Genomic DNA, 69122 nt, shown 5'->3' on the forward strand with positions numbered 1-69122 from the left:
CGATCCAGCTGCAGGCAGATGAGCTGGAACAGGTTGCCCAAGGAAGTTGTGGATGCCCCATCTCTGGAGCCATGGCTGGATGTGGCTCTGGGCAGCCTGGTCTGCTGGTTGGCAACCCTGAACGTAGCGGGGAGTTGGAAATGGATGAGCACTGTGGTCCTTTGCACCCCAGGCTATCGTATGAGCTCAGTGTGCTGGGTAAGGCTGTTCCAGGGGGTGGGACAAGAGGAGCACTAGCAGTGCCTTCATCAAGGCGTTGTTGCACACCAGGGGATGCTACAGCAGGAGATGTGGGCTGGTGGTGAGGGCATGGTGGGACAGTGCCCACCTGTGTTGGTGGAAGCCCAGCAGGTACCACCATTATCAGCAGCAGGGGTGACCTCCTCCCGTATCACACCCAGCCTCTGCTCAAATGGGACCTGAAGGGTGCAGCTCGAGGGATGGCACAGTTCTGGTCTTACGATCCTGGCTGTCCCTGCAGGCACATCCAGGGACTGAGTCAGGAACTCTTGGCCATGAGGTACCATTGGATAAATGTTATCAGAAAGCCCAAATTCCATCACCTCCCTGGGTACCTCTCCTTGTCTTTCGTAGAATCACAGAACATGGAATCACAGAAATGCAGAGAGGTTGGGTCAGAAGGGCCTTCCCATCACCCACTCCTGCCCTGGGCTGGCTGCTCCTCCCCCAAGCTCAGGCCGTCCCAGGTCCATCTGTGGCCACAGACACCTCCAGGGATGGGGCACCAACAATTTCTTTCACTCCAATACAGCAACAGAAGAAAAAAAGCAATGGGCACAGCTCTACACCTGCTGCCAAAGCTGATTTCCAGCAGATGTGTGCCACCTATGAATCAGTGCAGATGGACTCATCGGTGCCTCCTGAACTCCCTGGTGTTTTTTCTTGGGGAAACCACAACTCTCAGCATTAGGGTTTGCCCCACTGCCTCACATGGAGTTCTCTCTTCTTCAGAGGCTGAATTGCTGGAGCAGCTCAGGACTGTGCTGTCAGTGCTCTGATACCCACTGGGCATCAGGTGCCTTCCTCCTCCTCTTCCTCGGTGGATGAGAGGCTCCCAGCAGCTTGGGCTCTGTAAAGAGCAGACAATGCCAACCCACAGCTTTACACATCCTGTCCCAGGGAGGAGATGCAGCAGCAGCAGCAGCCCTGGTGCTGTGCCAACACAGCCGTGCACACTGAGCGCACACCTTCCTCCCTGGGCTGTGGCTTCTGAAGGCGCCCAGATGCGCAGGGGCTGCAGGGTGAGTGGGACATCCATGCCGTGCCAGAAAGGTGCTGCTGTTCCTTCCCAGCAACACGAGGCAGTTTGGTGAGAGGCTCCATCCCTGTGCCCCCTCCCCTGCTCCACCGCCACCCTCCATCGCATTCAGCCTGGAGGTGCCTGGAACACGGTGAGGAGCAGGGCTGGGGCTCTCTAGTTCATTGAGCCCATCTCTCCAATGCACAGTGTTAGAGGGGCTGGTTGTTATTGTCGGTGCTGATTTCTGTATTCTTCTGCCTCTTTCTCCCTGACTGGCCTGGTGGCCCTGTCATTACTAGGCTTCCCCAGCTGCCTGTCAGGGTCCTATTGGCCTCAGTGTTGCCTCAGGCTCTGGGATAACAAACAAGGCACAGAAGAGTTCTTGGGCTTCCACGGCCTTAATTAGCCGGTGTCATTTTAGGGACGTGTGTCCTGCTTGCTGCGAGGAGACAAAGACAGCTCGGGAGGCATCTTTAAACACAGCCAATTAGAGGGGGCATCAGAGATGCGCAGCCAGCTCCCAAATCAGTGTGGTGTTGCCAAAAAGCTTGCGTCCTGATGGAGACCCGTGGCAACTTGTTCCTCCTCTGGCAAACACAGCCCTCCCTTTGGCACAACGTGTCACGCAGGTGTTCCACAGCATCACTCCTGGTCCTGCACACGCACAAGTGATGGCAAATCCAGGCAGAGCATTCGGAGCCTGGGTACCTGTCCAAATAACAGACCAACAAACAGAGGGATGTCCGAAGTTCTGCACAAAATTGGTGGCTGGCTGATTCCACGGGGCAGCTCCAATGCCATTGAGGTGTCCTGAGTTTCTGTTTCAACAGATGATGTATCAGTGGTGGAACAAAGAAGGGGCAGAATTGGGGGTGTAAGGAGGGGAGGCAGTAGATGCAGTTGCTTTTAACCAGGATCACCCAAGATAGAGGTCACATCTCAGCAATAAAGAAGGAGCAGCTTACCTCTTTTTGAGAATCAGGGCTCACCAGAAACTCTCACAGAAGGCAATCTCCAAGTAGAGATGCTTCCCTTCCATCTGCCAGCCCTTAAATGAGGTTAGGGAGGGGTGGGTGCAGGATCCAACCTTTCCATTGGCATGGGAGAATTGTTTGCAGCTATGCTCCCAAAGCTGGCCATGCCCCTTCACCAGATGCTCCACCTCAGGTTCAGGCTGTGACCTAACAGCTCCCGTCAGGGTGCTATGGGACAGGCTCTGAGATGAGGCTGCTGAAAAGCAGCCCATGAGTGTTCCCAATGGTGTTGCAGAGATATTCCCAAAGCTGTCATGAGGAACTCCATGCCCAAACCCACGAGCATCTCCAGCCAAACACGAACACACTAAGCCTTCCCAGTTATGGGACGGGTTTGTCCTTTCTCCCACCCCCAGGCCACCCCCAACACCACCCTACCCCCATATCCCAGAGGTTCCACACAGAGTCACCCAGGGGACATCCATCCCCCCTCCCCCACACGCACTGCAGCACCCCACTCCCTGCAACCACCCTCCAGGAGGAGAATTGGCAACAAAACCCTCCTGGAGGTGGGACCCCCCCATCCCAGCCACAGTGAGGTGCTGGGAGGACCCAGCTCCACCCTGGCCGAACGATGCAGCCGTGCCGTGTCCGCTGGCTGGACTCAAAGAGTTAACTCTGAGCTCCAGCCATTAATATTCTCACTGATAACCCCAAATACCAGCCCTGCACGGCTGTCACTTTCATTAGCGCTGAGAAAATGAGCCCTTCAAAATAGGACAGCCGGCTGGGGGGGGGGAGGAAGAGGAGGGCTCTGGGGCCAAACATGCGATTTTCCATGCGATCGACAGCCATGAAACCTCCTTCCCGTGACGTCGGGGGTCACTCGGGTGCTGATGAAGGATTCCCCAGCCCCCAGTGCCCACGGCTGGGTGCCCCCCCAGCTCAGAGGTGCACGGGGCGGCTGTCACATCACATCAGCATTGGGGCTGCGTGGAACATCCTTTGCTGCAGCGCTGGATGGAAGTGGGTGACTCACTGGGGTGGCTGCACGGAGCTGCAGTGCGGTCGGCGCTGGGCACTGATGCAATCGGCGTGGGGTGGAGGAGGAGGAGGAGACGGGCCGTAGGGCTGCTGTCCATGCTGAGTTCAGAAGGGAAGTCAAGGACCTTGCTTGGTGCGTGGGGATGTTTGCCTTCCAAATGCTGCCTCGGGTTGTTGCTGAGCGCACTGGCGCTGCTGCACGGAGCTGTGGGGGCCCCATCCATGGAGGAGCACATGGCGATGGGTGGGGGACCCTGGGCAGCTGAGCTGGGGAGAGCAGCCAGCCCAGGTGGGCTGTGAGGTCCCTTCCAATACAAGCCATACTGTGATTCTCTCATCATCTCCTAAATTCACCTTTACAATGGCCCCAAGGGATGGGGCTGCATCTACCCCTCCTCACTACTGTCTCCAAAGACATCCACGCTGGGGATCCTGCCCAAGCTGGGATGGTTTCTCAGCTGTTGCACCTTCCAGCTGTAGCCAATCCCACCTAGCTGCTGGGGCATGGAGTGATCTGATGGGGTGGGGAAACTGAGGCAGGGGCAGGATGCTCCCACAGTGCACATAAGCATGGGGTGCCATCCAGCACAGTGGTTGGATTTAGGGCTGTCATGGAGCTGTTGGCTTTGTTTCCTCCAGAGCAGCCTTACAGGGAGCAGCTGCAGCTCTGGGAAGCAAAGCCAAGCCTGTGGCCAGGCAGTTCTGCTGGTCTGCAAGGAGAGGACAATACTGATGGCACCATGATCTCATCCTGCTTTCACTGTCCATAGTGTGAGAAAGCAGTGCAGGAAGCAGAGCTCCTTCCCAGCAGGTGTAATGCCCACCTTGAGTGCCACTCATCCAGGGCAGGATGCAACCCTGCAGCCCAGGGCTGCTCCAGGTGCCCACATCCCACCCAGGGGACAACAGAACGTGCTCAGCAGAGAGCCCTGCAGCCCTGTGGGTATGGAACTCCTGTGCTCCTCCTGCATTCTGCCGAGGTGTTGCCAGGTGCTGGAGCTGCTCCAGCTCAAGGTAGGGGCTGCAGGCCCACCCCACTGCCATGGGGACAGCAGGGGAAGAGCTGCAACAGAACCACCAGCAGCCACCAGCACTTGGTTCCCAGCCCTGCTCTGGTATGATGGGACACGGGGACAGCGCTGTTGGTGGGGCCATCCTTCCCTTCCCAAATGAAGGGACTAATGGAGTTGGTGCTGCATATAACCTAGAAAGTGAAGGTGAACTTCAGCCAAGCATGGGGACAGCAGCTCACAGTCTGATGGAGAAAACCCATGCCAGTAGTGGGGTACAGGAAAGGTAACAGGACACAGAGCTCTCTGTCTGCACTGCTCACTCCGAGCTCTGCAGCCTTTGGGATGATGCCCCCCCACCCCCAAGTGCCGCATCCCAACCCAGGACCGTGGGCCCCAATCCCACCCCGCAGCCCAGCAGGGCTCTGCATGGGGACCCGGCGCCGTGCTCAGCGCTGGCTGGGAGCAGCAGGCAGTCTGTGTGACAAGCCAGACCAGCATGGTGGATGGCAGTAATTACCGTGCCGCCCACAGCTGAAGGGGAGCATATGGTAAGGAAAAGGAAACTAACTTGTATTTTTCCGCACCCCCCGGGCTCAGCCTTTCTGGGGCTGTCACAGTCGATTTGTGCCGCCTGAGCTGCTTCGCCCCGACCGCCTCTGACTGCAGCTCCCTCCCAGGCAGTGGTGAGGTTGGTGCTGTTCTCACTGCTCCCACAGCCCCGTGCAAGGGGACCCGGTGACACCCAGCCCATCTCCGCTCCACGTCCCCATGGGAGTGCAGGGGCTGCAAGGCGAGGGGCACCCGGTGGGACAGTGCACAGTATGTGCCTGGGAGAAGGGTGCCTGGAGCTGGCAGTGAGACGGATGGATTTGCAGCCACGGCACCTTGGGATGCTCGGCACATCAGGACCTGTGGATGGGGCCAGGACCTTGCGGAGGGGTTAGGGAGATCTGCTTGAAGGAGGAGGGTTTGCTCTGTGCCTTCAGGGCACTGAGATCTTCTAGAGCCCTAAAAGTCACTGCAAGACCTACACAGAGCCCCCGGAGCCTCTGCACTGTGCTGGGACAGCGGCCACTGGCTCTCCATCACTCACTGTGCCACCATGCAGCACCCAGGTGGATCTGGCCGAGGGAGAACACGGCTGCCCAAACCTGGTGTTTCCTCCCATTCATCTGCTCAGGGCAAATACTCTCTCTAAAAGCAAGCTAGAAGTTGGCAGGTGGAGCAAAAACTTTGTTGCGAGCAAGGTGCCAGCCATGCCAGCTCATTCCCTGTGGGGACTTTGCAGGTCCTGGGTGACGTGTAACGTCTCTGTTCCCCAACCCATATCCTTAGGGTGGCCATGCAGAGTGGGTAGGCCCACGGTGAAGCTGGCCGTGCTTGAGATCATTGGGAAAATTAGGATGTGGGTGCTGCAGACAGCAGGGAGCAGCACCAGGCTCCTGGGGCTGGGGGCACCCACACCCAGGAGTGCTGATCCTGACCTCTTAGTTCTGAGCCGGACTCGAGGCTCTGAGGATGGGGTTGGAGCTGCCCTGGTCCCAGTGCCCACATCCAGCCTGGCCCAGCTCCCTTTGCCCCACATCACTGCCCAGCTGCTGGCAGGGGGTGGCAGAGCTGGTGGCTTCAGCTCCACGTCCCCCCACAGATCTCAGAGCTGCTGCTGCCCTCTCGGGCACGACACCGTGCCCATCTGCTGTGCCTGCCTTTTGCCTGGGGACAGATTGCAGGACATGGTCCTGAGCATTGCTCAACGTGGGGCCACGTCCCCGGGGCCCAGCATAGCCCCCCACCCCGGGCTCCCTCCCTAAGCCCTTACACAGCACAGAAGTCCTTAGGGGAGGAAATGTGATTCTGGGGGGCCAAACCCCATTCATCGCAGGGGGCAGAGCAGGGATGCTGTTGGCCACAGCTCGGTGCCTCCCCCATCCGTGGGTCCCCTCCTGCTGCCGCCGGCCCTGACCTCCCATTTGCCTGTCAAGAGCGAGCTCGGGCACCGCAACACCCCCTGTCAAATTAGTGAGTCAGAAGACGTAAGAGAGACCACCGCTGCTAATTTGTACATTAACTGGTTCTGACAGAAATATTTCACAAGTGAAAAAACAGAAAATGTGCCTCAAGACAATGTTCAACTTCCGTACCAGCAAACTTCTGCTTAACTGTTTAGTGCGGGAGGGGGGGTGGAACGGGGAGATGCGAGGGGGGGGGACAGACCTGGTGTGGTGGATGCTGGGGACCCGGAGGGGAGCACATCTTTGTTTGCCCAGCTCCATGGGGCCGAGGTTCTGTCCTCACCACCCCTCAGCGCCCCCAACCCAGTAGGAGCTGTTGGGGTGTCCCCCCTAAGCTGGGGGCCGGCGAGGACACTGCCCTTCCCTGGCACCCTGGGGCACCCACCCCACGGCCACCCCCTCACCGTGCCGAGCCCTGCAGCCATGGAGCCAGTACTGGTGGTAGCTTCGTGTGGCTTTGAGTGGCCACGACAACGTGACATCCCCATGGGATGGGACACCCACGGGGACCAGATGGGCTCAGTCCCAGGGCCGGACACCCACTGGAAGTGTGAATGGCAGCGGGGTTTTGCAGGGCGCTGCCCCACGGCGCGGGTGGGAGCAGGCGCGGGCTGAGCCGGGTCCTCGGGCCAGCAGCATCGAGCGCATGATCTGTTGTGGCAGCTTCCCCGCAGCCTGGAGCCAGCCCCGAGCTAGCACTGATGATGGCTTTAATTGCTTTCAGATTCGATAGCCCAGCCCGTGACAGCCCGGGCAATGCGGTGGCTGCAGCCCAGCCGTGCCAGCCGGCCCCGTCCCAGGGCATCCCCATGCCTAGATGGGCAGAAGGCACTGGGAGCTGCTTGGAGTGGCCAGGGCTCTCCTCCCAGCATGGCCCTAACAATGCTGTGCTGCTTCCCTGGGCACTATTCATGGTCCCGAATGCAGCTGGGGCAGCGCTGCTCCAGGATGGCACTGCAGTGAAGCCACCCACCACGTGCCACTGTAAGGATCCCATGCAGCCCCATCCATCCTCAGGGTGCAGCTCTGCTCTCCCCGGGGAGATGCTGGGTCACCTCATAAAGCCATCAGCAATGGGGCAGAGCAGGTCTGGGAATATGGGGGTCACAGACGAGTGCCGCATGGCCATGTTACAGAGCTGGGGGCTGCCCCAGAACTTGGGGGTGCCCAGGGCTGGCACAGCCACATCCCAGGGGAACCCAAACCTGAGTCTGGCTGTCCCCAACATCAGGCCCTTGTGCTACATTGTGCTGCAATGAGGGAGCCGGGAGTGCTCAGCACTCACAGGTCCTCATCATCCTCATCTGCTTTGTCCTCTTCCCCCTTGCTGCCACGCTCTGAGCTGCCTCCCATGTCCCACCAAGGCCACATCAGTGCAGGCAGCTGCTGGCAATACCCTGATGGTTCCCACCTGCCGGGCAGCGCCTGTGCTTGGGGCAGCGGACAGGGAGCCTAAGCACCAAAATGGCACCCGGGGCCCATGCAGTGCCAGCACCCACAGCACCACGTGTCCCTGTCATCCCCCACCAGCCCCACCGCGGCTCACACCAAAGCCATGGCCCAGCTCCAACGCCGCAGCACTGTTTGCATTTAATTTAGGCGGAGTTTGCTGCCCGTCTGAGGACTTCAGGGGAAGCAAAGGTGCGGCGTTCATTCCGTTACCCAATTAGCCGCTCTCAGACTTGGTTCCCAGCTGTCCCGCTCCGTGAGCTCCGCATCCCTCAGCTCAGACTGTCGGTGTTTGCCATTCCCATCCCAGCCGGGCTGTCGGGGTGCAGGCAGCACCCAGCCCGCCGCGTGGCTCAGGGCCGGGGCGGTGCGGGGCGGTGCGGAGCGGCGGCTCTTGGCCGGAGATGCTCCCGGCAGCGATGAGGCCGCTGAGCACGGAGTCAGGGTGCAGGGCTGAGCCAGGAGCATCTCTCGTCCCCGATCCATTATTGCGGGCAGTGCCGGCGGGCGGACCGGGGCAGGGGCTGCATTATTGACGAGGGGGAGGAGTGCCCCTGCGCGGGCAAAGCGGGCAGCGGCCCCCCCCCCCGCAGCACGGAGCCGCGGGCAAAGCACTTTGCTGCGCCGCAGAGCCGCAGAGCAGCGCCCAGCCCGGGGCGGGCAGAGCCGCAACGACCGCACAGCGCAACGGCAGAGACCGCACGGCACCGCATCGCCCGCGACGGGGACAGGGACGGCGACGGAGACGGAGACAGGACGAGGACGGGAGCCGCACGCCCCGGCCGTGCCCCTGCAGCAGTGCCAACCCCGTGCAGCCCCCTCCGCCTCCGCGCAGCGCTGGTGATGTTGTTCTTTTTAAGCCTCTCTCTGTCTCTAGGCGGAGATTTGTGGCGTAAAATGCACAATATGTTCTATCTGCCCTGTGGGAGCCATAAAATATTCACCAGCAGCTCCCATTATAGTCAGAGTGAATCACGGAGAGTGCTCGAGCACGGCGTGCCCCCTCCCTGCCAGGACCCCACAAACTGCAGTGCGGCCAGCAGTGCTGGCACTGCTGGTAGGGCATAGCGGGCAGCCAGGGCCGTGCTCGTGCACGTGGGGAACGGCGAGAACCCTCACTTCACCTGCAAGACCCACCCCGGGCTTGGCAGGTGGAGGGAGGATGCGTTCATCCCCCCCCTCCCCCGGGGCAGGGGCTGATGGCATTGGTGAGACGGGAAACACCAGAGCAGCTCCAGCCCAAGGGAACTGCGGACAGGGGAGACAAAGCTGCCATCGGGGTGGTGGGCAGTGCTGGCAGCTTGGGGGGGCTTCGTGCCCTCTGCTGCTCTCCATCCCACGGTGGCAGCCCCATCCCACCCCAATGTTCCCATTCAATGCCTATTCATAACCACATCCCCTGGGTCGGGGTCTCACAAAGAGGTCAGAGCAGATCCCCATGGGAAGCCCCTTGCTGCCCCTTGTCACACACACTGTGTGCAGTATCTGTGGGTCTGACACCGCTCTTCACATCCCACTGGCTGTCTCCCTTGCTACCAGCTGCTCCACTGCCCCTTCCCCACTTCCCTCTTTATGACTGATTTAATCTCATAGATTTAATGTCATAGAATGGCCTGGGTTGCAAAGGACCACAGTGCTCATCCAGTTCCAACCTCCTGCTGTGTGCAGGTCACCAACCAGCAGCCCAGGCTGCCCAGAGCCACATCCAGCCTGGCCTTGAATGCCTGCAGGGCTGGGGCATCCACAGCCTCCTTGGGCAACCTGTTCCAGTGCCTCACCACCCTCTGGGGGAAAAACTTCTTCCCAAAAGGAAGGATTTAAGGGACCATAGGGATAGTTAATGAAGCGCCACGCTGCCATGAAACTGCTCATTCAAACACAACAATATCTTTTTGGCACACAATTCTATGCCATTGTAAAGCAGTCAGTTCTAACCCTCAACTACTGCAGTCGTCACTTCCCATCCTGCCGCAGCCGCTGCTCCCCGTCCCACATCACTCAGTCACTGCAGGGCTGCGCTGATGGCCGGGGACACGGGCAGCATCGCTGCTGTCACTGCACGCGCACAGCTGCTGCTGGGAGATGTGCCGCATCCACGTCCCTATGCATCCCCATCCCCACCCTCAGCGCAACACATCTGCGCTCAGCCGGTGCCGCAGGTACCCTACAGCTCCGCGGCAGGCGCTGTGCTGATGCCGCCCTTTCCCCCCGGCAGGAGAAGTGCTGCTGGGCCGGCGGGTGCCACCGCCGAGGTCCTGGCACTGCCGGCACGACAGGAGCACGAGGAGGGCGCGGGGCTGCGGGGACGCAGGGGTTAAATCCTGCCTCTGCCATCACGTTTCCATCCCTGAACAGACTGAGAGAGGAGAGAGCAAAAGAGTGCCCTCCCCGCCCTCCCCACCAAAATTAACTCCCCATCTGTTTCTCCCCGGCTGAGGCTGATGGCTTGTGACAGGGCCTCCTGAATGCAAAGATGTTTCGCCCGGAAAATCTATTACAAGTTGCTTTAAGAAAGACAGAAATCCTCTCCTTCTGTCTCTCCCTACTGGTCTCTCAAGGTGCCCACCCGGGGCGAGATGGGGTTGGCACGCAGCCGGCCGCCTCCGCTCAGCCGGAAAGCTCCGCGCCAGCCGGCCTCGGCCCCGGGCGGGGGGAGCTGAGCCGTGCCCCGGTGGGGGTCGCAACGGAGGAGCCGTCCCCGTCCTCAGCCCCCATTCGCCCCCCAACCTCCGTGCGGCGCTGCGGATGGAGCGCTGCCGTCGGGTCCGTAGGAGCGGCACCGCGGGCAGCGGCTGCCACCTCCCGGCCGCTGCGGCTCCGGCCGTGCAGCTGTCGTACGGTGATGGAGTATCTCCACCTCAGTCCCTCGGCACCCCTCCGCCGGCCGGGCGCCTAAAGTCAGTCACGGTACCGCAGTACATCGCTGGAGCTCCCCCAGTCCAACTGCCTCCCCCAGAAGCATCTCCCCGCAGCAGGTTGCACAAGAAAGCGACCCGACAGGTTTGAGCATCTCCGGACTGCCCCAGCTCTCTGGGCAGCTTGTTTCAGGGCTCTGGTGCAGACACATCCATTTGGAGCTTCCTAAGTTTCATTCTGTGCCCATTGCCCCTTGCCCTGTCACTGGGACCCCCAAAAAAGAGCCCGGCCCCATCTGCTTGGCTCTCACCTTTCAGGTATTGATCAGATCCCCCCTCAGCCTTCTCTTCCCCAGCTGAACAGCCCAAGGGCTCCCAGCCTGTCCCCATCATGATGTGCTCCAGCTCCCCCCTCCATCTCTGCACCCCCTTCTGGGTTCTCTCTAGCAGTTCCCTGTCTGTCTGCAACTGGGGAGCCCAGCACAGGATGCAGTGCTACAGAAACAGACTTCCCAGGAGACCACAGAGCACCTCCCTCATCTGCTGGCCTCTCTGCAATGCCCCCCAGGTTCCACCCCATTGGCCTCAAGGGCACCCTGAGTGCTCAGTCAACCACTGGCCAACCAGACACCCAAGGCCAACCATCACCCAAGGCACAACGATGGCTCACGTCCAGCCTGTTGGCCACCAGCACCCCCAGCTCCTCCTGCAGGTAAGCCTGTGCTGATGTGTCCTAACCCTACATCTGAAAACGGTGTCCCAACAGCACTCTGGCAACTTGGGGCCACAACCACTGTCCTGGAGCCTGCCCCAGTGCCCAAGGTCCTGGTCCCCCAGCCAGGTGATGGCTGTCACCTCTCCGCAGTTTCCCCAGAGCACAGTGAAACCAGGCAGCTTCAGTAAAAAACAAAACTTTATTTGGTCCGTCAGAACCTGAGTTTGAAAACCACCCATGGATAATTCATATCATACAGGGATTACTGATCTGATTTACAATTGATAAAATATCCTATGTTTCTTAAGAGCTGGACAGTATTTACAGGGTTAAAAATATTCACAGCTCAGAAAGACGGAGAGAAAAAGTGAAGGACAAATCATCCCGAGGAGGAAGGTGCAGGGGAAGAGAGAACAGAGCGACAAACAGACACACAGACAGAGCTTGGCTCAGCAGCCCCAGCCCTCGGGGCCGGGAGGGACAGAGGGACAAACCCCGCACCCACACATCCCCACTGCTGCAGGCTGCCCCAGAGCAGCTCCCCCACAACACACACACACCCACAGCCACACACACACACCCAGCTGTGTGCAGCCAGCCGGCCGTAGGGTCACCCCAACATGGAACCCCAGTGGCCCCCCACAGCTCTTGGCCTTTGCCTTGTGCTGACTGCTGTCCCTCCGATGGACGGGGCTCACCATCGGCCTACGGAATCACCGCCCCTCTCCCCAGCAAAGCCACACTGCGGGAGCTGCTCCCCAGAGCCCAGCTCTGTCCCCAGTGCCCCGTGCCACTGCCCCGTGCAGCCCGCAGGGCGCGGGGAGGGGACGCATGGCTTCTCTCCAGGCGCTGCTTCCAGCGGCCGCCTTTGCATAGTAACACTGCGATGGCTTGGGGGGGACGGAGCAGCACCCCGCAGCCCTGCTCCCCACCCTGGAGCCGAGGTTTACGTCCTCGTTTTGCCCCGAAGTGTGGTGAAAACCAGCAGCAGCAGCTTTCTGCAACAGCCCTGCGCCTTCTCCATCCCGGCCCCAACGCGTGGGGACAACCCCGGCAGCCGCAGTACCTCAGTGCCCACTCAGTCCTGGCAGCAGACAACAGAGGAGACAAGACAGAGGGTCACACAGACGGACAGACGTCAGAGGTATATTCTTTTTGGAGCACCAGGGCCCCGGTGCTGCAGGACGGGGCAGAGCCCTGAGCGTGGTGCCTGGCAAGGATGCTGACTGCAACCTCCAGCCCCCACGTCTACTGCAGCCCCCTGCTACCACGCCGTGTGCCCAAAGCGGGTGGGATCCTGAGATGGCCCCGTGCCCCCCGACTGCTCCTCGTAAAGTGCGTGGGGGGGCAGCGGGCAGAGCTGGTCCCGGCCCTGAGAGTTTGTCCCAGCCCCGTGGCACAGGGCAAAGTGCTCGGTGCCACGCTCCCGCCCTGCCCCACGGCTCAGTGCTGGCAGCATGGGGGGAAACCCTGGGCTGGAGGCTCGCTGAAAGCAACGGGAGAGAGGAGCGGGGCAGGAGCGGCGCTTCGTCATAGAGGTCGGGGTCCGTGGAGTCCGGCAACCTCGGGTGTGAGCAGCGGGTTGTGGGTGCCTTTTGTGGACATCCAGTCGTTGAGGAAGGCCTGGGTGGCTTTGCGGTGCGCCAGGCGGTGGGTGATGGAGAAGCCGGCGTTACCCTCCAGCTGGGAGAGGATCACCAGCACCTGCCTGCGGAGACAGCGGGGCTCAGCGCTCAACCACGCGGTGAATCGCGGCTCCCCCCCAACCCCAGGCTCTGCCTTGGCCCAGCACCCGCGGGGTGCCATCACCTCCTCCCCCAAGCTGACCCTCAACCTGACTCCTCCCCCCCTTGCCTACCCCAGACCTGTGCAGGGGAGGGACGCTGTCCTGTGTTTTGAGGCTGCCACGCGTGGAGACGACATTGAAGCTGTCGGTGCAGTCACACTGGACGTGCAGGTAGGATTTGGGGTGCCGGTTCTCCACCACCACGATCAGCCCTGCCCAGCCGTGTGTCAAGTAGTAGCATGTCATCCCCTCACGGCCCTGCAGCAGCAAATGGCATGGTCAGGGGTGTGAACACAGGCAGCCCTGTGTCTATGTGCAGCATCACCCTCTGAGCACTGCCCGCCCATGAGGCACCCCATGCTGCACCACGGAGCAAAAAAGACGGGCACCCGTGGGGCAGGGAGGGATTGGGGGCAGCCAGGGCTCGGTTGGCTCCTGCCAGACTGAGGGTGTGATGAAGGCAGAGTCCTGCTGGCATCGCCGTCCCGCCCCGTGCCACTGCTCTCACCTCATGGCGCTCGCCCTTGTTCTCAGTCAGCAGGATGATGGCATCTGCCAGCGTGGTGGGCTGCGCCTCCACCTGCTCCACCATCACCAGGCGGGAGCTGTAGATGGCCAGGATGTAGCTGGAGTAATCGGTGGCCGGCCGGCTGCTGGTGGGACTGGATGCTGCAGAGACGACAACGCAGAGAAAGGGAGATGGATGAGATCGCCCCCAAGTTCAAGACCAGGGCGCTGCACACGTGGGCAACCTCCATCCCCAGCGGATCTCCTACAGCAAGGAGGATCGAGGGCACTTGACTTTTGCCTCCCGCAACGCCTCCCCCAGCAGCACCACGTGGAGGGCGTGCAGCCCCTTACCCTGGGCGGCAGGAGGGCCCGCCAGCGCAGCGCTCCAGTGGTTGAAGGCACAGCACACCACGGCGTACTCGCCCGGCTCCAGCATCACGTCGCAGTTGACGAACTTCTTGACGGCTCGTTTGCTGTGAGCCATCAAGCGGCCGAGGCTCAGCTTGTTGCCGCTAGTGAAGGTGGCTCGGAAAACCATGATGCACAGATCCAACAAGTGGCTGTCCACAGCATCCGACCGCCTGTGCCGGGGTGGGAGAAGGGTTGCACGTCACCAGAGCTTCCCCACAGAGTGCAGAGGCCATGGGTTCAGAGTCCTTCCACTGCACTGGGGGCTGCTCCAGGAAATGGTGCCCAGGCTTGGGTTCTGGCTGAAACACGAGCCATGGGGATCAGAGAAATGCCAATTTGAGGCCCCATCTGCAGCGCTGCGTCCAGGCCTGGGGCCCCCAGCGCAGGAAGGACGTGGAGCTCTTGGAGTGGGGCCAGAGGAGGGAACTAGGATGATCAGAGGGCTGGAGCAGCTCTCCTATGAGGAAAGGTTGAGGGAACTGGGAGGTTGCTTAGAAAAGAGAAGGCTCCAGGGAGAGCTCGTTGTGGCCTTCAGTACTTGAAGAGAGCATATAAACAGGAGGGGGAACAGCTGCTTACGAGGATGCATAGTGATAGGACAAGGGGGAATGGTTTTAAACTGAGACAGGGCAGGTTTAGGTTGGATATGAGGAGGAGGTTTTTCCCCCAGAGGATGGTGAGGCACTGGAACAGGTTGCCCAAGGAGGCTGTGGATGCCCCAGCCCTGCAGGCATTCAAGGCCAGGCTGGAGGTGGCTCTGGGCAGCCTGGGCTGCTGGTTGGTGACCTGCACACAGCAGGGGTTGGAACTGGATGAGCACTGTGGGCCTTTGCAACCCAGGCCATTCTGTGATTCTACGATTCAATGGATGTTCATTGCCGAGCACTACAAGCCCAAGGGTCAACACAGGATGAAGAGGAGGTATGATAGGGACAGCCCTGAGCATTTCTCCCTGCTCTGGTCACTTCCTGCAGCCCTCATACTGCCCCAACTCACCTGCTGCCCTCCTGGAAGAGGGCAAACTCCAGGGCAGCACGCTCCAACACTGTCAGCGATGTCACCGTCACTGGTCCATTGGCCTTGTTGGGGAACATGCCCTGCACACGCACCTCGTGCCAGTCTGAATGGAGCTTGCAGATATCCACGGAGTCAAAATACCTGTGGGGAAGTTGGGTTCAGTGCCTGTGGGGTTCTCAGGTCTTGTAGTGCTCTGTCCCATTCCTCGGCATGCTGCAGCTCACACAGCCCAAAGCTGCCCACCCTGCAACACCACCTGCACCCAGAGAGCGATGCCTGGCTATGCCTGCTCCATTTTGCCTCGGTGTCTCATTTTCCCTTTCTCATCCTCCCTGCAAAGAAGGGGAAGTGCAACCCTGGGTCTCCACTGCTGCCCACTGCTCTGTGTTTTTGGGGCTTCGCCTCCTCTGAGCAAAGAAATTCCTAAATGAGGCAGTTTTGCCCCACGGTCCCCCCCCGTCACACTGCCTGCTCCCACCCTCACTGCCTCTATACCCTGGCTGCTACCGTACTTGATGAAGTCGCTGTACTCCATCCAGAAGACCCCCTCGCTGCTGCCATGGGGCATCAGGTCGTGGCGCAGGGGAGCAGGCCAGTGGGGCCACTCGTCAGACCAGCTGCCATTCCAAGAGAAGCGACCCCACGGGTTTCGGAGCCGCAGTAACCTGAAGGATAGGGACCAGTGGGGTCAGACATTCAGGAGAAAGGAGACTCGTCCCCAGGGTTTTCTGCTGGCAGGACACGTGCTGCATTATGCCAGCCTCTGCCCTGAACTCACCTGAAGCCTTGGACATCCCGCACGTCCAGGATGGAGTAGGCATGCCGTGGACGGAGCCCCATGCTCTCATAGGCCACATCGTCCACTTTCATGTTGCCCCCACCACAGGATGCACCCATAAGGAACCTGCAGGGGGAGAGCAGAATGCTTGATGTCATGCAAGGCGTGATGGAAGCTCATACCCACTGCTTGAGGCACGGGACAGGCTCTCCCCAGCAGGCTCTCATACATCCCTCTGCAACCACAACCACTCCCTGAAGCAGGGCCCTGGTCCTACTGAGCACAGCTTTCCCCGAGCAGAAATGACCTTCCTCCATTCTCTGGGGTTTGTGCTGAGCCCAGGCTCCACGGTGAGCTTCTCTGAGCAGTGCCCTCAGAGCAGAGCGCTTGGTTGACTTCCAAATCACACCAAACAGTGCAGAGCCATCCTTGCCCTGCCCAATCCCATCGCTTCCCACTTGCAGGCCTGGAAGCTCTGGCTGTGTCCAAACCTCACCCATTTTCTGCTAGAGCCATAGACTGGGCCAAGTGGAGAGGCAAACAGTACAGCTGACTGCATGCTGCTCTACAGCAGTGAGAACAACACATTTGGGATGGGGGGGCTGAATGGGCCAGGTTGGGGGGCACCACATGCTGGGATGCATGAACCCACATGGCAAAATCCCAGCTGTGACCCCAGCACTGCACACGGGCAAAGCAACCCCACAGGCTCGATACTGGCCATCTAAACTTCTGGGAGATAAAAACCACGAGGTTCACCAGGATTTTAATTTCATACGAAAATTAAACAAAGGAAAAACCACTTCACAGCTTGGAGGCTCAGTCTACAATTGAGGTGAACTCCAAGCGTGGAAGGCCCCACTCCAAGTAATGCACGAACCCTCCCTCCTCTGAGCCTCTGCAGATGAGAGCTGCCCCCCTCATCCCCCTCTCCGAGCTCCCACACTGCTGCCACAGCCCCTCCTGCCTCGTCTTACCCAGCCTCCTTAGAACTCAGCATTTTGGCCCAGATGAGGTCAGTGTCAATGGGCTCCTCGCGAGGGTTAGTGGAGCTGACCTGCAGCATCAGGCTCTCGCAGGGGGCGCCGGTTAGTGTAGCCAGGCCTTCAATAGCACGCCCTGCCTGGAGGGCAAAGTACGAGCCATGAAGCTTGGCCAGGGCCTTCTCAATGAGCGCGACCCACAGCTGCTTCCTCTGGGCCTGGGGAAAGAGAAACACATCATGAGCCACTCCGAGCAGGAGATGGACAAGCACTCACAAAGCCCAGCTCACCCACCTCTGCCAGCCCCCAGTGGCAGCAGGACCAGGAGCTCAGCCCCACGAGGCCATGGATGAACCCTTTGCTGCCTGCTCAGCGCGTTGTCTGCGTGGTTCAACTCCCCCTTGGGAAAATCATGGAATCTCAGAACCATCTGAGTTGAAAGAGACCTTTAAAGGCCATTTGGTGCCACTCTCCTCCAACGAACAGGGACATCCACAGCTCCATCAGGCGCTCAGAGCCCATCCAGCCTGACCTTGAATGTCTCCAAGGATGGAGCATCCATCACCTCTGCAGGCAACCTGTGCCAGTGCCTCACCACTCTTATCATGAAGAACCTTTTTCTTCTTGACATGTCCAGTGCTTAGATGCCAACACAGCTGCAGCCTGGGGCACACAGAAGGGGTTCCTACCCACCTCCTTCCTCAGTGGGTCAGACTGCAAAATGTTCCATGAGAGACACATGGAACAGCAGGCCTACACTTGAACACTCGCAAACAAAAACCAACACACCTTTGGTGGAAGAGGCTGCCTAGAGCACACACAGCTTCAGGGCTGATCAGATTTCACATGTGGAACCCAGAAGATGTCTCAAGGACAAGCTCCACAAACTCAGGCAAACTCGTCTAGCTCCAGCACAGAGACAGAGGCGAGATGAAATGAGAAGATGTGTTTTCACAGGGGGAAAACTCTCTTTGCACCCTTGTGGTGCCAGGCTATAAATCTTGGCACAGCCAGACTGAGCAGGAATCCATACAGAAACACAGAACACGCATTAATGTACCCAGAGGTTTATGAAGCCTCTGTAAACTCATCAACACAGCATTGGTGTGCAGCATTCTCAGCTGTGTCCAAGTCACCACTCAGCGTGGCTCATGGTGCAGCCAGCAGCGGTGCTTTGCTACAGTCCTGGGCACGGCCAGCCCTGGGAGGAGACGTGGCTGCAAAGGCTGCAGGTGTACAAACACAGGAGGCAAGGAGACAGGTAGCGAGGCTTCTGTGTCTCCAACAAATCCAGTTCAGCTGGTGACACTCCAGCACTGTGCTGAGAGGGCAGCAGGAGAAAACTCCAGTACATGTGTGGCTGTGTGTGACTCACAGGTGGCCGCCAAGGGTTAGGAGGGGAAAGGAGGGCTGCAAAGACTGGAGAAAGCTCACAAATTCTTTTCTCTGGCTTGTTTCTGAGTCTCAACAAAATCCATGGTGTTTATTTCTGGCTGACGCGGCCTCTGATCACTGACAAAAGCATGATTTTCCTTTCATTTTAAAATTCTTTGGCTTTCCTCTGCTAGGCCCCCACATGCAGCTCACACACTTGAACACCCCGCAGAAAAATCTCATCACGATTCAGACGCATTTGGAAACAGCAGCAAGGCAAGCCCAGCGCCCGTGAAAAGCTTCAGTCTCAAAAAAAAACAACAGTGCAGACTCAAAATTGATAAAAGGAGTGAAGATGAATGAAGGGGAGGGGAAGGGAAGTCTAGAAAGGCAAATCCTACGCTGAAAATAAAGAACTGCATCTGCCTGGATCCTGCCCACCATAAAGGCCAACACCGGGCACTTTCATGCTGTGGGAGATGCTGAGTGCAGCTCAGGCTGGGGACTCTGTGAGCTGCACCAGCATGCAGCTTCCCTGATGCTCATCTCCAGGCCCTGCTTCCCCATAGTGCCGTCCTCACAGTCTGCACGCTTGGAGCTGTGTGTATTGTAAAAAGGATTTGGATTTGCAGAACAAAGTCAAACCCAACAGTCCCAGCTCCCTGTCTCCAGCACGGTTTGGCTGACAGATTCTGCAGTCTGAGTTTCAATAAAGACGTTCTCAGTCTCCTTCATGGAAATGATCCCAGCAAGTGCCCCTGGGCCTGGCAAGCAGGGCAGAATGCGCAATGACGTCCCAGAGTGGCTCAGGGAGCTTCATTCATCCTAGCAGATGCCACCTGAGTGTGCTAAGAGCCACCGGGCACTGGCTCCAAACTGGCTGCTCTGTGCATTCCCCCCCTCGCCACAGCCCCTCCCTGGCAAAGCCAAGCTGCCAGACCTTCCTGCAGAGCAAAGACACAGCTTTTGCTCAGCTCCTCTCTGCCCCCTCAGTGCAAAAACATGCAGAAATATTTTCCTTTTGCTGTGCACGTAAAGATGTCCTCCCATGCCCATGAACTGACCTGCAATGCAGAGAGGAGCGATGCAAAAAAAACAACTGCAAAATCAACTTCTCCATCGCAGCATGGAAAACACCAAAAGGTCTATGTTGGGTTTACACAACAGCCTCAAAGAGCTCAGCAGAGCTCAGGGTGCAGCAAACAGCACCCACGCAGCCCGCAGAAGGTGCCCCATGTAAACTACAGCACAGACAACTGGGCACAAACTCCTTTCCCCAGAGTGCTGCCCACCCCCCTGTGGGCATCGGAGCTGCTGACCTGTGAGAAGAGGAGGTACCCGCACTCATCGCAGGGCAGCATGTCGTCCACCAGCACTGTGGTCCACGTGCCATCCTTGCAGAGCCGCACCTGGTAGGCGCCTTCAGGGCACAGCGTCCGTGTGATCATCACCCTCTCCACCAGCTCTGGTCGCTCAGCCAGAACGGCCAGGGCGCTCAGGAACCTGCAGGGAATAGGGATGCACTCAGTGGGGTCGGGTGAGCAGCACGGGGCAATGCCCCTGCCCAGCAAATGTGTGCTTGGGAAGGGGAGGATGGACCCCATGTAAGTGGGCTTGGGTACGGCTGACGGGTCTGAACCCAACCTGGGTGTTGGGGGAAGGAGCAGCAAGGGTGACCCAGCTCAACGCCTCCTTACCAGCAGTTTCCCAGCAGTCCCTGAAGGATATCCGAGGGTCTGGGTGTCCGGAACACCGACCACTTCACCGATCGGTCTTTGAAGATGTTACAGTTGATTTCGTGGGGCCGCAACCACTGCTTCACCCTCTGCTGCACGCTGTCACCTTCTGGGAATCCCACAGACTTGGGCCCAGGGTGGAAACTGTCATCTACAAAATTGACTTTGTTCTGCAAGAGCAAAAGGCAAGGATAGCATGAGTTTGTGCGGCACACGCAGCTCCCGGGGCCTCCAGCTCAGAGCCACAAGCCCATTCCCTCCTCAGGGCTCCCAGCTGTAGCTCAAATCTGCCTTTCTCTGTTTTACAGGAACCTTCTGGGCAGGCAATGTCTCACACCTCACACTGGTGCTAAAAGTCAGACGGTGGGGAAGCTTGGCTGCCTCTACAAGCAGTGAAGCAGGCGAGCAGCAGGCCTGCAGGGAGCATCTGGCAACCAACCTCCCCAGCACGAGCCCCACGCTAAGCTGCCCTGGCTCTGCAGCCCCAGCCCTGAGCTCCGGATAATCACAGAATAAAAAGAATAAAATAAAACAGGATGGACTGAAAGGCAGATGATCCTGTAGGTATCAGCTGCAGATGTAGGATGGAAGCCCAGAATTTCTCCGAGGGGAGGAGAATGGCTTTTCCAGACACTTTAACACAGGGTGAAGTAAGAACCGGGATTTGTTACTGTTAATTAAATGAAATTAAATTCTTCCTGCTTTAAATGAGCTTTTATATACAACAAGCTGGTATTTGTCCTTCCTCTTCTGCTGCAGTTCTAGCTCACTGATGTGAACCCTTTCTACACAGTGCCTCAATTAGCGCTCCTGTTCTGCAGAAGGGTGTTTTGCAGCTCACTGTCACCATGCAAACAAAATACAGGCCAAGGAGGACACGTCCCCAGGATCCACATTCTCAAGGAGAGCATCTGATCCACGCTCACAAGTGCAGCTGGCACAGCACATTTCAGAGCACACGCATCCAAACGCCACGAAGCCCTGTGCTGTGACAGACTGGGGAGCATTGGCTGCACAGGACATTTGGTGGACACTTTGCCAGGCTCCTGCACGCTCGCCAGGGCAGCAGCGAGTCTGCTCCTAGACGGTGCCAGACAAGGAGCTCTGCCTGTTTGTCCTGCGAGGGGATAAGACTGCAAACAGAATGGTTCTGCAGGCAGAGGTGCCAGAGCAGGCACAGAGAGCAGAGTCCTGGGTCGTGTTTCTGGCTCTGCAGAATCCGCTGTACTGCTGACACACGCCGTTATGCAGAAAGGGGAAGGACACTGAATGAGAGGAGAGGAAAAGCACGAGACAGGAGGATGAGCAAGAGAGGGGACAGCACAGGGCAGGAAGCAGCAGCCCTGCGCAGAGCGGCAGAGGTCAGACCATCTTTCCTCCCAGATGAACATGAAAAGATTAAGTTAAAAATGAGGGCCTGGGGATAAAGCTAAAAATGGGGTCCAGGCACTGGACTGAAACTCTCTGCATCAAGGGTTTTGATTTTGAGAAAGGCACTGCTGGAATAACAGAGGAGGCAGAAATCTCTGCTGCAAGGTAGGCTGCTCCTACAACTCATGGACAGCAGACAGAAGGTTTGGCCAGTTGATGCTCCCCTCCAGTGCTGACACACAGCAGCCAGAAGGAGGATGTTCTGAGGCTGCCTGACATCCCAGCTTGGCCAGGGGGAGCTGTGGTTGGGCTGCTGCAAGAAGTCACAGACACACAGGGAGAAGAGAAAGCAGGAGTCTGAGAGCAGCACCATCCCACCACTGTGGGAGCTCCACGAGTCAGGCAGCCCACGCTGATCCCCTCTGCTCTTACGGACAGCTGCACAGGATGAGGTGAGGAAGACTCCTTCCCCTTTTAGCACTGGAGAGCTGCTAATTCAGCTTGGCCATCTCACCTAATATTCAGGCCTGATTCTACTGGACATTGCAGATGCTCCCTGCCTACAAGAGAATGCTCACTTGCAGAATCAGTGTCTCTCTGCTATAAAGACACCCAGGTCTATTAAGGAAGGACACAAAGCAATTAAAAGAAAAACAACCCCAAAACAGAATCATTCTCAGTGGTTTAGTTCCTAGGTCAAACACCTCCATGATGACCAGTCTGTACAGCACAGACACAGGCATGGAAGCACTCCTTGGCCCAAGCAGGAAGAATCTTGTCTGCGTCAGAATGGGACTGCAATTCCCTTTCCATCTGGTCCACAGAAGCTGGAGGCTTACCCCAGAAGGAAAGCAGAGAAAGAACAGCATTTGCAGGAGCATCTTCTGCCACTTGGGGGAAAAACAGAGCCATGAGAGTGCTGTTTGAGACCGAGACCCGACAGATTAAAACAGATAGCGCAGAGCGGAAGGGAAGCACACACATTCTTGAGACCCTCACCTGGAACCAGGACAAAGCTCAACCTCTGCTGTCCTTCCCCAGATGTGGTGAGGTACTTACAGCTGCATATTTGCAAACATATCTGCAGCCTGAGAAACCTCAGGACAGAGAAACAGTGCAGGACAAAGGCAGGACTCTGGAAGCCCTCAGAACCCCAGGCTCACTCACAGCTGCAGAAGTAACAGTGTCCTCTGCTCGCATGCCTGCCAGTGCTCTGAGCTCTGCCTGTAGCATCTTGATTTCCTGCACCTGCACTGCAGCTGCTGCCCAGAAACATTGGGACTACCAGCACGCACTCCTTCCCAACCTTCACTCCTGGACAGTAAAGAACTGGACTGATCACCTAGGAATGCCTCCTTCAGCACTGATCTCTCTCACTGATTTGAAGTATCGCTATGAGCCAGAGCTCATGCTCACACTTCCTCACCTTTGGACAGAGAGTGAACCAGATAGGTTCCTTGGAAGGCCCCTTCACCTTAGAAATTACCTTACATTTAAAATACTACACATTTCAGTGCAACGACCCAGCATGCATCCATTGCAAGTGAATGTTTCTGCAACTCCCAAAGTCACAGCAACCGCTTGCTTGTCCAAAGCCACATCCCAGATCCACAGGGCAGGAGTGACAAGGGTGCTCTCCAAGCGAGATCAGAAGAAGAGGAGCTCAGCTCACACTCACCTCCCTGCAGAAGGTCACAATGTTCTCCCACAGGGCCTTGGCTTCTCCTTCGTCTGTCTGCCTCCTCTTTTCCACGTGCATGCTCTCCCTCCTTTTGAGGGGCTTGAGTCCCTTGCGCTGGGCCACGTACTGCTGCGGGGTATGGCAGGCCGCGCAGTGCTTGGCTTTCAGCTCATTGAGCAGGGTGCACGCAGGACAAGCCCACTGGCCCGGCCGGTCCTGAGCACCAGGCAGCTGGGATGGGAAGAGACGGGCGACCTTGCGAGCTGAGGGTGCCTTGGTGCCACAGGAGGAGCAGCTGCCCTTCTCACCAGCCCCACACTCGGGGCAGCGGGGGGATGGCTCACCCTGTGGGCTGTGCTCCTGGAAGCCGTGCAGCTTGGAGGAACCGCAGACTTTGCACTTCTGGGCTGCGGTGGGGTTCTTGAGGGTGCACTTCGAACAGGACCAGGTGGTGAAGTCAGGGCTGGAGGGGCTACAGGGGGTGAACCTCACCGAGTCCCCCACTAAATTGATGGTGTCGCTGCCTTTCTGGGTGCTGCAGGCCTCGCATTTGCCGGTCCCGGCGGAGTTGAGCAGGGAGCAGGTGCTGCACTTCCAGTGGGACGGGCTGACATCCATCTCCTCCTCCAGCACGCTCAGTCGCTTGTTGGACAGCAGCTCCTGAAGGCGAGCAGCCGGCGCGGCCCTGGCCTGGCCCTGTGGGGAGCCCTTCTGCCCCGCAGTGCCCTGAGCCCCGGGCTGCGGTGCTTCGGGGCCCGGCATCTGCAGCTGGGGGGGGACCTCGCGACGGCTGCGGGGCACTGGGTTGTTCTGCAGCCCGGGGGAAAAGGGGCTGAAGGCCGGCATCTTCTGTGCCTCCTGTTCCATCGCCACCGGGCCCTGAGTGGCTGCAGCGTCACCGTCAGAGATCTCTGTGGGGACTAAAGACTGCGGGGTGGAAGGGGCCATGTGAAAGCCAGCAGGGGTGATGACCTCAGGGACGACCAGCGCCTCCGGTGGGATTTTGGGCAGGGAGAGTTTGCGTGGCCCGCCGCAGGCCGAGCAGGAGTTGGCCACTGGAGTGTTGTGCAGCGTGCAGCGCTGGCAAGCCCAGCCGCTCTCCAGCTCTGCTTCGTCAGGACTCTTCCCCTCTGAATCTTCGCTGCTGCTTTCCACCTTGGCAGCCTCCTCCTTGGCTGTGCCCTTGGGCTCCACCAGCACTGCAGGCTTGGGCAGGATGCCATTGATGACAGGCAGGGGAGAGCCGCTGGGCCCCGGCTCCGGAGTGAAGCCGCACACCTCGCATGTTTCTTTGCCCAAAAAGTTCTTGAAGGTGCAGCGGGCACAGGCCCACTTCTGCTCCTCCACGCTGAGCCGCAGGATGTGGTTGAGGTCAGGCTTCTGGCGCGGAGCTTCGCATATGGAGCACTGCCGTTGGCCCACGGGGTTCAGGAAGGTGCAGCGGGTGCAGGACCACTCGTGCACGGCAGCCATGGAGCCGGGAGAGTGGGAGTGGCTGGAAGAGAGCAAAGACAGAGTGAGCGAAGGGCCAGCAGGTACACGGGGGCATCAGGTGTTCCCCAGGCTGGCACAGGCAGGACCTCGCTTCCAGGAAGGAAATAAGCAGCAATTCAGCCATTGCTCTCCAGGAACTCATTTCTCTGGCACTGACAGCATAATTCTGCAAGTGCACAGCAGCGTGCCAGCTTCCACCCAAAACACCTTGGGAAGGGCACAGAAAGCAGTCCACAACCCCAGTGAGCCTTCTGCTGCACCAGGAAGCAGAGTAGGAGGGCAGGGCACCTGACCAGCATGGGCATTCACACCTGAGAATTGCTCATGCCTCAGCTGGGCAACACCTAGCCCACTTTTCTGCTCCCAGCATCAGTTCATTCCTCTTTCAGAGCCACTCCAGTCCACCTCTGAAGCATTTTCTGCTCTCCTCTCCTCCAGGCTCACCTCAGGTACCCATGCTGAAGGGAACCAAGATCTCTGTTGGCACCAGCTAGTAGTTCCAGGGGCTCAGCATTTCCCAATTCCCCCCATTTCAGTCAGCAGCAGGTTTCTGACTCCAGGGGGCACCATGCCCCAGCTGCACCCCTGCTTACCTGGGAAGTGGAGAGGCCAGGGACCCTGGCAGCCCTTGGTTTCAGCCTCCAGACCTGCAGGGAAAAGCCTGACACCTGAACACAGGAACAGATCCAACACAAGCCAAAGGCAGTGGTACCCTCTGGGCTTACAGAGAGCAGCCCTCCTCACTGTGGCTCTCCTGGTGCTTTCAGGAAGGCGATGCCCTGATTGCACATGTGCTAATGAGAAACTGGAAGAACAGCGGCACTTCAGATGCCCTTTGTCCCCTGCTCTGGGTCACTTCCTGAAGCGTTCAACCATACTGGGCTGAAACAGAGTTTCCTGCTTCCTCCTCCTTTGTACAAAGACCAAATAGCTCTCCTGCAGGTAAATGCAAAGCACTAGAGCACTAGTGCACTCCAGGTAATGCAGAGCCTCTGAGTCCACCCCACACCCGTAGCTCTTCCTGGGAACACTGACTTCAGGCTGCCCCAGAGCAAGGAGCCAGCAGCCTGAATCAGAGGGCTCACCATCCACACAGCACAGACTGCAACAAAGAAGGGAGAGAAAACGTGTTGTACTACAGAGGACAGGTAGAGAAAGCTCTGAGATGCTCATGCACTCCATGGAGGGAGTGTGGTGCCAGCTGCCCTTCAGCATCCTGAACAGCAGCACCTGCACAAACAGCTTCCCAAGGCAGTTGAACTGATTGCATTGCAGCAGCAGGGCTTTGAGGGGACAGAGGACACAGCAAAAGCCACCCCCCATGGCTGGGTACAGGGGCTGCTCTCCCAGGAGCATCCCAGCAGCATCCAACCACATTTCCCAACCACATCTTGCTGCTAGTAGCAGAGCAGCTCTCCCTCACAAGGAGATCAGATGCAACCTTCAAATCCCTTCTTTAATCAAACGTTTCTCTAAATAAAGCCTGAATCCAAAAAAATCCATTTTATTTCAAGAGAGAGCTTGAAAATTCATTTGGGTTCATATACCGTGCCTTCACAGTTTGAACTTTACAAGGCGTTTATTTGCTGGAGTTCTTTCAAGAATCTTTCCCAGCTAAAAGAAATATAAACATTGATTTTTCTGCCTGAAGTTCTACAGCCATGAGCACAGTCTCTCCCTGTAGAAGCTCACGAATGTCTGAAAAGGAAACCAGTCTTCAAACAGAGAAAGGGAAGGAGCTGTGTGACCGGCTCCAGCAGAGGCAGGGAAGCAAAAGGGGCCATGAAGGGCACCGTGATCCTGTCACATCCATTTGTCTTACTGGATAAGGCTCATCAAACTACAGACATCAGCAAAAGGCAAGCAAAGGCTGCCAGCAACCAGCGCCATCCACATCCATCCTGCAGCATCCAGTGCTGAAGAAGCATGGGCTCAAAAACCGACCCCTAACCGCGCACGCCGCACTGCTTACCGCAGGTTGGGACCCTCCAGCTCCTCCCGCTGCGCAAAGGACAACAGAAAGAAATCACCCCCTTTCCTGTGTCAGTAGAGAGAAGGGAAAAAACAGGATACCCAACAGGACACAAGGGGACAGTGGGATGATCCAGGAGTGCCTGATGTGCTTCCAGCAAGGAGCTGCAGGCTCAGGAAGACAGCACGGCTTCCCTTGGCCAGGCAGGCAAAAGGATGCAGCAGCCAGAACACTGCAGGGCTCTGCCCTGCTGCTGCACTGCCTGTGTCTGTCCCCAGTTCTGACAACAGCCACAGAGAGCTGCTGCCTCTCCCTGGCATTGCTATCCCTGTCCTGGTCCCCCCTCTGCCCTTCCATGCCATCCACTCCAGTAACACCAGCCCGCTCACCACTGGGATTTCCATCTGCTTGAATCTGACAGCACCCAGAAAAGCTTGCTTTTTGCCAGCTTTTGCTTTTGCTGCTCCCTCATGCATCTGTGACTTTCCTGGCAGCAGAAGGACCACCAGCATGGCAAGCTGGTAGGGACATCCCTGTCTTCTTGTCCTCAGGAGGCTGTCACATCTTGCCACCAAGCACAGCAACCACACAGCTTTCAATGCAATCTAGTAGATGCAGAGAAATGGAAGGGGACATGGGCAGGCATCTTAGGCTGTCCCCAGCCCAGTACTGGTGCATCAGCCTAGACGACTGGCAGTGCACAACTGCAGCCTGTTTCTGCCCAGGACTGGTGAACAATCCCACTCCCTCCCTGGAGCACCAGGGTCCCGAGGTGACAGCAGGTGCAGAACTGAACAGGCAGTGCTGCGTGCTGGCCCTTGGCCTATCCTCATGCAGCAGACCTCATACCTATGCTCAGAGTACCACAGCAGCAGCCATTCTCCCATGGCTCCGCTTACCTCTCACAAAGATGCTGGGTGAAGGAGGAACCCTCAACAGCTTGCCCAGGGTCTCTACTTCTCCCTATAAAGCCTGGCTGGCTCATTTCCTGGCAGGCAACAAGCCTGTGTGAGAAAATACAGTTGTCTCCGCCATCTCTTCCCCAAACCCATCTGCTGTATGATAAGACACACGCTCTCCAGCCCCAGAAGACGCAACTGAGATAAACATTGCCTGCCACCTCCCTGAGTGCCCTGCAGGAGAGGGGTTCTCCTCACAAAACCCACTCCGTAGTGACCTGCAAACTCACCCACCCACAGGAGGGCTTTTTCCTGGAAGCAGGCACTCTGTAGGGAGCACGATGACGCAAGCAAAGGGTGCCCAGCCTCTCAGCACTCAGCGACGTGGCACGTCAGCTGGCAGGAGGCATCACCACCTTAGCAGCACTGCACCTACCTTAGCAGCCTAACTGTAATACCTTAAAAAAAAAATAATAAAAAATACTCAGCCAAGTATGGTGCTGTCAGTGTGATGTGATCCCAGGAAACCTCACTGCTTGCTCTTCACTGGAGATCTATGAGTGCCACCAAGCCCAAGGCCAAGATGACAGCCTCTAGAGAGAGAAGCCCAGGCAGGTTAAGCAGTTGTTTGCCTCTGGATACTGTTTGGAGGAGGAGAGATGGCAGCAAAAGGCTGTTACTAGGAGGGAAGGGAGAGTTACTGCAAAGGTATCGCTGGTCCTTTGCTTCCCTTTAAGGAGCAGGAATTCTCCTCTAACTAAAGCAGGGCAGAAGACAGTGAAAGGATTCATAAGGCATTTCCAAGCCCACCTCAGGACAGTGATGACCGCCTCTGAGGGCTCTGCTCAGCTTGCTTGTCTTGCCACAGCCCTGGCACCCACACATCAAACAAGCCAGAGGTCTCTGTTACCCCTGGGTGTCATCTGGGACCAAAGGCATCGCCCGAGGCCTCCTCAGAGCAGGACAAGACAGGAAGGAACAGGGCAGGGTGCAAGACTGGGAAGTGCCCCAAACCTGCAGTTTACGTCTTTCCTGCAGATAGGGAGCTGGTGCTGTGCCAGCCCCAAGTGCCACGCATCCCCAAGGGCAAGAGATGCCAGCCAGCCCTGGCCAGAAGCTCAGACTACCACTGTGAATGACTCGAGGTGACCCGGGCACTGGAGCGAGATATCCAGCATTCTGCTGCACAGCCCCCAGCAGTGTGCAGGGCTGCATGAGCTTGTGTCAGCACCAAGATCAGGCTGCTTCTCTAAATAAAGCTCCTCCAGAGGAGCTAAAGCCTTACAACTTACTGCTTCAGTTCTCTCCAGCAATAAATAAACAAATAAACAAAAATCAATTGTTCTCGTCAGCAACATTCAAGCCCCGAGTTCTCTGATACAGAATGTATTGTAGCAAAACCCTCCTGCTTGATAAATACAAGAAAGGGCATTAGATCTTTGCGGTGGAAAAAGGAAAATCATACCAACCAAACAAACAGAATCCTGCCTCAATTATCAGTGAGCTGTAAAGCAGTTCTCCCATGCAGCTGTTTTCTGTTTAACTCCTTCCAGCAGCACCGACCCGGGGGAGCAGCCTCACACACGGACCTACCACACCTCCAGCAGCAGCTGCAGCAGAAGACAGCCATGGCCGTGCAAGTACGGCTGCAGGAGGTCAGGGAACACGCAGCACCTCTCTGGCAGTCGAGCAGCTGGAAGGGCACTGGGTGGCACTGCTGGCTCCTGCCTACAGCCGTGCAGCCCAGGCAGGGAGAGACTGGTGGCTGAGCTGCCTTCCTCCTGCAGAGCCAGGCAGGGCTGGGCTGGATCAAGGGGAAGGTTTTGGCAGATGAACTGGCGGAGCAACATAGAAAAGCTATGAGCAGGGACTTCCCGATATTTACAGATTTTTATAGGAGCATCAGTAGAGGAAAACAGCCTCTGATTCACACTTGTAAGCCCCCAAGGCTGCAGAAGTGTCATCAGCTCTGTGCCAGCATCATACAAACAGAGCAGGTTGCATAAGCATTTCTAAAACCTTTCTCCCTCACTCCTCTAAAGTGGGCCAAGTAAATAAAACAGGCTGAAGTTCCATTGACCTTCACCCAAGCTCAGAGCACAGCCAAAATGAAAGCACAAGAAGGGACCTCTCCCTTTGTAGGGAGCTGTAGCTGTAGAAGGGAAGATCACAAAGAAAACAGCCCCTGAGCTCACCCAAGCTTTCTTGGAGACTCATACTAGAGCAGCAAAGTCAGAATCCACACTAGGTGGATCCTTCAAGATGAGAATGGAGCTGGGGCCCTGGTCTGAGCTCCCAGCTTTCCTTGCACAGAGCAATTACGTTTATGCAGAAAACAGTAACTGACAATGCTAATAACTCATGATGAAGAAAGACAACTCTATTTGCTCTGTTTGGTGAAGTAATGGTGGCAGAGGAGGATTCACTTATCCAAGTAGAAGGGAGAAAATAAATTCTGCAGCAGAAGACCTTGCAACAGTGAGCACCTGAAGGCGAACAGGGCCATTAAAAGACCCGTGAGCAGCACACAATGCTCCCTACAAAGGGCCAAGAGGCTCAGGTAGACACCACAGGTTTTCCAGGCTGATGACACACTTCCTGGGATCTCTTGGTCCCGTTGCAGCAGATCTCATGTGTGTTCTTGCACAGTTTCTGTTCAGCTTCTACACTTTTTCCCACGCCGGACACAGCTCACAAAGTGCTCAGCCAGCTCACGTGTGATTCACTGGCCAGGGAGAAAAGAGGCTGCGAGTTTTAATAAGAAGGCTCCCGGGGGAAAATTGAACTCTACTAAATGAGAAGTGTGAGAAAAAAACATAGGCCCCAGCTAAATGGAGTTTACTCAGCAGTACAAGTTTGTGGCAGCCAACAAAACCACAGAATCTGCTCTCAAACTGCAACTTTCCCAGCAATTTACTTTGCAGTCAATTCCCAGAGAAGAGGGCTTGCGTGTCTTAACAAAGATGTTACTGGGGAGAGGACAGGGAAGAAATGATTTCCAAGGCAACACTGTAAGTACAACTGCTTGCAAAGGACGCAAGAGGAACAGAGAACATGCTTCTCTACCTTTCGTTGGCAATGCAGCAGGTCCCAAGGAAGTGCCCAGAGCCAGGTGGGAAATGAGCAGAGGCAGAAGCACAGCAGACACAGGAGCAACTTGAAACTCCTAGAAGATGCACCAAAACCTGGCCTTGATGAAGGAAAGAAGTTGCAAAGATCTTCATTGCTCGCAGAATCCTCTTGACTGAAATCCCTGCCTGGGTTTGACTGGGGAAAAGGAGAAAAAGAGCAGAATCTTTGAAGGCACGTCTGATGAGGTGGGCACTGGAGTTCCAGGCCTGCAGCTGTTGCAAGGATGCAAAATAACACAGCTGGAAGGAGCACACTTCACACCTGCTTTCTTCCAAGGCTGCAGACATACAGGTAGTGTTACCCTGAGCTGATTTGCTGGAGTCTTTCATCATTCTTCATGCAGAATCTTCAAAGCAGAATGCGAATCTGGAAGGCTTGCCTTGTGAGAAAAACAGGACGTGCATCACTGGCCTTTAATATACCTTAATTGCTTCAGTGCCTAGAAATACTATTTTGGGGAAGGAAACCAGTTTGGCTAGGAGAGCATCATGCAGCTCCACGCTGATGAGACAAGACTGTTCTCAAGGGCTCCTCTGCAAATGAAAAGGTTACTCAAATTTCTGCCCAAATAAGAAGAATCCCTGGGGGCACAAAAGGAAGAGGCACAGAGAGTATTTCAAGGAGGCTGGCAAGTCCAAGTCCCAGCTTTGATCAAACGCCGTGAGCTTCAGCAAGGTTTCGGGCTCACAATCTTCAGATGAGGGACCAAGCATCCCACCCCAAGGCAGCACCTCCACGAGGTGCAGGGCCCAGAGCAGATGGACTGTGGCAATGTGATCCATTCAGATCCCAGCAGTGCTGGCTGCACAGCATACCCTAAATAAACCCGTCAGTGCTGCCACCGTTCCTCAGTACAACTACTTCACTTATCTCTTCTGTACCTCATTTCCCTAGTTTTGGGGTATCTGGGGAGATGAAGAGCAAATAATGCTATGGTCCAATTGCACGTAAGTATTCTGCTCCACAAGGAAAACTTGCATGCCATTAACTCTGCCTGACATCTTACTATGGCTTAAACAGGTTTGACAATGTCTTAATACATTGATTTTGCTTCAGGGAGTGATGAATTAATGGCCTCAATCTACATCTTGCCTCGCTTAGGTGCATTTCCTCACTGACTTTGACTGAAATCCACATACAGTTGCTATTTGAATCCCACTTAAGAGCAAACGCTTTAAAGAAGGTACACCATACCACTTTTACTGCTGGTTTTTTTTTCCAGACTCAGGAAATTTGGTTGTAGAAAGAGCAAAGAAATATTTGGGCAGTGCTAAAACATTAGGGAGTGCTTCAGCATGCACACAGCCCCACAAAAGCTGCCCTCTCAGGTGAAAAAGACCCAAAGCCTCCAGCAAACGAAACACAAGAACCGAATTAATTTGCTTTTTTTGTTGTTGTTGTTGTCACAAAAATCTTTTCCAAAAGAAGAATAAAGATCGCTACAGCAATGCACAGGACTGTGATCAACTCCTTCTGCTGCACCATTCTCAGCATCACTGCAAATAATGGAGCCAGAGAACAGAAAGCTCTGATCTCCAGAAGACAAACAGAGCCAAGTCACATTGGTCGCTCGTGGCTTCAGCTGCCTCAACACGTGGAGCATGCAGAGAACGGGAGTCTTGTCTGTCCAAAAGCCCAATCTGATTTGGTTCAGCTACCTTGCATGTTGGTTTTTCTCACTGTGTTCTATCTCTGGGCTGAAGAGCATTCCAGCAAGCTTCCCACATCAAATAAAACTGACCAGCAACATTTATGAGCAGCTGAGATGGAGGAAGGTTAGGACTCTTTTGAAGTCAATCCCACAAACAGGAACAGTGCATCTTGTGGACCTGCTCCTAAATGAAATACTTATCTGCCATCAAACCAAGGCTGAAGATCAGAAAAACAACGTTTTCCATGCCCAGACAGGGTAAGGGTCTTGTAAACAGGTAGAAACACAAAGCCAGGACTATGAGAGACACTGTAACTCAGCTTGTGGCCCTTCAGAGTCATTGACCTCAGCATGGTACAAGCAGCTCACCGTGCACAGGTGCCAGCAGACACCCCTGAGCCCATTTGCTCTTCAATGTTGAGAACAGATTTAGAGTTAAGATGCACTGCTGCTTCCAAGTGCTCACCTCAATGGTCCCAGCAGGAGGAGATCTGCAGTTACTCACGTGGAGATGCCTGAACACTTCTGCAGAAAAGGTGGTAAAGGAGAAATTTCAAACTCAAAGATCCCCTCAGTTAGGAAGGAAGAGTTCAAAGGAAGTGTAGGGACTCCCAGAATGGATCCACTGAGTGGCCTCTAGGCAACCACAAACTCCCCAGAGGTTTGCGATGGCTCGGTCCCAGCAGACACCTTCCCTGCTTGGTAACAGACATGAACTGAAGGAAGGTGAAGCTGAGGGAGAAGAGCAGTGGAGCTGCCAGGCAGCAGGACCAGCTGCAGCCCAAGACAGACCCAGCAGAAGAGAAGCAGCGCCTGCTGACTGGGCTCCAGCATCCAGCCTCAGATCTCAGCCTGGGGACCTCAGGTCCTTTGAACACAGAGAAATTATTCCAGAGCAAACGTGGCCCTGGCTCCATCAGCACAGTCAGAACTGACAGAACAGCACTGATACCACCACACACGTATCAGAGAGCAGCAAGGACATCTCACCCTCTGGGATGACCTCTAGGACAACCCCCACACAGGGCAAGGTCCTCTAAACATCAAGGTGTGCCACAAAGAGGGTGGGAGATAACAGGAGCACCCTGACAGGCTCCCGTGGCCCACAGGACAAACACACAGCATCCCACAACGTGAAGCCCCCACGGCCACTCGGCGTGATTTCAGATGAGATGTGGGATGCAAGGGACAACAGGCACCTAGTGCAATGTTACAGAGCTGACAGAGCTCACGGGCACTGCTTCCAGACATACTCTCATGCTGCCCTGTAATTTAAGAGAGTAAATTAAATTTCTTCTTTCTGTGATGAAAAGGAAATTGAATGTGCTGAAAGCAAAATGCTGCTGTTGGAGGAAGCCAGGCGAGGTTGGAAAGGCCCCCTGCCCCTCAGGTACCCCCATGGGTGATCAGGGTGATGGAAGCTCTGGCAGGAAGGGAACCCGCAGGGAAGTGGGGGCAGGAGCACCTGCCGAGCCCCTCTCTGCCTTTGTCACCCCACTTCCCAGCCTGCAATTAGCTGCATGGGGCACTGCTATTTGCTAGGGCAACACCTACCTTTTCCCCTAAATTCTCCCTGAAAAATATCACAGCATAACTCTAAGGGGCAATTAAAAAATGCTACAGTAATCAACAGCTCCAAGTCATTTGGGATGGAGGGAGTGCAGAACCATGCAGTGAGGCACTGGCAGAGGGAGGGAGCAGAGCCTCAGCTCCTGATTTGGAGCTGTTACCAGCCAGCATCCTGGCTCCCTCGCAGAATTGATGCCAGTCGCCTTTCATGCAAACAGGGAATATCAATGGGAGCCAGCCCTCACTGCCAGGCTCTGCAGCATCACCTCTCCCATGCCAGTCCATGAAGCTACCAGCCATGCTCAGAGCACTGCAGGCAGCACTGTGAGCTGCCAGGCAGTATGAAAGGCAGTGAGACACCATGGTCACTGTCAGTGGCTGTCAGCCTCCTTTTTAGGGTGATTAACAGGCCTTAACAGAAAACTAAGCCAGCCCTATGCCTCAGGAAATCAGCTCTTGTTTAATAACTGCCAGCACTGATCTGCAGAAAGGAAAAGTTTCCCAAGACACAGCAGAAGGATGAACTCTGGCAACTCCTGATGTCCCTGGAGTTCATCCTCTGGTCAGATCAGGGCACAGTGATCACTGCCACCCTACAAACAGCACAGGTGAGGATGGTGATTCTTTCTGAGCCATTTGCCTTCCGTGCCCCTAACCAGGGAGCACTGCAATCTCCCAGCGTACCTGAACAGCCCTCCTCCTTTGGCAAAAAGAAGCCTGAAGGCAGAGCACAAACCTGAATGTTCTCTCTTCTACCTCAGGAAAAATATTTGCAACTCCTCAGAAGAAGACTGATTTCAGAGGAGGATCTCAACACACAGAGCAGCAGCTCAGGGCACTGTCCCAAACAAATCAGGACGGGAGCTCACACACACATGCACCCACTCACTCTCTCCATCAAGCCCCTGGCTCTAGACACAGCTTTCAAGGGCACTTATATTCACCCACTGTCAGACACTGGAAAAATGAACAAGGCAATTTGGAGCAGCCCGCTGCATTGGAGCCATGTTCATCTCTAACCATGCTGGGGGTATGAGGCAGGGCTAAGGGTGAACAGACTTGCCTGGCCCCGTATGGAGAGCAGAGGCTTCAGAGAGGAGTAAATCCCACCAACCTCACAGCTGCCTCCACAGCCTTTCCTCTCCTGGATCATCTGCACCTTCTCCAGCTCTGTTCCTCCTGCCGTGCTATTTCATGGCAATGAAATGCAGATGAATGCAGCACTGCACAAAATCTGCTGCTGCATCAGACATGTTTTGGGGAGCCTGCAGCCAGCAGGCTCTACTCTCCTTGCAGGCTTAGAGGAAGGAAGAACAGGGGGAGAAGCTGCCGTGGGTGCTGCTCAGGCTCAGGTCAAATGAACCAGCATCTCCTCCTCGCAATTGGAGGAAGAAGCAATTTATTCTGACAAACAGTGAAAGCCTGCAGCAGGGTTGGCTCCTTCTATCAAACCCAGTGCACCACACAGAGGCTTATGTGCTGGAGCAGCGAGGGGAGGGTACTGGCAGTCAAATGATACATCTCCCTGTGTGAGTGATGCACATCAGCAACTCTGAAGAACAAGGCTGCAAAAGACACCTGCCTACTTACCCAGCATCCTGGAGGATGGCACATCCCCTCTCTTCATCTCAGAAGTGGTTGAAGAGGCGTGAGTGCCTCGGAAATGAGACACAGCACCGAGGGGCTTTCAGCAATAAGTTGGCCATGGATCGTCCATAGTGCAGGAGGCTGGGAAATAAAAGCCTTCAACTCGTAAAAGATCTGCAGCAAGAAGGATCTGAGATGCTAAGTGTCCAGATTAGCCAAAAGAATACAGGCAGCAGCACAACTCCTTCTGAAGCAATGCAACTCCAGCGTCCCTTTGGTCTCCAGGGAACACAGACATGACTGTGTCCTCCCTACCCTGCAGCAGTTGCTTGGCTGACAAAATGCTTCTTCCTATCAAGAATCTGGGGAGGTTCTGGTCAGGATTGGGAACAGCTGTGCTACTCCAGCCTAAGAAACACCACCAGCACGTGAGACAGCTAAGACTGTACGCACCTCCATGTAAGCAACTGTGCAGCTCTGCACCCACTTTGGAGCCTTGGATTCTCCTCCTGCAGAGGTCTGTGATCCAGACAGTGAACAAGGACTGAGACCAAGGACTGTGCTCAACTAAGTCCACAACAAGTCCAGAAGCCAAATATGAATTTCTTAATTCCTTGCAATGTTTATTCACCATCCTCTAAATTACTTGTTAATTTAATGACTTCCAAACCTTGGGATCAAGTCAGTCCTGCTGTCTGCAAACAGTAATAAACACAGAAATCAAGCAGACCAAGAATACTGAACTGTTCTCAGCCCAAAAGTCACAGGGCTTGGCAATCAAACTGTGTGAAGACATAAAGGCACGTGCTGCACCACTGCTCAGTGCTCAGCCTGTGCCTCATCTAAGCCAGGATGGCCACTTCAGGCAGCACAGCTCTCAAATGCTCTCCCCAGCCTTTCTGGGATCATACATTTGCCCATATCCCAGAATAAAAAGCAGCTGGAGTCACATCTGAGTGCTGCCAACAGGAAGATGAAAGACTGAATCAGACACTCCTCTTCTTCCACTGATGCTGTCTTTATGGGCTCTTCTCAGCACTGCTACATACACAGCTCCTTTAATTATCAATTTTCTACAGGTGGTGAAGTTCCAGATGCTCCTGGGAGGCTTTTCCAACTTTATTTATTTTATTTAAATAACAAGGGCATATGGTTTATGACAGCTATTAAAGGGTTGGTGGGTGTATGTGGAGAGAATCTTAAGAGAACAAAATAAGCATCCAAACCGGGACCTCTGAGTTCCCCAACACCAGCACCTGGCCACAGAGGAGCAGAGAACAGCCTCAGAGCTGTGAATGAGTTCCAAGCTCCTCTCTGACAATGCACTCCATTTCTTCAGTGCTGGCAAGACTTACACCTGTTCGGGTATAAACAGGTTGCAGCAGGCTGTGTGCAGGTGATGAGTTAGCCCAGATGAGAAATAGGCAGTAACACGGTAGCCCAGCATGCTGGGCTGCATGGGCAGTACTTCTCTTTGGTGGGGAAAACCATCCCAACAAGGACTGCTGTCCCATCGACCAGCTGTGTGTCCTGCAGCCCAGCTGTGGGAGGAAACTGCAGAAGCACAGGGGGAGCTCACAGACCTGAGCACAGCAAGCTTCAAAGGGCAGCCTTGATCACCTCTCTCCAGCTTGAAGTTGAAACAGACCCTGGAGGAGCAGAGAATTGGCTGGTCTTTGAAAGAGGATCTGAGCAGGGAGGCAGAGAATGAGAAGGAGCCCTTCAGTGCTACAGCTGTGAGACCATAAGACAGAAAAGCAAAGATGGGACTGATTCCCATGGCTGCATTTTAGATTCACCTGCTCTCGGTGGGGAGGGGAAACGCAAGGAAAGGAGCAAGAAGCTGAGCTCATGAAGCTGCTCTCTCTGAGGAGCTGGGACAGCTTCAGCAAGATGGGTGGACTCCTGAGACCAAAAGATCCCCGACTCCTCCCATTTAGCCACCTGCATTTGAGGTATCTGTGAACAAATATTCCAAATGTAATCCCTGCAGAGGAAAGAAATCAGGATGACGGGGAAGCTCTACTTGCTGTTTTCATTTCCCTAACTGCCTTTAAGCCAATTAAGGAATTTCTTTTCAAGTGAGGGTTTGCAGACTGCCTCAGAGGAGCCTGCGCTCCCTGAACAGAACAGGGCAAGGACGAGGCAACCATCTGGAGTCAGAGCCCTGCAGTCCCTAGACACTGCAGGGACTGCAGGCCCTGTGCTTCTCTGCACAAATCCCAGCTCTTCCAAACCCCCAGATCTCATGGCTTTGCAATGCAGTTCTGCAGTTCTTGCCTTTCCCTTTTGCATCTTTGTTTCTGCATCAGTACCAAAAAGCCTTACTGATCTCAAGCAGACCAATCCTTGCAGCTTTCAACACCTTCCCGAAGTTACAAGAATCCAACATGGAAAATGCCTTTGAAGCCTCAGGAACAGCAAAGATGAGGTTAAGATGAAGGCATGGTCTGTGCTTTTATCTTGCACCCATAATACTGTGCACAGGCTGTGGATTATATATGCATTCTGCATCAGAAGAGCACCTGCATGGGCCAGGCCTGGAGGAAGAGGTCCATTTGTTGGGATGAAGACCATCTTCTATTATCTTTAAGAAAGGGAACAATTTCAGATGTCACACAGCTGAACAACAGCAACATGTCATCCTCTCCCACGTTCAGCACTATTTCACACCACTTTCCAAAACACCAGGTCTCATAGACAGACTGAGGGCCACAGCAGGAAAGAGACAGGAAAGGCTGATGGGACTGTGAACCACGTGCACCAGGGGCTCATCCTCAGCCATTACTCCTCGTGCAACTTTTCTCCTGTGTGGGGAAATGGAAGAGATTTAGTGGTGGACATCAACTCGGCTAAGATATATCCTCCAATCTGTAGTGCTGTTAAAATAAAAAGGAAAGAAGAGTGGGGGAACAGAAAGAGAGAATAAAAGGAAGGGGAGGGAGGAGAATTGGAGCAACAACACAGCTCCAAAGCTGTCTGCTTCCATCACTCACATTTCCAAGGAATAATTCACCCTGAGTTCCCAGCTGCTGTGCTCCAGCCTTCACTTCTTGCCATGCTAGTATCTGGGTTCACTTCACAGGGGAGCACACAAAAGGTCTGGTTAACAGAAGTCCACTCATTTCCACAAGCAGCTGCACTCAGGCTTGACACAAGAGGCAGAGAATGGCACAAGGGATCATCTCCAGAGGGCAGGAGAGGACTGTCCCTCCCTCACTTCCACCTTCTCATTCCAGCACTGCTTGAACACAAGCTCCATTGCTACCCACCAAGGTCAGAGATGAGCTCCTGCATCTCCAGGAGACCGCCAGCTTTGCACACTCATCAGCAGGCAAACAACCTGAGTCCCACCACCAGCAGCTCCAAACGAATGCCCACGTACAGCGGGCCAACAAAGGTCACCTGCTTCTTCTTCTCACGTGTCTGAACTTTGGAAGGAATGGTTATCAGCATCTGTTTGGTATCTCAGAGGAGTGCTGGATGGGGAGTAAAAAGGGGCCTGGAGCAGAGCAGCACCACAGCCTGCTCACACCCCACACTGCAGCTACTGCCACCTCAGCTGAGCCAGCAACACATCTGAGACATGCCCTGCTCCAGCAGTCAGACAGTAATTACCAGGGAAGTCACTACAATTCATACTGGCCCCAGAAGGCCTCTGGACTCAGTAATTCAGACTATGGTACTGTTTACTGCCTCATAAAGATGAAGCATACTTAAGTTAGTGCCTTGATAGCTGGAATCTAGAGGATGCTCCCAGCTGGAGCACATACAGCTAACCTTCACGTGTCCACACACCACTAAGAAGTGCCAACTAAGTCCACACTGGGGCTGCTCCCCGCAGCTCAGCAACCTGTCCCCACAGTGGGACACAGTGCTTCCCACCACAGAGAGCAGCTCCTGCTCTTCCTTAACGCTCCCAGAGCTCTCCAAGCCATGCATGCTCCCATTGGTCTCCCTCAGGTCTACAAGGACAACCTGAAGGTGCCTATGAGCACAGGGCAGAGAGAAAGCACAGACCTGCGCTCATCTCTGCACAGGATGGATGGATGGATCCCCACTGTGAGCCTAACAGTGAGCCAGGGGCTGCAGTTCATGCATGCCTGGAAGACACAGCATTCGAGCACTAAGAAAAACAAGCCATTGTGCCAAGCTTTGCTATTTGCTAGATGCCCTGGGGTATGTGGGACATGAGGATGTGCCCAACACATGTTACTGCATGGACCACAGAAGTTGCTAGGCAAAATGACAACAGCTGCAGTGACCAGGCAGATACGTGCCATGCACTGCAACTCTGCAGCTTCTACAACAGCTTTTTCACATTTCAGAAGCAACAAGTGTTTCCACATTTGTTCCTCTCTGCAGAAAGTCAGAGCAGCTGTGGGGTGAGGCAGCAGAAGAAGCCTGGATTCCTTGGCAGGGAAAGGTGAAGAGGATCCATTTGCTGCAGTTGGAGGTACAAGTGTGATGGGAGGTGCCAGCACAGCACAGTACAGCCAGCTGTACCAGCGCCTGGTGTATCAAGGAACAAGAGGAAAAAAATCACCTAGAAACACGTACAGAGTTTCACTTTTCCAAGCAATGCAGGTAAAAACAAGGCTTTCAGCAAGATGAAAGATCCTGCTTGTGACCACCTGCACCTCCTCCCCACTCTGCCATCAGGGAATGCGATGGAAGGACAGCAGGTGCAGACCTGCCCTCTGCATCTTGAAAGGCAGTAAGAGCCAGCAAGAGCCAGCCTCCAGCACCTGCGGTGAGCCTGCCATGCTCAAAATGCACAAGCCCAGCTCCCTGCACCTCTAAGCTCCAGCACACAGTACCACCCCACACTGTGCAGCGGGGCACAAACCCAGGCGTCTGGAGATAAAGCTGTTATGCAGCTCTGAGCAAGGGCAAGCAAGGTCCCTCTGGCTCCCAGCTTGGCAACCCAAACTCTCCTCTCTACCCCAGGCACTGCCCTGAGCCTCCTGCTGCTCGTCCCACCGCCATCCAGAAGGGCTGCGTTCACAATTCAGATCAAGTTTCCTCCCGGTTTTCTCATCCTACTGCAGCCTCATAAATACCATCTGGAAGGCGGGAGCAGTTATTCTGGATCAGCTGTTCACACCACCCCTCTGTGGCCTCCAGCACCTGCCCTTCGCAGGGATTCGGTGCTGCTGCAGGCACAGATGCTGCAGGATGCACTGTACTGCTGGCTGCACTACTGCTGCCCTGCTGTACCCAGGCAGGGCCATAATGGAGCACGAAGAGGATCCCAATTCAAATGAAAGCACAGGGCAGACTGTTGAGATGGAGAGATGCTGAAAAGGCCATCTCCTCGGGCAAGCCACAGGCCTCTGGGCAGGAGCAGACAGATTTGTCCTTTGTTTTGCAGCCCCAGTTTGCCAAACTGAAACAGCATCAAACCACAGCTTATCTTTCCTCTCTGTGTCCCTTGAACAAGTGCCTTTTATTCATGGCAGTCCCACACAGCAAGACAGTTTCACATGAGCAAACAAAGGCCTCAGGGGTTTGCTCAGCATGCGCTGCCCCGTCCTGGCACACACCAGCACCGGCCCCAAGCCCAGATGGGATCAGCATCACCTCAGTGCTGGCAGCCAGGGATGGAGGCAGGCTAAAGGGGACTGCAGCTTCACACATTCTCCTCCCCATTTCTGAATCACAGTAGTCAGAGACCCAAGACCAGAGCCACTGGTATCAAAGTGGATTAAGTTACCAGTAGAGGAAATCCAGCAGCAACTGGTGCCTGCTACTTTTGGAAGGAAGGAATGAGCTCCAAAACAAGCCTGGAAGACAGAGGGCAGCTGGCAGTGCTGAACAGCTCAGAGGGTCAGGGAGTTCCCTAGAAGCAGGCAGCAAGTTGGTCCTGCCCTCAGCCCCCTCTGCCAAGCCCAGAGCAGCAGGAGCGCAGCCCTAAGGACAGACACTGCACAGCATCAGCTGGAAGGGCACGTGGTTCCTCCCTGGCACTTTCAAGGGGCTCTGCTCCACGTACCTCATGTCCTCCACTAGCTCCCTCCTTGCAGCACTCAGGCTCCTGAGCAACTGCTGTCACCACATCCATTCATCAGCTCCTGCTGGAGGACCGAGGCTTCTCCAACAGCTCCAGGTCACATGCATGACACCTCTCCAGGGGACAAGGGATTGTACTTCTGCCAGGCTTCTGCCTCTGCAGCAAGAGGCAAAGTCAAAGGAGCAAGGCAGAAGGGCTGCTCTAGAAAAAATCCTGCTCTGGTTCCTTTTACTCTTAAAAAATGAACAACAAATTCACTTCCTGTCAATCCACCTCACAGCATATATGCACCTGGGAACAACCTGCTCCAAACACAACACCCAAGTGCTCTCCCAGGCTCTCCCAGCACAAGTGAGCACAGTGCACAAGAGACTGTCCCCTTTCACAGCAAGATTGCAGCTCCAGGATCCCTTCCTATAAGGGAGGAAGAGGACAGGACTCTGGACCTGGCCATAGCCAAAGATGGATACCAACCTCCTGCACGCACAGCCACATCCTGAGAGCACCAAAGCAAAATTACTCAATTCCTGCACCTGGAGAAGGACCTGACCCTACATCTCCGCACCTGGATGAGGACCTGACCCTACCTTTGTGAACAAGAGGGCTCAGCTACTGCAGAGCATCCCAAAACCACGAAAAGGTGCTGCTACTCTGTCTAAATGGCAGATTGAAGTGACAGGCCTGCTTGTAGCTTCACATGTAACAGTAACATTCCAGGCATGGCACTCAGGCATCTCGGTAAGATCTCAGCACAAGTTCTGCCGTGGCTTTTACCCGTGTTTGTTGAAAACAGAGATGAGGAAGGTGACCTGGAGGCACGGAGCAGCAGAGGAAGAGAAAGGGAAATTTGCCCTCATACCACTGGGGCCATCTGGGATCATAATAAAAACTTCAGTTTCTACTACTCTGTACCATTGTCTGATTTCTTTACAGCTCCAGAGCTATAAATAGCCTCATTTTAGACAATTAAGAGGCTTTGAGAGGAAACGGAGTGCTGGAACAGCCAGCACAGAAAGCGGACGGACAGGGATGGAAGCCACAGCACAACGTGCTGCCAGCTCCACAGCACTGCACGCTTTCTGGGGCAAGGTTCCAGCTGCCAGTGCTTTGGTGAGAACTGGCAACCAGTTCCAAGTCCAATGCTCCCATGTGGATACCAAGCAGGTATCCACAATGACCTGCAGCATGGTTTCCCTACCGCATCCCAGCTGGATGCCACAGCTCCCCTGCAGGGACACAGCCACCTCACCGCAGCTCTTGCACAACACCAGCTCTGCTCCAGCGTGATGAACTGGCACATCCTGAGCATCAGAGCCAATCTTAGCATCAATCTAAATCTCCTCTCTTTGTCTGAAACCGTTTCCCTTTGCCCTGTCACAGCAGTGCCTGCTAAAGAGTCTGTCCCCTTCTTTCTTACAGCCCCCTTTCGATACTGAAGGGCCACCATCAGGTCTGCCTGGAACCTTCTCCATGCTGCTTTCAGGGGCCATAGGGGAGGTGTTCCATCTCTTGGATAATTTTTGTGGCCTTTCACAAGAGGTATTCATTCTGAAAAGGTTTTTAGAGAAAAACAGAACACTTTTCCAGTTTGCAGCAGGAAACTCCAGAAAACGCCAATTCTCCAGACAAGGGAAGCCATCCAGAAAGCTCCAGCCAAACCAAGTGGTGGACAGAGCTGCTCACATTCAGCTACACAGACCTCACAGTTTAACCGTGCTGCAACCCACGGGTGCTCCCAGCCTCAGCAACCTGGTGCTGACACGTGCACAGCTCCAGCAGGGATCTTGCAAAGACCCCCAGTGAGCAGAGGGCCCAGCAGGGAAAGGTCCATCTCCCTGCACTGATGGAAAAGCAACCATCAAAAACCCTGACCAGAACAGGACCCCGATTCCCCTCTTCACGATGGGTGTGGAATGGGATGGAATCTCAAAGACAATCAGTGTCCTGATCCCTTCCTAGCACCTTACAAGTATGGAAGGATGCACAGGGAAGAGTTGCCACCGCCACCACTTCCAGCAGCAGCATGAGAAGGCGCTGCAAGCCCCTGGCTCCCAACGCACTCAATGGCATCAGCAGAGCAAGGTCCTGCCACCAGCACCTGTGGCACTGTACTGTGCTGCCTGCAGCTTCATGAAGGGTTTGGTGTGGCAGGAACCTTGCCATGAAGGGGTGGCACCTCACCTTGGCCATGAAGAGTCTGCAGGCTCAGCTGAATGCCCCAACACCTCCATGTGTGCAAGCAAGAAGGAGCCCAAGCAGATTCAGAGCTAAGCCAGAATTCATCTGGAATATACACACAGCTATCGAGGATTTATTTAAAAATAAAATCTTCGCCCCAAGCAGAGATTTTAGCAACAAGATTCCTTTCACTACCATGCATTTGTACCTTTAATGCTCCCTCCCGGTACACTGGGGAAAGCAGGTGTGTGTTCCTGTTTAAAAGATGAGATGCTAACACATACAAAGAAACTAAGCAGCTTGGTTCAGAAGAGAACAGGCACTCAGATCTGGATGTCACAAGGCTACTGCTTCCATCACCAAGGTCCTTTTGCTGCTCCCATGTCCAGCTGTCCCCAGCAGACAGGGCTGTAGACCACCAGCCTCAGCCCTCAAGGCACCACAGCTTCCAGCACACCTCCAACACCACACAGCATTGATCTCTGCCCTCAATCCTATCCTCACTGTGACGGAAATCTCCCCCTAAGAACAGCCCACTCGTGAAGCACTCCCACCCCTGTTTTCCTAACAAGATGTGCACGCATCCCTGAGACACGGGATACACCACAGCAGGCTTGGCTCTGTGCTGGCCTTCAGCTTCCAAACATTAGGAGCTCTAAAGGTGGCCACAAGCAGGAGCAGGAAACCAGCAGGAAAAGCAAAGTCTATCCCAGAACTCCTGGCCAGCCTCAGACCAACTCCCCAGTACTCCATTTCCTTCCTGCACTACAGGGCTCCAGGGATGAGGCCATGAAGAGGCGAACCCACCTACTTGGACTGCTTCTATTTACTTTTGTTTTTTTTTTAAAAAAAAGAAGAGTGTATTAATCTGTTTCTCTCTGGAAACCAAGCAGCTGCTGCTGCTTCACCCCGTTGCTGCACCAGTCTCACCATGGGAACCGTGGGGACTTTGATGCCTGGCAGCCCGGCTGATCTCAGCACGTCTTTTGAACCCGCTTCCATAATCACCGCCTAAAGCAAGTCCTTCCCACGCAGAGGCTGCTCGGTGAATCATGGCCAGCTATTTTCCTGTCTCCAGGAACCACGCAGCACTCAGCTGGGATGAGCTCTCTCCTTCAGCAGAGGAAAAGCATAATTCTCACCGAACTGCTCCTCACAGGACACTGCCTTTATCCGCACAAAGAGCAGAAGTTCCTGTGCTTGCCCCAGCATCCGCCCCGCTGCGGAGGCTGGCTGTGCAGGAAATGTACTTCTACACATTAGGATTTCATGTAATTTCTCCAGCTCCAGCAGGCTGCAGGATGGCGAGCAGCAGGCAGAGCCGGCACAAACCAGGCTGCACAAACATCACCCTGCAGCACTGATTTGCACTGCTGGCTCCTGAATGGCAGTGCTGGCCATGCACAGGAGTGCCAGGGCAGTCTGCTGCTATTTCCACACCTTCCTCAGCTCATCTGGGGAAGAGAGGAGAAAGCAGCAGCTTGGAGGGAGTCATCCTGCAGGAAGGGCCCAACTCTGTTTGCACGATCCCCCAAGAGCTGCAGGTCCAAGCAGGATGGGCAGCCCTGCAGGCTGGGACACGCAGCAGTGGTGGTGGGGAACTGCACAAAACAGCCTTTAAAAGCATCTTAGGCATTGCTAGAACTCAGACACGTGACTGAGAGCAAAGACAACAACTAATTGCTTCCATGCCATTACGAGCCCAACTAGGAAACCCAAGGCAGGGGCCTACAAAGGAGCAGAGCGCAACGCTGCGTGCCTTGGGGTCTCCCCGAGTCGAACACCAGACACTGGGAAGTAAACTTGCTGGGACTGGCAGCAGCAACAAAAACAAGGACTACACCACAGATAGGACGTGACCATCACAGCAAACGCCTCCAGTGGAAAGCCACAACAGCTCGGGGACACTCAGAAGCAAGCAGCTATTCCTAAAATACTAGTGGCTCCAAACGGACTCAAGCAGGTACAGACACCCAACCAGGCTGGCACTACAGAAAGCAGGCTTCAGGCAAAGGCTCAGATAGTGTTAGCATTAAACACGGCAGTCTCTGTAGTCAAGCCCCCGGGCTGGGGATTTTTAGCTGCTTTCAGCATACCTCTCAGCCTAGCAGAGCCTGAATGCAGCACACAGCCCTCTAACAGGAGGAAATATTCCTCACTCTCAGGTGGCTGATGGGGAACGAGCACAGCCAAATGACTCAGAGGCACATCTTGAGATGCTGATTTTATCAAGGAGGGACAGAAAGCGAGAGCAGGAAACACTGAGCTCTTTTTCAGAGTCTGTTTTGGTGTGTTTTGTTCCCCACAATCCGGTATTCAGAGCATTTCACTGCACTGTCATGAAAACAGCATCTCTTGCTCTTTTAAGTTCAAAGACCCTTGCTACTTCTCCCACTCACCCTGGAGTCATAATGCTTCATCTTTGACAGTTACAGTGAGTTGGGAGGTGAAAAGGGAGCCGCAAGAAGGTGGCAGGCTTGTTAAAGGAATGGAGATCTCATTCCCAGGTAGACACCTCCACCACTGGGGTGAGTGAGGAAGAGGTGGGAAGAGCCCTGCAGTTATTCTGCAGGAAACACTGGCAGCCTGGTAAATAAGATGAGGTTTGGCACCCTTCTATCGGTGGAAACTCGGCTCTGAGTTTCACAAGGACTAGAACTGAGCCTCTGGATGAGAGCCGACGCTCAGCAGGACGCAAAGCGACTCGTCCCCACTGCACTGCCCTGGCTTGAAGCTGAGAGGCAAGCAGGTAAGCAGGCTCCTTCCCCTTCCCCTTACCTTCGCAGCCGGTGGTGTAAATTCTGTTGCTGCCGTGTTATAAGGTCACTTTCCCAAACAGGACCACCGTGACTACTCCTATACCAGCCCACAGCTGGGTGCCCTGGGTAGGGTGGGCTAGTGAAGCCATGGTCCGACTCCGTCTCTGCGGCCAGCGACGAGGCAGAGCTCCCCATGGTTCCCCCCTACCCAGGCCACGCAGAGCTTTATCCTAGGTTAGGTCCAAGGCAGTGGCACAGGCAGTTCGGGTGGGACAGGCGAGGCGCTGCGGCATGGGCTGCTGTAAGGATCCCGACTCGCTGGAGAAAGGAAGGTCGGTTCTGATCAAGAGTTGAAAAAACAAAGAGAAAAGGGAAAAAAAAAAAAAAAAAAAAAAAAAAAAAAAAAAGAAAGAAAAACAAAAAAAAGGAAAAAGAGAGAAAGATAAGGTATGATTTCAGCAACACCCCTCCTGTCTTAGAAGCAGAAGCGTGCATGTTAGTGCATGCTCTGACCAGGGCCACGTCACCGAAGCCTGCTTTTGCTGCCTGGAGATGTGGAGCGCAGGGCTGCAGAAGAGGATCTCCCCGGGGAAGCACCAGGACTTTCCAGAATCAGGTTTGTCTGCAGGGAGGATGTACGTAAAACAAAATATCCCTCTTTTCCTGCTTCCCACTAACACTGCAGTAACGCTGCATACGGGCTGACTGGCCGTCTGCACAAGTATATTTTCTGTGACCAGGGCAATGAAATACTCTCTTTCAGCTCAAGCCAATTTTTAGCAGATTCTGAGCATTCCCCTACCCAAAGAAGTGGGCTTGGGGCTTTGAATGTTCTTCCTTTTCGCCCTCTTTCACGCTTCTTAGAATCTCACAGTTAAAACCCAAAAACATTTCTTGTCCTCTGACATTCAAAGAAGTTTAAACATATATGTCTTCTTAAAGGAGAGAGGCACGGCAATCTGGATGCGTGTCAGAAGGAGCGGATCAAGGGAACATTTAACAGAGAGAAAAGAAGAAAGGAGGAAGAAGAAAAAATTAGCACAGCTGAGCTTATTCAATTACCCACCAGGATTTACAGAGATGAATGAACTGTAGAAAGACCTTTGCGAAGAATCTACTTTGCACAGCAAAAAGGCTGAAACAAAGATTCCTAAAATACAGCTTTTCAATCCCGGGGTTGTTCTGAGGGACCAAGAAAGGCCTTGATAGATAACAGCCTCTCAAATGCAGCAGCTCAAGGAGCAGGTGCAGTTTTGCTACAAGCTTAACACTGAAACGTGCCTGCATAAGGCCATTAACTGAAGAACATTAGCTACTTTGTCACGGTGCCTTCTCTGCAACCTGCAAAGCCTGTGCTAAGGAAATAGAACTGATAGAAATAAAAGCTCAAGAACACGATTTTCCCTACCTCGATTACTTTGCTGTAATCGGTCTGCCTAATTGCTGTGCACCAGGCAGACTGAAGACATCACATCTCCACACTGAGCTCCCTGCACAACACCAGGACTTTGATTTCTTGCAGGTCCAGCCAACGTGGATCCCTGGCACTTCCTCTCTCATTTCCTCCAACTTGGGCAATTAGCTTGCAACAAATCTGATTTCCTGGCTAACTGAAAGCAGTGATGTGAGGGGAAGTATCTCCCAGTGTCATCAGTTCAACTCTGACTGAGACAGCCCAGTTTCACACCCTGCTGAGAGAACAAGCTGCCTCACCTTAGGAGTTGTGTTTTCCCACAAGAAAAAACACAAAGTAAAAGCAAATTGGGCAGAAACAGCCCCGCAGAGTTCACTCCAGGCAGTGCCAAGCAGAAGGTGGGATGCTCGATTTGCTAACAGCCTTCTCCCCTGCACAAACCGCCTAACGAAGCCATTCCACAGCCTGGATCGAAATCGCTTCCTCCTCCGAGTCCTGAGCTGGAAAAGCAGAGCCCTTTGCTTCTTCCTCCTACGTGCAGAAGCGCCAGTTTTAGCTCACCACAACAGGCACAAGACCTGCCTGCTGCCGGCATCGCTGCTGGCTCCCAACGCGTCGCTCACGTCTCAGCCCTTCCTCCTCCTCAGGTCTGCACCGGGGATCAGAGCAAGGCTGCAGAAAGGAGAGAGGCTGGGAACCCTGCTTTAAAACCCCGCGGTGGGTGGAGCTGGGCAGGGACCTATAAATAGGTGCAGGATAACCCTGCTAAGTCCTGGTGATCTCCAAGACTGTCTGGTCTACATGGGCTGCGTGGCTGCGAGCACTGCGTGAAATCGGATTTCTCTAGGCAAAGCAGTAAATCCTTCTCTCCAGGGTTACCCTTCGCACCAGGTGAGAGCAGCCAGCAAACAGTGCAGAGGGAAGCACTGAATGGAGTCCGTTTGCAAACAGGAGGAGAGGCATCGCTGCAGCTCAATGCAAAACACGTACCTGCTTGCCACGCTGAGCCAGAAAACGCCTTTGGCCAACAATAAGCAAAGGAAGAGTCTGCAAGATGGAAAGACGAGAATACAAACTACACCCTAGCAAGGGAAGGGGTCAATTAAAAAGGGCTACAAAGAGGAAAGCCTCACCGAAAGCACTGAGCTTTATTTTTTAGGAGCTTCTCCCATTGGGCAGGAGACGCCCCACGCAGGTACACAGCCCATGCTGAGCAGAGCAGACCTCAGGGGGAGCAAACTGCCAGCAGCTCCTCTGCCTTGGCACAAAGGAACAGGATTTTCCTTCTAATAAATAAAGCACTGCTTCCACCTACCTCATCAGGACAGGAAGAAACAAAGCAAATAGATTGAAATGTCTCAGGAAGGGTGGAACTCATTCATGGAAATGAGCAGTTAAGCACCTTAGTAAGATGCTGAGTTGGGATTTTGGTTTTTTTTACCCCTCGCAGCTGCGATAATTATCAGGTTTCAACTGACACTGCTTAACTGCTCCCAAAATATTGCTTCCAAAACTAAAATAGATTTCATCCTTCTGCTTCCAAGTCACTCGCATGCATTCAGGCTGGTTTGCGAGGCAGACCCTTCCTCAGTTTGCACTGATACTGGGAGCAGCAGGCTCTGGCAGCAAGCTCAGGACAGCAGAGCTTCCCTGCAGAGGTTGCTCCTGCTGCTGGAGAGCTGAGAGGTTGCCAGGGTGCAGGATGAGCTCTATGCCTCAACACCAGTGAGCAGGTTGGGTCCCAGCCCTTCTGCCACAGCACGCAAAGCCAAGCACAGATGTCCTCAGTCACCTTCCCTTCCAAAGTAGATTTCCGTTTTGAAGTGAAAAACAAATAAGCAAACAAACAAAAAAGATAAAAGAAAAACAAGACCTAGCTCACGTGTTCCAATGTATCTAGGAAACTGCAGGATCAGCTTGTCCCAAGATGTTCCTAGGATTGAGCCCAAGCTCTTCCCTCCGGCATCCAGCAGGAAGAGACAGATTTCTGGAGCTGCTCCAGCCCCTGAAAATGCCAAGGGCAGATTCACCTCACCTGGTCCTGTGTGCAGAAGCCCCCTGGTACGTGATAGATGCTCCCCACGCTCCTTTTGTTATCTATCTGTTCACGTAACACAGCTCAGCTCCTGCCCAAGTCTTCCAACATCTCGCTGCTCTCAGCCTCCCACAGCTAAGACCAAGATTCTGTCACATCATTAGTTTCTCAACCCCATACAGTCACCTCTGACCTACTGCCTTCTCTGCTAGGACCCAGCAATGAAAACACAGCTGCCCTGCACACCATACAGCTCTGTTCACAGCATCCCCCCATGTACCTGGAGGAAAAGCATCCTCAGAGCTGTGCCAGAGGAAGATGAGAGCCTCCTGCTACAACACAGAGGCTGCCACTACCAGCCCTTCTCTTCCCTCAACTGTGTGCACGTCCCTGCCTTGGGCATCAGAAAGGCTGGACCTGCTCTCACCCTCAGGAGCAAAGCTCTCTGCTTTCACACACACGCAACTTGTTGCTTGCAAGCTGAAACAAGGGTTCCTGAGACATCCCCACTCAAATAGTGAGAGGTCAGGCACAGGTAACTAAGGCTGGACGTAGCACAGAGGCCTGATGGTGTCATACCAACCGAGCAAGTAAAAGCAGCTCAAGCATTTGTGTAGACAGCAAGTGACAAGCAGCCAAGCTCCTCGCCGCTCAGAGCAGGGTGGCAAAACCTGTGCATGTGCAAAGGCAGGCATGGGCACCAAGCTGAGCACGATCTGCATTCACCATGCTGAGAGGACCTTGATAAAAGAAGAGACAGCAGGGAAGAATGGGAGAACAAGCTCTCTTTTTCCCCATAAGGCAGGAAAAGAGCAGACAAGCAGTAAGACATCCACATCACACAGAAACAGGCCAGACTGAAATCCAAGATGCTAAACCCCAACTCAAGGAGAGCTCTATGGCTCAAGCACAGCAAAAGCTCCCACGGCTGCCAGCAAGACCCATGCTGCAAAACAGCCAAGCAAACCAAATGCCCCATGCTGATCAAGTAAGCGTCCTGCACAAAGCTGGAGTCTTGGGGACAAGAAATGGAGTTTTGCTGCTCTTTCTTCCCACCCTCACCTGCTGAGCCAGCAATGTAAGGCAGCCCGAGTGCTGCAGCCTTGGCAGGAAATTAAGCTGTCAGAAAGTTCCAGTTCCTTGCAAAGTTGCCGGAAGGCAGGGGTGGGAAAGTCCCTCCAGGAGCAGACTGAGGAGGCATAGGTCTAACAGGAAGGACAGCCCAGTGGGAAGCTGTTTCAGCCTTCAGGCTTAGCACACAGCTTGACTCGGGACACAGTCCTGTGACTCAAGGCACTGCTCTACCTGCCAGGGCCAAGAAGCACTCAGGCTCACCAGGCACGAGGATGCCCAGCATTACACAGCACCACAAATGGGAGGGCAGGGAGATGCAGAAAAGGGAGAAGTTTACCCACTCAAATGTTCATTATGGGGCAGTAGAGCTGGGAGGAGAGAGGCCAGTATCAGGATTCCTGGCCCAAGATGAAAATCTAGGGGACTGGAAGCTGCAAATAAGCTGTTTTCCTAATCACAGCAAGATACAAATTGCTGATCCACTTGTGGAAATCTAATTAAATGAAATTAGGTGCCTGGACACAGTTTTCTAGATGGGCTGTTAATGAGGTAACAAGATAATTTAACCTGGAAACCTAGACCAGCACATAACAGGACCTCATACTTCATGCTACACTTCAGCAAAGTCCAGAACAGCAGCACACCTTTCTGGCCACAGACATGAACATGCAAAGGCAAGCCTGAGGATCTTTACCTTCTTTCAGCTGCCTTGAAACAGGTTCTGGCCCAACTTTAACCCAGAAGAAACTCATACACATCAGCCGAGTTGGGCTGAGCTGCACTCAATGCCCAGCACTGACTCTTCATAAGTATGCAGGCAGAGGAAGAGGTGTCCAAAGCCTGAAGCAAAAGATTGATAGGAAAAGTAGATTTATTGCAGAGCCAGCTTAGCCACAAAGCAATTCGCGTCAAAGCCTGAAAAGTTTCCTCTTCTCCCTTGCACAGCACACTGTAAACCAGTGATAGATTACCCAGTGAGCTACTGGAGATCCATCACGGTCACTTTGAGAGAGGGGATTATACAGATTTGAAATGGGAAATAGGCAACTTAATTACAAGCTGTGGTGAAGACAAGGGACAGGAAGGCTTCTTCAAAATAAAGGTTAACTTCAAACCCATCTCCATCACTAAAGAGTGGGAAGGCCCACCTGAATAAGCACGAAAAACAGCAACAAAGCCACAGCAGAAGCAGGGCCTGGATTTGCACAGAATAAAACACAAAACAAACAAACCTCTACCACCGGGTGCTCTATTAAGTCAATTAGCATTACTTCAGCAAAGTGCAGCAGGGCAACTTGTATCTTCCAGTTTACTGGCCAACTGTGGCTGCCTTTGGAGCGCAGTGCTAACAAGCGTGTGGGCTGGCACGGCTCATCTCATTAGCAACATCGCAGTGAGGCCACAGACAGAGAGACGAGGGGAAGAAACAAAACAAGACAAGCCACAGCATCCAGCCTTGGGAAGCTTTACCAACAGATCCAATTTCCAGATCTTTTTCTCTGTGCATTTATAGTCCTGGCAGCAGAGCTCTGTCATCCTCCTCAGCCCACAGAATACCCCAGCTACAAAACATGCCAGGCTGCAAAATCACCCTGACAGACTGCCTGCTGAGACCAGTCACACTGTGACAACCAGGAAGCCTTTATTTGCTGCTACTGATATGCTGCAGCTTCAACGGGAAGCAGCATAAGCAGGGATGCTTTGCAGGAAAAATACACACGTGGGCCTCCTGCCAGGAAAAATGCATCTTGAGTAACACGTGTCCTCTTAGTTTCCTTTTCTTTATTTTTTCCCCTCGGATAGGTTTAACTAGACACTGGGTTACCCAGCAGCAATAAAACGTTTTCTTCCCCTTCTCACTTACAGCAGAGTGTTGATTGGTAAACAGCAGATCTTCCAGTCTGAGGCTGTGCCAGCCTGTGCAGAACAGAACTGTTGTTATTGCACATTCACAGCTAGAGATAAACACGAGTAAGAGCCAGGCACTGGCTCTCCAATACATTTGCTTTATCAAGTTCACCTTGATTCAGCTGTTTCTGACAACATCTCTCCCTCCTGAATGGGCAAGATTGCAAAAGTAGCAAGGACAAACATTAAAAAAAGAGAAGTGACAGCAGTGCAAAAAGTGCCCCTCTGCACTCACTAACACTCCAACTGTGCAGCTCAGAGCTCCACCTGCACTTAGAACAGGCAAAAGCACAACATGGAAATAAACAGGCTCAACAACACCAACCTCCCAGAGAGAAACAACAGAAAAACAAAGCAGCTTTCGCATATCTCAGGATAAATCTACACCACGAGCCACGGCTGCTACAGGACGCAAATGTTACAATGAACCAGGGAAGGAAAACAAAATTTGCAAGTCATCTCTCATCTGCAAGACAACACTGCTGTGGCACAAGAACAAGAAACCAGCCCAGGAGAACTGGATGCTGAAATGAAAGGGCTGGAAGTCAGAGGAGAGTTTCTAGCCTTTCAAAGCGGAGATCTCTGGACCAACTGCTCCAGAAGGGCTGGGGAAAAGCACGCAGTCAGTTCCAACAATTAACTCCTGGTGAAGTTCATGACCTGCACAAGATGACCCAACAGGGTTGAGCTGGACTTGACCCAGGAGTTTCCTCCTGGTCTCTGAGAAAGGCAGATCTCAGCTGTGTGCCATCAGCCACTCGAGTTCATGGGGAGTCACAGATGCCCAAGCGTAGCACAAACGCAAGGTCACACCCAAAAGGACACCAGGGATTGTATCTTCTGATCATGCTAAGCTGACAGATAAGCAGATGAGGAGCCGGCCACTGAAGAAGGGAGGGGAAGAGAGTTGCAGCAAGAAGTGCAGTCTCAGAGCCAGCGAAAGCCCAGGGCACAGATGTGAAAGCAGTCTCAGAGGAAGAGGGAGGAGGAGATGTCCCCTGAGCACACTGTCCCCAGACGCTTCAGCCACAGCTTTAATTCAACAGACATCAGGCAGACAATAAATATGTAATTTACCCAAACCACATCCAGTTGCATTCCTTTGCTAGAGACAAATCCCAGTCTTCAGTGCACTGCCACGTCCAGAGCCAAAAAAAGCCTCCTCTCACAAGGGCAGCAGTACCACATGCCTCCTTCTGCCACTTGAATGCAATTCAAACTTTCCTTGCTTTAATGAAGCATCATGTCCCAATTTCCAAACAATCAACCTCAATTTAAACCATCACATCTCTGGCTGTGCCTCAAGCAAGCACAGAGGTAGGGTGAGCCTGACAGACAGCAGTGGCATTTGGCATTTCCATCACAAACAACCAGAAGATAAAAGTGTAAGACTGGCTGAGAACTTCACCAGGAGCCCAGAGGACTGGGAAGGGACATGGAGAATGAACCTGAGGGGGCAAGATGGTTTCTCTGCAGGCACGGCTCAGTGCTGTTACCTTATGGAAAAGCACCAAATTCCTGCCCACTCCTCTCTTCCACCTCTGGATTTGGCTGGAAAAACATCTGGTATAACTGAGGTGATATAGATACAGTAGTGCCTGATGCCACTATGACATTCCCCTGGAATAACCATACTGGATTGCTGTCTGCTTCACCATACAGCTACGCCAATACAGCTGAAGCCACAGGATGTGTTCAATCACACAGGGCCTTAAGCAGTACTCGCCCATGAGAGCAATTATTTGAACAAACATAACCATCGCATGAGGAAAACACTATGCTCCAGATGAGGGGGCTGAAAACTAACTCAGATGCTTTCAGAAAGCTGTAGCACAGCAGAGCCAGCCCCAAAAGGCCAACACGTGTTGCTCCAGAACAGCCACATTAGCTTAGCTCAGTCGTATGCAAGCTCTACCCCATCAGAACACCATATCCCTGCATGGGATGCCCCAGGCACGTCCTCAGCACAAGCTCAGCCCACTGCACGCCACCTGGCCCTGCAGGACAGGCTCTGAACCACTACTCTGAAAGCAGCCAAGCTTTCAAAAAAAAAAAAAAAAAGGACCTTGCTGTGCTCGTGCTGGGAACTGCCAGGGCTCTGCAGTCACCACAGGAAATGCAATGCAGAATTTCTTTGATTAGTTTTCCCACTCATGCATTGCCTCAGTCAGGCGCACAGATTCCACAGCTTAAGGCTGCAATGACCACACGCTTTCTCTTCCATTCTCAGTTTCCTCTTCATTGTGATAAAACCAGGCCAGCATCCCTGCCCATAAGAGCGCGTGGCCGTCACACAGACAGAGAGAGGAGAACGCTTCAAGAAGGAATTAATTAAAACAAGACAGAAAGACAAGAGGCACGGGAGAGAAGCAGCAGGGGTAACCACGCTCACAAAACAGACGAGAAAAGGCCTTTTTTTTTCCTTCCAGTCCCTCCCAGCCCAGCACAGAGCCAGCTGCAGCCAGAAAAGCCTCTCACCCAAGACAGTTCAGCTCTGCGGGTGCGATGATGCCCAGTTGGTGTGAGCTCAGCCCGGCGTCCCCGGAATGGAACGGCTGCTGCAGGCGCCAGCTGCACGGCCCGCTCGGAGGAGCATGCTAGATGGTCTGCACAGAGCCTGGCAACGCGCTGCGCCTGCCAGGAGGAGCGGCAGCTGCACCAGGCTGGGGAACAGAGAGGAGGGACACGTCAGAATAAGGGCTGCTGAGACTGGGGGCCGATCGGCATCGCAGCAGCCCACGCCACCAACCTCTCACATTTTGGGTCACTCAGTCGGCGTCCGCTCGAACTACAGCTCCCAGAAGGCTCCTCGTTTCCTGCAGCATCAGGCTGGCGATGGGCCGGCGCTCGGTTCGCCTGGAGACAGAGCTTGGTCTGCTGCTGAGTCGACTCGCACTCCTCACTCAAGGTTTCGGCCCCTCTGGCTGTGATTTATCGCCCTGCTAACCCTGCAAGCAAGGCGGCTGCTCAGCCTCGCTGTGCTGAATAACACAGCGCCTCAGGAGCACGGCAGGATCCCAGCGATGAGGGCTCTGGACAGCTCTCCACAACCAGCAGCAGGGCAGGATTGCTGTGCAGGGACTGGAGGGGCACGCTGCCTGCATGGTGAAACACAAAGAGACACGTTAACTACCCCGCGTGGTCACAGCATCGTTAGCACTTACAGCTAATTGCCAAGTACAAATGCGATCCTGTCCAATGTGCCCATCCCATCCTTAAAAGGTATGGAGTCTCAACACTGACCCCAGCAAACCCAGCTGCCCTCCCTCCTGCAGGGCATTTCCCCACACCCCTTTACACTCCCTGCTCTTGGAGCAACATGTTTTAAGGACATTCACACTGAGGGAAAGCGCCGTCTCCTTTAGGCTGGAGTTCTATAAGACAGAGCAACAAGAATCCCCATCCACCACCGTTTGGTTTGCTGGCACGTTTTTGCTATCTCTATTTTAGATCGGGGAGGAGGCAAAAAAGCAAATGAGGTTTGAGCCAGAACATCACTGAGCATTCTGGGGGCTGTGGGAGAAGCACAGGAGAGTGACAGACCCTGCTCTGTGCCCATCTCCCTGCCCCTTCAGCCACCTTGTCGGGCTGCTGCTGGGGTAGGTTACGGAGTATTCATGGATTTTCTCTCCTTGCACAACACAGAGATTCCAGGCAGTAGGAAAAGGAGGACCTGTGTGAACAGCTGGGCCTGCACTGCTAGCCACAGCAAAGCAGCGCATGAAGAGTGCTATGGAGCAGGCAAGAAATGCTGCTTAGGGACCAGCAGAAAGTAAGTAATGCTCTGATCAAGGTTTGAAGGGAACACCCTGGCCCTTTTGGCCCAAAGCTCTGCACAACACAGGGAATGCCTGGCCTGCAGCGCTGCCGATGCACTCACAGCAAAGCCAGAGGTCTTCTCAGAGCTGATGAGGCGGCGAGCGAAACAAGGCAGGACAGAGCACCCCCCAGCTGCCTACATCAGCTGACAGCACACCACGTCATTTTCCTTGCAGGAGATGTGTCCACATACGCATTGTCTAGGAAGACAAACCGCTTAACTCTCAGCAGCTTAAAGTAAAGACCTCCTGGCTGCGCCCAGAGCCCAAGCAGTGCCAGCTGAGCCGCAGGCACACAGCTCCATCAGCCCTAACGCCAACACCAGGCCGGATCCCGGCGCTGAACAGGCACCCTGGGTTCCACAAAAGGGGCTGCATCGCAGGAACAGAAGAGCTGTTTCTCTTTTATGAATGCGTTTCAGAGCTCGTACCATCGGCAAAGCGCACTTGAACAGACATACGGTTCCAGTGCTGTTTCTAATGCACAAGCCTAAAGACTCGGGTTTTTAGAAATCAAACTTGATCATTTCAAGCTGGCAAAAATAACCCCGTGTTCCCTCAAGTTATTTTCTTTTCACTGAGGCAGGGTACAACACAATAGGAAATAGCAGCAGTTATGTACTCAACCTCCAGAAACCCAAAGGGCCAATTGCAGCAACCCACGGCAGCTTTCCAGCCCTCCCCAATCTATTTGCTGGAGTTAGACTGAAAAAGCTCGCTGCCCCCAAGCCATCCAGCAAAACCCCCGTCCTGCTAATTGCATCAATATAAATGCATTATCTTGGCTGTCAAACAGCAGCTGGATGAGTGGGGCTGCGCTCTGCGATGTGAATGTAGAGAAACAATTGTGCTTTCTGCTGGTGACACATTTCTTCAGATCTTATTTCCTTTCCAGGGCTTCCCCTTCTGCCCAGACACTCGGGCAGCATGCTTTTTTTTTTCTTCCACGGTGAGAGGAAATGGCAAACAAAACCTCTCCTCGCCTTTAAAACCAAATGTGAGCAAGCTTTGGGAACGACTCTGTCATTTCCCACCATCCCAGACAAGAACGTGCAGGGAGGGGAGCTGTGAAGGCAAGAGTGAAACGCTCCTCGTGCACAGCCAGCAGTCCTTGTGCCTTCCTCAGCTGAGCACAAGGAGAGCAACACCCCTTGAAACAGCCAAGTGCAGGAAGATTTGGGAGAGCGTGCAGACAGCACGCCTTGCTGAGGCAGAAAAAGGAGGAGGAAGCCCCCAGATCTCACATCCAACCCACATAAGCAGCCTTCCCAAGGCTGCACTGCCTGTGACCTTCCTCACAGCCCCATGTTCCAGCTCACAGTGCTGCTCTCTAGGGGTGCTGCCCCAGCACCGAACCACAGCACGGCTGGGTGGGAAGGGCCCTCACAGCCCCCCCAGATCCACCCCTGCATTGGGCTGGCTGCCCCCCACCAGCTCAGGCTGCCCACAGCCCATCCACGGGAGCATCCCCAGCTCTGGGCAGCAGCACCAGTGCCTCACCACCCTCTGAGTGAAGAATTCTCTCCCTGAAATCTCCCTTCTTTTGGTTTAAAACCCTTCCAACTTACCCTGTCACTACGTGCCCATGTAAAAAGTCACTCCCCTTCGTGTTTATCAGCTCCCAGTCTGTTACACAGCCACCTCCGGACCTTCCCATAAAACCTCTGGGACAACCCAAAGCAGCGGATGAAAAGCCTCCCACTCCCAGCCATAGGCTTTGGGCCATTCCCTCCGCAGACAGAGCCCTCAGCAGCGCAGCCCTTCAGAGGTTCACCCCATCCCTCAGCCACTGCCAGGCTGAACAGCTCACCCAGCTTTTTTTCTTTTTTTCCCCTGTATATAGCGTGTCCAGAGAAGGGCAACGAAACTGGTGAGGGGTCTGGAGCACAAGTCTTATGAGGAGCGGCTGAGGGAGCTGGGATTGTTCAGTCTGGAGAAGAGGAGGCTCAGGGGAGACCTCATTGCACTCTATAACTTCCTGAAGGGAGGCTGTGGTGCAAAAGGGTCTGGCCTCTTCTCCCAGGCAAATAGTAGGACCCGAGGAAATGGCAAGTTATACCAGAGGAGGTTTAAGTTGGATATTAGGAGAAACTTTTTCTCTCAAAGGGTGGTCAGGCACTGGAATGGCTGCCCAGGGAGGTGGTGGAGTCGCCGTCCCTGGCAGCGTTCAAGAGGCGCCTGGATGAGGATCTATGAGATACGGTTTAGTAGCTTGTGGCACTGATAGGAATGGGAGGGTGGTTGGACTGGATGATCATGCAGGTCGTTTCCAACCTTGTGATTCTGTGATTCTGTGATTGTGCAACTTTAGCACTTTTGTTTTATTCCAACTCAGAAAGCATCATAACTGGCACACGCCTTGGGCTCCCGTATGCTCCAAGTCACCAGACTGAGCCTGCAGTTCTCCTGCTCCCTGACCAAGCAATCCGGCCTGGCAGGCTCCAAGTCACATGAAACCTCCCCAAAGGGTTCTACAGCCTCAGGGTCCACCTGGGAAAGGAGCCGCATCAGCCTCGGACACGAACAGCAGCTGATACAAGTTACAGCAAGCTAACATCCCCAGTTACCTGAAACCACAGCACTTTGGATCGCATCTCTCTGACACATGGTAGGGTCACATTCACATCGGAGCCAAAGGACAGCAGCACGAGCTGCTTCACCCACCCCATATGCTCCTGCAGCTCATTCCTCACCCACAGCCCAATCCTGCTGCACTTCACCACCAGCCACAGCCAGCACGAGAGGGGAGAAAGATGAGGTCCTACAAAGAGCCCCACAGCAGGGTGAGGAAAGGCTCCAACATGAGCACAGGCAGCCTGGGCTGGTATTAAACGTGGAGGTTGGTGGCCCTGCCTGTGGCAGGGGGTTGGTGCTTCAAGATCCTTGAGGTCCCTTCCAACCTGGGCCATTCTGTGATTCTGTGACCACAATGAGATCAACAGGCATCATGCCCAGGCACTGTTGCCCCCCAGAGCATCAGCTCCACGGTTGTACCTTCTGTCTGACCATGGGAAACCACCCTTCCACACTGCGGGCCCACGGCATGCTAAGATTTCAGTCTGAAGGCAGTGCTCAGAGGAACCAACCTGCCATGAGGATACAGCACACACAGCTCCCATCCCAACATCCCAACCTGATACCAGGCTCACAGCACACACAGCTCCCATCCCAACCTGATACCAGGATCACAGCACACACAGCTCCCATCACCCAGCTCCCATCACCCAGCCATCCCAACTCTCTGCTCCCGAAGCCGAGGAGGGCTGGGATGCGGACCGATGAGCGGCTCAGAAAATGGGGCGGTCACGGAGAGCCGGCGCTCCTTCCTCCCCCCGAGTTCACGGCAGCGGACCCTCGGAACAGCTCCAGCACCTCGGGACGGCACGGAGCCCCCGAGCCCGCCGGCCCCGCAGCCCCCCGGGGCAGAGCCGCGCTCCTCCAACAGGTGGTGCCGATCGGCGCGGGGGCGGCCCGTGCCCGGCCGCAGGCAACGCGGCTGCTCCGTGCGGCCCGTTGCGGGGAAGCGGCCCCCGCTCCCGGAGGCCCCCCGGCCCCGCTTACCTGAGCGGCCGCGCTGCTCTCTCCGTGCCCGCGGCCCCGCACTTCCCGCCGGGCGCAGTAACTTCGCCCCCTCCTCCTCCTCCTCTTCCTCCTCCCTCTCTCCCTCCTCCGCGGCGCACGGCCGTTCCGCCGCCGCCGCCTTCCTCCCGCTCCGCCGCCGGCTCGGCCTTGCCCCAGAGTCCCCACACCCGCCCTTACGCCGCCGCCGTGGCGTAGCGCCCCATCCCGCCCTCCGGACGCTACGGCGCGGAAACGGCGCAGAGGCCGTCGTGAATAGCAGGAGCGAACTACAAACCCCGAGCGGCGGCGCGCGGCAGCAGCGGAAGGAGGCGGCGGAGCGGTGCGAGCCGGGAGCCGGGCGGAGGGGCGGGGAGCCGGGCGGGGCGGGGATCGCAGCCGGCGGCTCTGAAGGCCGAGGGTGGCGGGAGGCGAGGCCGCGGCTCGGGCGTGCCCGGTGCTGAGATCGGAACCCCGAGGCTCAGCGTTGTCGCGCTCCGTCCCCGCCCCGCTAATTGCATCTCTTAATGACCTGGCGGTGCGTGAAGCAAATTAGGGTTCGGCTCCGGGCTGCTTCAAACCTCCGTCCGCCTGGAGCCGGGCGGGCACGCGGCGACGGGAACCTCCGCAAACCTGGGAGCCCCGGTTCCAACGTGACTCGCCGTGCTCCCGTTGCACGGGTGCGGAAGCCGGTCAGCAACTCACAGAATCACAGAACGGCCAGGTTTGGAAGGGACCTGAAGGATCGTGAATCTCCAACCCCCACCACACGCAGGGCCACCATCCTCCCCATTTAATACCAGACCAGGCTGCCCATCCAGCCTGGCCTTGAACACCTCCAGGGATGGACGGGGCATCACAGCCTCTGTGGGCAGCTGTTCCAGCACCTCACCACTCTCTCTGTAAAGAATTTAATTCAATCCAGTCCCTTATCATAGAACCACAGTTCCCTTCCCCGGTGCTGCTCCCCACCTCTCAGCCCCGTTCTGTGCATACAGCCAGGGCTGCCCCCAGCAGCACAGCCAGCCTCCAGCACTCGCTCATCCAATTTCATGCAGTTGCTCACTGCCCGTGGAATTCCAGCATCGTGAAACATCACGCTCGGCTTGTGACATCCAGCTCTGCTGCTGCCGCAGGGCTCAGAGGACGCTGCTTGCCCAGCCTCTGCCTCCAGGAGACACATGAAGGTCCAACTGTGCACAGATACAAAGCAGCTTCACGTACCAGATGGTGGGAAGGCACAGCAACATGTTCACATCACCCGATTTTAGCTAAGCTGAGGCGTTTAAATGGAGCTGACCAGCACGTGTTTGAGCGATGGAGAAAGACGACTGCAGAGGAGGATTCCACTTATTGCAGCACCTGAGATAAGTTCCTATTTCTGCCATTGGTTTAAGGAGAATCAAGTGTTCAGCCAACGCAGCGGAGGCATCAATATTTCAGTGAATGGTGCTCTTGGAAACAGATGCCTTAGCAGCACTGAATGCTGTGCAGAAGGGAAATGTCATCCACTGCTCTGCCCTATCACACCTGGCCACGTTATCACAGAAAACAACTGCATTTTTCAGTTGCTGTAAGCCCACTGTAACTCCATGCTGACTGCTCCCCTGCCCTTTCTTCACCTGCAAACAATAGCTTCTAATGGGGATGCACTGCAATGATTTTTCTTGGGGACTGAAGTGGAGCTGGTTAGCTCAGGTCACCCTTTGAGCCCTTTTTGGCTGATTGTGCAAACGTGGCTGTCCTGCAGGCCTGAAGGTCCTCCTGTAGTCGCCACAGCTTTTCAAAGACTGCAGCAAGAGCTCTGTGAGGACACCAGCTGGCTCCCCTGGGTTCAGCCTCCTACACCCACATACTTGCACAGTTGAGAACCAGCGAGCAAATGCCATCCAAACCTCACTGTGTATCAATGCAGGCACTGGGAGGGCTCCAAATCTGCGGCATCTCCTCCTCAGGTGAGCCATCACGCTAGGCACTGACTGTGAGCGATGGGAATGGTGGGATGGTGGTGGGGCTGAGCTGGAACCCACCCTGCTCGCCCAGCACCGAGGATGGCACAGAGAGCAGTGCAGAGGACAGGAGGATGTGGAGACTTCTTGGCTGAGCTCCTGGAGCCAGTGCTGGAGCCAGCAGCTCCTGCTTGAGGGGCATCAGGTAAAAGGGAGGAAGGGCTGTGGCGGCCAACCAACAGAGCATCTGCCAGCCTTTGTCTCCCAAACCAGCAAGCTGTTAATGAGCATTTCCCTCCAGCCTTACCTTCCAACTTACCCTAACTCCAGACCACCACATGGCCTTTTTCCACCCTGTCCTGGCACCTCAAGCACAGCATAAGGAACAAGAAGGTCCTGATTGAGCTCTGAAGGAAAGCCACGGCTCAGAGCGCGCGATGCAATACCTATTTACAAGGAGATCCTCCATGTGTCCTTAAGCTGTTGTAGCAAAGCTTTGTGCAACGAAGGTGCAAAGAATACACAACTCTTGACTAAAAATCCAGTTGTGTGTGGGTGTGCAGTGATGTAGTAGATGTACTCGTGTGCACACATGCATATGGGGTCCTATGTGCAACGAAGAGGACATTGAAGATAATGGTCTTGTGCAAACCCCAAATAGTTTTTACCTCAATGTCAAGATAAAGCCTCTCGTGCTAAATGGGGGTGATGTAAATAAGACTCAGAAGGACTTTTCAGAGAGGTGCAGATAAAGCCCCAAGGAAGAATCACACTTTTGTACAGAGGAATATTCATTGCACAGAAGCAATGTGCTTTTAGCACTGCGATGTCCTGCCGTGGGCTCCTGGTCCTGCTCACTGTGTGGCACACGCTGCCTTCTTCCGTGGGACAGTTGTGGTGATGATCAATTCTCCTGCAGTAATAATTAGTTCTCCTGCTGTAACCATCCCATGACACGCTCTTTGTCGTGTTTTGTCTTTTTTGGTGGGGTTGTGACAGGCGAGCCCCTCTCTGTTCTGGGGAGAGGTATCTGTTCCCTTCCTATGGCAACCCCAGGGCCCCACATACCAGCTCTACATGTGCTGGTTGACACAGGACAGCAGTCCTTGAGACTTGGGACCAAGTCTGTGTCCTAGAACAGCCACCAAAGCCTCACCTCCATGGGACATGGGTGATCAGGGGGAGAACTGTTGGGTCCCCTAGGGGTGCTGGAGCTGTGATGCCTGTGGAACTCAGGAGGTACTGTGAATGCCTTGCACTTCTGGGGGATCTTTCACTACAGGTGGGGAGTGCCAGTGTTTCCCTGGGGGTATCAGGCATCCCTAGTGGTGTGAGAATGTCCCCAGTCTTCATTTGTGTGCTGGGGCACCGGGGAGCTCCCAGGGATGCGGGGTATCCATAGAAGTCACTCACCGTGGAGGCGGTGGGCTTGGATTTATCCTTGGAGCAAGACATGTGTATGCGGGGGACAAGGGATGCCTCGCTGCCCACAGAGCCATCGGGGCTGGCCAGGCTGAGCAGCAGCAAGTTGGTGCAGGCGAAGGATCGCTTCAGGCTGTAGCCGCTTTGGGAAGAGCTGATCCTAGGCAACTCTGTGCCGGGGGAGCTGACACATGGTGGGGCAGTGACCCCCAGTCACGGCAAGGAAGCACAGCACCTCGCCCAACTGTGAGACCCTTCCAACCCCCCGTCTCCTACCACCACCACCACCCCTCCATCACCCCCATTACCTCCCTACTCTCTACTTTTCCCTGTCCCCTCAAGCCCTCACACAGACCCTCTAGCTTCCAGTGTCCCCGTTCCCCAGAGCCTCCAGATGACCTGCAGGGATCCTGCTGCTCCCCCCTCCCGCCCCCAGTGCTCCCCATAGCCCACGACCACCACCCTTCAGCCCCCCACTCCTTGTACCCACTCTGAGCTGCCTTATACCTAGGGGTGGAGGTGGCTGCATATTTGGTGGAGACTTGGGGGACCAGCAAAGAATGGGAGGCAGGGGGATGTGCCTGGCTGCCTGTCAAGGGGTCCATGGCCTCCTGGATCTCCTTTGACTGCAGGACAGTTTTCATCCACGTGTTGGCCACAGCTCTGCAGGCCCAACGTCACAAATGTCAACAGAGACTGCTGCTATCACACAGTTCCGTGAGGTCACCATGCTCCTGTTCCAACCCTTCGCATTCCGTGCCTCCTGGCACACTGAGAATTCCTCTTTTAGTCATTTCTATCACCAAAGTAGCCACCAAAATATCTGCAGATTTAGCACTAGATTAAAGACTGGTACTTCTCAGTAGAAAATGCCACAGGTAATAGGGGACAGAGAAGGCAGGAGGACTCCAAGTCAGGAAAGGCTGAAGACAGAATGAAGTGTTGAAGGTGAAGGAGTAAAGAATTTTGGCTTAGCTCTTCAGAACCTCATTTTCCTACTTCTCTTCAAACAAACCAACCAACCTTTTGGGATGACTCAGGAACCTCTGCTCTCCTTCCCAGCTGGATTCTGTGTCTAAACCCACATCACACCGATTCACATGGGATGGGGAGGATGGCACCACTATGCAATGGTGCTGTCTCTGCTCCCCTCTGTTGGCTGGGACATGGGATGACACAGGCAGAAGCTTAATTTTCACTGTAAATACCAGAAGTCAGCAGAAGAGAGCTTGCTGGGCTGTCTGGTAGAGGACAGCTGTTGTGTGCAGGAGCTTGCCATGACAGCCCTCCTCTGAGCAGACTATTGCCCAATTCCCAGCGATCTGCACTGTCCCTACCATTACTGTAAAGCCACACTGCTCTACAGTCAGATAAAAAAAGGGGTGGGGGGGGGGGAAAAAAAAAAAAATCACCAGGGCTTAGCAATAAATCTCAGTGAAAGCAAGGGAAACTCCCATGTAAGTATCGACTGGGAGAGTTTGGACTAAGGAGAAAGTAAATGACAGAAAAGATGAGGTGATGCAGAACAAAGACTCTTTTATAGAAGAGAGAACACAGGTGGCTGCAGCTCCTGCCTTCTTTGCTGAAGGACATCAGCTCCCAGCTGTCAGTGGTGCTCAGGTTCGTCTGCCAGAGGTGGAACAATTTCTCCCGTCTCTAAAATTCTGTCCCCCTGGTGGGATGAGAGAACATGGTGAGGTTTTCTCCTGCACACAATCGACTCCTTTACGCAGCACACTCTGTAAATCTGCGCTGTCCCACTTCTAAACAAGAACTCAATTTATTCTGAACGGTGTAATTTCCTCAACATTTCTCAAGACGCTGCCATGAAGCCACAGCCAGATTTTGTGAAATCTGTACTCTTCACCCTTTTGACGCCACAGAAAAGCAGCCGAGCACTTAAAGTGAATATTGCTTTAAAAACGTACACTGGATTTGTAGCTCTGCAAAACCACCTCCGACACAGCACCACTCCTGCTCATCTCCACGCAGTCTCTAACCCAAAATCCAGCTGAATGCAGAGAGCTCCACAACCTCAGCAAAATCAACCCAATGCCTGAGCTCGGCTCGCTCAAGCTGCAGGCACTGCCTTGGCCTGCTGAGCTGACCTGGCTCCAGTGATCAGGCTGAAGTCAGCATCTCACAGCCTGACCTTCAGTACGTTGCTATGAGGTTGTTAGGGGTGTAACTTTTATTTGAGAATATTTGCTCGCCAACTCGCTACGCCATCAGCTAGCAACTGGAAAGCAGTACAGACCAAACAGTCTGACAGATGCTGTCCACTGTCCCAAGTGAGAACCAAACAAGAAAGCTTCAGTGAGCCCCCCGTGGTCTCTGCGTGCCCCTCAAGCAACAGAACCCACTACAGGCACTATCAGAGCCCTGGGAGGGGATGATGGTGTTTGCTGCTCAGAGGGGGCTGGGCTGTCAGCCCAAATACTTACAAGTCTGCAGCGACAAGGAAGGTGATAAAGAAATCAGCACTGTCTACTCTAAGGGCTCAACAAACACTGTACCCACTGTGCTGTGCTGCTCCAGGATGAGCTGCCTTGTGAACATCAGGTGCCTCCTTCCAGAAATCCTCCCTGCACAGCTGCTGCACCAACCCCCACTTCTGAAGCCATTCTTCCCCTGCCACTGTTTGACAAAGCTAGAAGATGGTATGAATGGACTTACTGGGAATATTGCTGGATTGGACACAGAGATACCATACGGCTTTTTCTGAAAGCACAGAGGACGAGAAAGAAAAAGAACATCACCCAGATGGAGGATAAAGAATTCCCAAAGCAGAGAGTGTAACCCTTCTAAAACATGCACCGTTAAATGTAAAGCTCACTACTCGGGGTCCTTCTTACTCGTTAAAAAAATACCAGCCAGAAAAGCCATAGGAACGGGAGCTTTATCCCAGCATTAGGTCAATGCAAGCTTCCCTCCCACACCAACAGCTGCAGCCCAGCTGTCCCAGCATCTCCCAGGATCAGTGACAATAACAGAATGACAGCACGGTTGGGTCAGAAGCCCATTTGGTTCCGTGCTGTGGGCAGGCTGCCCTCCCCCAGCTCAGCCCAGGGCCCATCCACAGCCATTGGCACCTCCAGGGTTGGGCAGCCCCAGCTTTGGCCAGCAGTGCCAGCACCTCACTGCCCTGTGGGCAAAGAATTTCCCCCTGACAGCCGACCTAAATTTCCCCTCTTATAATTTAAAGCCATTCCCTCTCATCCCACCATTATCTGCCCGTGCAAAAACCCCTTCCCGCTCCTGCTCAAAAGCCCCCTTGAGGCACTGCCGAGGTCTCCCCAGCCCCGCGGTCCACACACCGAAACGTGGTACTTCACGTAGTAGTGGAGGAGCCAGGCAGGGATCAGCACCCGCACCAAGACGAAGCCGCTGGTCTGGTAGGCGTTGAACACCTGCGGGACAGCAGAACGGGACTCAGGGCCGGGGCTCGGGGCCAGGGCTCGGGGCCGGACGCCCAGCCCCGCTCACCTTCTGCCGCCAGAGGCCGCCGGGCTGCAGGAAGCGCTCCCAGAAGGCGGCTATGGGCCCCAGCCGCCGCTCCGGCAGCACAGGTTCCCGCTCGCTCAGCTCCTGGTCTCGCAGCCAGCGGCGCCGAAGGGCACGAAGCTGCTGCAGCCGCAGCTTCTCGTCCTCGGTGTAACCGCCCATGGCGCTGCTGGACCCGACCCCAACCCGGCCTCCGCCCCGGTGCGGAGCTGCGCAGCGGGCACCGTGTCCTTAGCGACGGCGCGCGACACTGACGTCATCGCGCCGCGCCGGAAGTGGAGCTCCGCGTGGTTGGGGCCGCAGCCACAGGCGCGGGGAGTGTCAGGGTCGTGGGTTCGAGTCCCTGTTCCGGCCGACGGTGCTGCTCCTTCTCGCCGCTCCCCTTTGCCGGCAGCGGAGCCGGGCCACGGCGGCCTCGGGCGGATGGCGGGGCCGGAGCTTGGGCTGCTCTTCCAGCAGCGCTTCCTGGCGGCGCGGCGGCTCCGCGGCATGCCCTGGGCGGTGAGCTGGGCCGGGTCGGGGGCTGCGGGGCTCGGCCGCTCCGCTTCAGCTCCGCTCTCGTTGTGCTTTAGGAACTGGAGCAGCAGCTGACGGCCGCCCCGCAGCGCTCCCAGTCCTCCCTGCTCTCAGACATCCTGCACCAGGTACGGCAAAAAGGACCGCGCACACCAAGGAAAAAACAGCCGGGTGCCTTCGAGTACAGCATGGAGCCATCGGCATTTCACAGACCCTCCGCGGCTCAATGGCAGCTCTCTCGTTTCAGACCGTTCTCCACCCGCTCTGTGTGCGGTTTCCCCCGCCCGCCTCCTACAGACGCCGTTTCCTCACCGAGCTCATTAAGAAGGTAGCGCTGCTCTCGGGATTGCGCGCACCTCCGTGCTTCATCTCGTTAATTGGGTATTTAGCGTGTGTTTTGTGCTGTGGGCCACGGTTTGAAACTCTGTTCTCTTTTCACAGCACGAATCCACGGCGGCCGACCCCCTGGATGAGCTGTATGATGCGTTGGCACCTATCTTAAATGAGGAAGAATCCACTCGCTGCTACAAAAGCTACTTACTGGTAAACACCAACGATACTGCTTCATTGCAAATCACTTTTAATCATCTAAAGTAAGCACCTGTTCAGTGCAGGGGAGTTGGACCGGGTGACCTCTGAAGGTCTCCTGCGCTGGAGGTATGGTGGGCATGGATACGGAGTGGGGGGAGCAGTGGTGGAGGGCAGCCCTGCAGAGAAGGAGCTGGGGGTCCTGATGGCTGAAAAGCCGAACGTGAGGCAGCAGTGTGTGATGACAGCTGGGAAAGCAAACGGGATCGTGGGCTGCATCAGCAGAGGGGTGGGCAGCAGGGACAGGGAGGTGAGCGTCCCTCTCTGCTCTGCTCTTGTGAGGCCCCATCTGCAGCACTGCGTCCAGGGCTGGAGCCCCCAGGCCAAGCAAGACGGGGAGCTGTTGGAGAGGGTGCAGGGGAGCCCCAGAGATGATCAGGGGCTGCAGCACCTCCACTACAAAGACAGGCTGAGGGAGCTGGGCTTGTTCAGCCTGGAGCAAAGAAGGCTGGGGGTGACCTCATTGCAGCCTGCAGTACCTAAAGGGAGCCTACAGACAGGAGGGGAGTCAACTCCTGAAAAGGGTGGATAACAGCAGGACAAGGGGAAATGGTTTGAAGTTGGGGGAGGGCAGATTGAGGTTGGATGTCAGGGGAAGTTCTTTGCTGTGAGAGTGGTGAGGTGCTGGAACAGCTGCCCAGAGAGGCTGTGGATGCCCCGTCCATCCCTAGAGGTGTTCAAGGCCAGGTTGGATGGGGCCCTGGGCAGCCTGGGCTGTTACGAAATGTGGAGGTTGGTGGCCCTGCGTGTGGTGGTGGGTTGGAGATTCGTGATCCTTGAGGTCCCTTCCAACCCAGGCCATTCTGTGATTGTGTGTGATTCTATGAGTCAAAGTGTTCAACACCTCCAAAAACCCAGAGTGCTTCCAGCCCTCTTTTCCAGGCTGCAGTACTGCTGTGAGCTGCAGCACGGTGCCTTTGCTGACATCTCTCTCCCCCACGTGTGACCTCCAGCCCTCAGGAGAAGCCGTGACCCTTTCTGAGAGTGTGGCCATTATCTCGCAGGGAACCACAGGGCTCATCACATGGGATGCTGCTCTGCATCTCGCTGAGTGGGCAATGGAGAACCCCAAGTTTTTCACTAACAGGTAACAACAGCATCACGGACAGAAC

At 54.8% G+C, this 69122-nt stretch overlaps 3 protein-coding genes across 11 annotated transcripts in view; 1 reads left to right on the forward strand and 2 right to left on the reverse strand.

The window, feature by feature from the left end:
* Positions 1-11503: 11503 nt before the first annotated feature.
* On the reverse strand, positions 11504-60115 carry CAPN15 (calpain 15). Of its 9 annotated transcripts, XM_042827745.1 has the most exons (17): positions 60035-60115; positions 55405-55753; positions 55134-55318; positions 52612-52664; positions 51442-51587; positions 46244-46563; positions 22968-24465; positions 19880-20088; positions 19502-19685; positions 16803-17026; positions 15826-15951; positions 15560-15712; positions 15027-15188; positions 13971-14200; positions 13618-13778; positions 13189-13367; positions 11504-13031 (listed from the first exon to the last, which is right to left on the reverse strand). In XM_042827745.1, exons 6-17 carry the CDS (start codon positions 46417-46419, stop codon positions 12854-12856), a joined length of 3480 nt encoding a protein of 1159 aa, XP_042683679.1. In that variant the 5' UTR covers positions 46420-46563; positions 51442-51587; positions 52612-52664; positions 55134-55318; positions 55405-55753; positions 60035-60115; the 3' UTR covers positions 11504-12853. The 9 variants fall into 9 exon arrangements, with proteins under 9 accessions (XP_042683679.1, XP_042683680.1, XP_042683685.1 ...); XM_042827746.1 differs by lacking the exon at positions 52612-52664; XM_042827751.1 differs by lacking the exon at positions 46244-46563.
* A 4803-nt stretch (positions 60116-64918) lies between these two features.
* On the reverse strand, positions 64919-67144 carry NDUFB6 (NADH:ubiquinone oxidoreductase subunit B6). Its single transcript, XM_042828299.1, has 4 exons — positions 66889-67144; positions 66720-66812; positions 66079-66123; positions 64919-65074 (listed from the first exon to the last, which is right to left on the reverse strand). Exons 1-4 carry the CDS (start codon positions 67066-67068, stop codon positions 65009-65011), a joined length of 384 nt encoding a protein of 127 aa, XP_042684233.1. The 5' UTR covers positions 67069-67144; the 3' UTR covers positions 64919-65008.
* Positions 67145-67329: 185 nt separating this feature from the next.
* Positions 67330-69122, forward strand: part of EEF2KMT (eukaryotic elongation factor 2 lysine methyltransferase) — a 5143-nt gene continuing 3350 nt past the window's right edge. The window contains exons 1-5 of the mRNA XM_042827933.1: positions 67330-67407; positions 67479-67550; positions 67670-67750; positions 67864-67965; positions 68964-69097. Of these exons, the coding sequence (XP_042683867.1) occupies positions 67330-67407; positions 67479-67550; positions 67670-67750; positions 67864-67965; positions 68964-69097 (467 nt within the window). The remainder of the gene's footprint in view (positions 67408-67478; positions 67551-67669; positions 67751-67863; positions 67966-68963; positions 69098-69122) is intronic.

The sequence above is a fragment of the Centrocercus urophasianus genome, unplaced genomic scaffold (assembly GCF_019232065.1).
Source record: "Centrocercus urophasianus isolate 14NV4802_14NV808 unplaced genomic scaffold, USGS_Curo_1.0 seq_29, whole genome shotgun sequence".
Classification (NCBI taxonomy): domain Eukaryota; kingdom Metazoa; phylum Chordata; class Aves; order Galliformes; family Phasianidae; genus Centrocercus; species Centrocercus urophasianus.

Bases quoted from the DNA above. Each gene is read 5' to 3' on its own strand.
- NDUFB6 (XM_042828299.1), bottom strand. From the start codon at position 67,068: ATGGGCGGTTACACCGAGGACGAGAAGCTGCGGCTGCAGCAGCTTCGT. The intron at 66,124-66,719 runs GTGTGTGGACCG...CTGTGCTTTCAG, and splicing joins ACGTGAAGTACCACGTTTCG to AAAAAGCCGTATGGTATCTC. The intron at 65,075-66,078 runs GTAAGTCCATTC...TCATCCCACCAG, and splicing joins CCAATCCAGCAATATTCCCA to GGGGACAGAATTTTAGAGAC.
- CAPN15 (XM_042827747.1), bottom strand. From the start codon at position 46,419: ATGGGGAGCTCTGCCTCGTCGCTGGCCGCAGAGACGGAGTCGGACCAT. The intron at 17,027-19,501 runs GTCAGCAGCTCC...CTCTTTCCCCAG, and splicing joins GGTACCTCCTCTTCTCACAG to GCCCAGAGGAAGCAGCTGTG. The intron at 15,713-15,825 runs GTGAGTTCAGGG...CCTATCCTTCAG, and splicing joins CGGGATGTCCAAGGCTTCAG to GTTACTGCGGCTCCGAAACC.